A 72,089-nucleotide genomic window follows, 5' to 3' on the forward strand; every position below is an offset into this window, starting at 1 on the left:
CACAATCTGCATGCATCTGTGTTTAGAACATCATACAAGCAAGGTCAAAGTTAATCAATTTTACAATGGATATGCTAAAAGCCATTTATTACTAGGTATTTCATTTAAATACAATACAATACAATACAATTTTATTTATATAGCACATTTAAAAACCCGAAGGCACACCAAAGTGCTTCACAGTAATATGGAGAGTCAACGTAAGTCAATAACAGGGTACAAATCGGGCACAAGCACAGACAGGATAGAGGCACTAACAGACCAGGAGAGTTAGATAAATACAAAATCTGCTATCAAGACAAAAACAGCAGTAAAAATTAATAAAAAATAATAAATTTAATAAAATCTAATAAAAGATTTAAAAGTTTCAAATTTAAAAGATTTAAAAGGGTATTAACTGGTCAGGAAAGCCAAGTCAAGGCATTTAAAAGTGATGTTTTAGCAGTTACTTTATAACTATGAATACTGTAAAAAAAAAAAAGCACAACAGAAAAGATTTAATTTATGAGTTAAGACAACATATGCTGATTATTTTTGTATTGTTTATTTGCACAATACATAAGTTTGAGTAAATGGTCAGTCTTACTTCAACTCTGCGTCATCGTTGGAGCTAGTTTAATTTGGTGTTTAGTCAGCGTTCCAACACACTGCACAAGAATAGAACCTCATTAAGAAGCTCCTTAATCTCACTAAGCTTTCCCTCTAAAATAATCCTATAAAAATTACAGCCTAGAGACACTCAAACAGCCTACTCTTATTTTGATGCAACCATATAATAGTAAGAAATACAGTTGGTTATCCAATAATTGAAACTTGTGGAATGTCTGCATTCAAATACAGCAACAGATTAGTAGAGGATATACAAATAGCAGCTTATAAATTTCACTTAAAGCCAAGATTAGGAAATATGAAGGAGGAAAACCCAAGACCTAAGCTCTGCTGACAATTAACAACCATATGTAGGCAGCAGCATTTTCTGAAAACACCAATGAATAACTAACTACACATAAATTAAAGTTTCTCAGTTCATGCTAGTTAGTATGCACTTTTAAATCATGCACTTGTCAGTTAGACAAACTCTGTACAGGCCACCAGCAAAATTTTAATCAATTAGCATAGCCAAGATGAGCCTGACAGACAGTTGCACTGCTCAACAAGACCAACAGTTTATATTAGCACAGAATAAAAAGCAGCTATTCTACCTTAAATGAGGTCTTCCTTTTCTAGCCTTCTTCTACATAGAACTGCTTGCTATATTATTAAATTACATTACAATCCTGGCACATTTCCCTTTCCAGTTTATCATCAGTTTCAACATAGCATTAAAAAAACAAAACAAAACATGAATTATTTGTCACTTGGTTGTGCTGAGGTCTGAATCACAGGGCAGCTCCTGTAATCACAAAGAGAAAACAGTCATCACAAAATGTCAAATGGGAAGTTTATCCAGTCCTGATTCAGTCATGCTGCAGAAAATACAGCAAATATAAGGAGGTATTATCTGCAGTGTTGTAATTAGGACAATATATATCAGTGGTTCATGTTATTTTTTTCAAAGGATGTAAGCTGTACGGAGTAGTGCGCATGTACATTTTTGAACTGTAGCTCATTAAGAATAATTCACACTGTTTGGATATTAACCTGGATATTAAAAAAAAACAAAAAAAAACTCTTAGTAAAAAATAAATAAATGTAAAGAGTCTGTGCTGAACAACTCCTAAGTGGAAAAATGTAAGTATAAATTTTGAATTAACATACCAAATTTCCTCATTTGGTTTTAGCACATACTGTGGATCTGGAAAGATATTGCAATGCCTCAGAATTCTACCCTTCTATATCCTGTAATGACAAAGTGAAGAAAGTTGCTTGAAATTCTTAAATTTTAAAAAAAATAAATAAAAAGCAAAACTTTGTTGAAGCACTATGTATTTTTGTGCAGTTTCTCCCATTAATTGTAAAACATCCAAGCTCCATCAGGTTGGATGGTAAGTAACGCTACACAGCCATTTTTGGTTTAGGTTTAAGTCTGTCTTCATTTATGTCGGAAGTGATAGCAGACCTGTACGTTTTAATTTTTTAAAGAAATCCCTCAATAAGAACATGATATATTATTTAATCTTAAAAATTATTTTTGGAGACTTCCTGCATGCCACTAGAGGAAGGCCATGTACCAGCAGTGGTACGCGTACCAGTAATCCAAACAAGAAGTTTTGAGAAGCAGCCTCTTGACTCAGAAGTGAGCAAAAGTGATATGATTTGTAGTTATTTTTCATTTTGGTATGTTTGGTTCATTTTTCTTTTCAATTTGAAACTGATACTAATGTATTTCCTTTAAATATCTGTGCTTACCTTTGCTTTCTTAGTAAGGGATGGAGCCATGCTTTTATGTTGGTTATGCAAAATTCTGATTAAACATTTTTCCAGCCTTTTATTGTCATTTATAGTAACCTTCAGTACTGTAGCCTAATTTTCCTGTTCTTAGCTGGTGAGTAGCATCCAGTCTAGTCCTCTACTGCTCTTACTCATCTGCTTCAAGGTTCAGTATGCTGGTCATTCAGAGATTCTCTTCTTTATAACTTGTTTGGAACAAATGGTTATTCGAGTTACTGACTTTCTACCAGTTTAAAGCAAACTAGCTGTTTCCCTCCGACCACTAGTATCAGCAAGGAGAGAACTGCTCACTGGATATTTTCTCTTTTTAGGACCATTCTCTATAAATCCTTGAGATGGTTGTGTGGTAAAATTCCAGCACTTCAGCGGTTTCTGAAGTACTCTGAACAGCTCATATGCCACAAACAAACAGTCAAATAACTGACCTTCCTTCCTCCTTTTACTCAATTTGAACTTCAGAAGCTTGTCTTGATGATGTCTACATACCTAAATGCACTGAGCACATAGACAACCAACTGAACAGATATGACTTTTGAATTGTCTGGAGACTGCACATAGCCAGTATCACAGGTAAAAGATTAAAGGTTTTTATATAATGTCACAGAGCTTCAAAGACATAAAACATTAAACAGAAAACATAAAAATAGATTTTAAACTTATTTCCATGTTTTTTCTGTATTAAAATCATTAAAACGTACACATCCATATTTATACTAAATGCAAGGAAAGTCTGTACATCAGAAATAAATAGCTGTGTGCGTCGTCCATGTATTTATGAGAATAAAAAACATTTTTTTCTGATGTGTTGTCATATACTTTACCATGATGCTGTAGCTTGTAGACTACTTTGTTGGCTTAATTGAAACACCTCAGTATAAAAAACACACACATTTTGACATTTGTTGCTGTTATTGATTAGTATAGGTAATCTTTACTATATAAATGGCTAAAGGTTTCCTTGTGTGCCAGTGGTAGCTTGAGGTTTCTACATGTGTGAATTTAGATGTTATTTCAACTGTTTGTGTGAGATGAAGACAGCTAGTATCAAAAATATATAATCCACTATGGTAACAGAAGCATCAACTAGCAAAAGCCAGTGAAATCTTTTTATCTCACAGCAGGTCTATAACGGAAAACCTGCCCTTGTGGCTAATCCTGCTTACATGGAGGTCTTTAATTTAAAGCCATGAAGCATTAAAGTAGTTATAGAATTATTTTCACCATTTGAACCCGTGTATCGACAGCAGGGTGTCTTGGCAGACATGATAGGTTTAAATGGCCAACTCAGTAATTTTATCTGTTTTAAGACAAATAAAGTAACCGCTTAACACAAGGACAAACAGCATCAGAGTTTGGCTGTGGATCGGAGAGGAGACAAGCAAGAGACCCTGGCATGTATTTTAATGAGAAGGCATAAACACTAACTAAATGGTTAATTTTATAGATTCTACATGTAGCTTACATGACAGTGCTTTCATTATTATTATTATTATTTTTACAGAAATCTTCTTCCCATAATAAATTTCTATTGTAAGAACAAACAAAACTTTTAATAATTTATTTTGTTGTTAAAGTGTGATGTACAGCTAGGTACTTTTTCTAGCCTGAAGGACAGTGCCTCACCGTCATCTCGGTATCTTTTAAATATAAAATAATTCAGCAAAGTACACAAGACCCACTGCAGCCATTAACCTTGCCCAAGAGGAAGGCCACATTATTATGCCCTGATTGATTTGTACCTACACACAATGTAACTATGACAAACAGGACTACTATGTATGTCTGCCATCACTGTACTGTAATCACCCTATCACCAGCTTCCGCAAAGGTCACAGTACTTAACAAATGTGGTACCTTGACAAAAATGAAAACTGCTATGAAATATATTTTGTTACTGAATGAGGATAAGGAATGAATGTGAGGTAGCCTTTCAGTTATTTCCATAAGAATACTGTACAGAGTTTCAAAAGAAAAGAATCTCATGTATTCTGGGTTATCCAATGTGTTGTAAAAGGGTGGTTTTCTGAATAGTAAGTCTTACTTGTAAGTGATATAGACTTCATTCAATACTGAAGTGATCTACCATATACACATGCAAGTGAAGAATTTTTCCAATGCATGTCCACGTGTAACTGTGGCCTTAGCTTCGTTTAAAGCTGCAGTGGGTTAGAGACTACAGTAGTAGAAGCTTCTCTTTCCACAAAAGCATCAGCCCATGCTTGCCTGGTGCTAAAATGAATTCAGTGTTGCATTTTTGCTTCACAGAGGATTCAAAATCCTGTATTCCAGGTAAAAGTCTTGTACCAATCATGGCTTTTTTTCCCTATATGAACACATTTGCTCTCAATTCTACTACTCACCCGAAACTACCTGTGACCTCCTGTTACAGGCTTGATTTTCTAAAACCTGAAAACAGAGCCTAGAATGCAGGAATCTAGTTTTTGTCCAATCATCTGCATTCCAAAATGCTGAAAGGGTATTAAGTATTAACTTGTTGCCTACTCACTCTCTATCTCAAGTGTAGTTTTTGGTTTGAATTCATTTTTATGATGGAATTTCATGCAATCTGTTCATACATACCTCATGTTTTTATATTTTTTGTAAAAGGATAAAGTTGACCAGAGTTGTTTTCGTTGTCTGTGTTGGTAATGTTTTTTTGCAAAACACGTTAGTCTAGAATTCTTAAAACATGTTTATTGTATTTTAGAAAGTTTTAAAAGATCTATACAGCATAACAAGTGGGTGGCTGATTAATTGGTCTTGACAATTTGTTTGAATTACATTTTCATAGTTGCTATATCATCATTTGACTTTTTTCGCCTTCACAGCAGTCAAAATAGCTTTAACAATTTACAAAGTCGTCCTGAACTTGTTAGGAAAGCAGTGCATACTTGTAGCAGACCCATTTGTATAACTAGAAGACAACATTGTTAATTTGGAAATTTACCTGAGGAGTTTATTTACTGTTTAACTCCGTGTTGGTCGCTCTCCACAAGCTCCTGTGGGAAATATCAAGTTATTAGCCACTAAATGATTCACTATGAAGAAGTACTATTAAGATTTTTTCAGAGTTCTGTTGCTGACAACTTGAAATTTGGATGCTCTGTCTGGAAGGTTTAATATACAGTGACCATGAGACTGCAAGTAAAGAAAATACTAGCACACAAACACGCTAAAATGGAATAAAACCCAACAGAAATAGGAAACAAAACACAGCAGATGTTAAATAAAATGCAATACAACTAGAAAAAAACTTAATAAAGTGAAGGGTTTTTGAGGACACAACGTGATGAACCAACTGTGATACTTTGACCCATTTCGCCCAACTGGTCGGTGGCTGCAGATCGCGGCTCCTTCCTGAGTCTGGTTTCGCCCAAGGTTTCTTCCTGTTAAAAGGGAGTTTTTCCTTCTCATTGTCGCCAAAGTGCTTGCTCATAGGTGGTTGTCTGATTGTTGGTATTTCTCTGTATTATTGGAAGGTCTTTACCATACAGTATTAAGCGCCTTGAGTTGACTGTTGTTGCGATTTGGTCGTATATAAATAAATAAATAAATTTAATTTAATTTAATTTAATAGAAGTGACAGAAACCAAAATGTGCGAAAGACTTGGCTGAATCAGACCTAAAAAAAGCCAATGGTTCATCAGTATTGTGAGGGAGAAAAAGATTCAACATAATGTGTTGATCACATAATTCATATAATACTGTAGACACATAGTTTGCTTTTAGCTACTTACTGATAGTCTGCCAAAGGTAGCTGTTCCATCACAAAAACCTGTCCTCTTACTTTGGTGATTCGTTTTATCTTTTCTGCTTTTTGCAGTGTTTTTTTTTCTGTTTCCTTCTTGTTTTATTCACCTCTGATGTTTTGTGTCATTTTGAAGCGTTTTTCTGTTTCCTGGTGTGTTCTTGAGTAGCAGTCTGTTTGACCTCCCGAGACATGTTATTGAGAACTATCAGACTGAAGCAGTATTTTAAAGGGGCCACAATGACAAAATAATGAACTTAACAATCCTTCAGTTTGACCATAATATCAAAGTGAAGTCATGATTCTGTAGGTTATACACTTGCAATGCCTTCTAAATTGATATGTAATGAACTAGCTTACAAGCTCTTTACTGTAATCTTATCCTTTACAAAATATGAGTATGATATTGTCAGTTTAATAATTTCCAGTGTACTTCATAGTATCCGGTCATATTGCCAGCCTTCCCTCAGACACTTTAAATTGCCACAAGCAACTCTGTTGAATTCTCTGCAGTGTTTTATGCAGAAATACAGCAGTAAAACATACAGAATTCACACTTGTTAACCTTGTCTCATTCAGTTTTATTCCATTTGTGATCACTCATCTATAACCTGAAGCAGCCTCTAATATAAAAAGGCCACTGAGATGTTGGGAAATATGATGCACTGTAAAATCCCTTCTAATGGAACATAAACAGTGATGCTGCTGAGATACTTTCCTGGGACAAGCAGCTCTAAAACAATGGCCTCATAAGAAAGTTGATGTTCTGTATATCTGCAGTTTTTATATGTGTGTGTGTGCGTGTGTGTGTGTGTGTGTGTGTGTGTGTGTGTGTGTGTGTGTGTGTGTGTGTGCGTGTGTGTGTGTGTGTGTGTGTGCATCAAATCTTTTAGGCATCCCAAACATTGTGGAGGGATGTTCAGAAATTTGAACACATACAGTGATACAGAGGGAAATTAAGAGGTATGTCTGTGATTTGAATGCCTCTTTCTCCTCACATTTTCATTTCTAACATTTACATACGTTAATCTTCACATATACATTTCCGATGTGTTTGGTGTCACAACCTTTTCTAGTCTATCGCTGTTCCAGCTTCCGTTGTTGCTAATGTGACTGTGAGTGGTAAGAAGGCAAGAACTGTGAAGTGACTCACACATAAGTATCTTTAACAATTTTCAGCCTAGCGGGTAGGTCTGCCAATATGTCAGTGGGGCTGGCACCCCTGATGGGCACACTGGTTTTCCACCAACACTCTAGTGTGTGCATCTTTGAGTCTGTGTGTGCGCGTCCTGTCCATTTTCTACTGAAGGGGGGTCCCAGGGGTCTCCGTCTCTGAGTAAGAAATGACAGAGACGACAGCTGAATCACTGCTCCGTCCTTCTCTCTCTCCATCTCACGTCCCTCATTCCCTCTCTCATCCGTCTATTGACAGGTCTGCAGCCACAGCACCCCACACAAAATGAATCTCAATGATCCAGCACGCATCAGAAACCATTACCTGCACAGCACAAATGTACACTGTGAATATAAATCACCTGCTGTGGGTGTCACTGACCATGTGAAACACAGATACATGCTAAAGTCCGAATGCCAAATATCTCCTCAGTGCACCCTGGTGTGCCACTCCTCTGTCAGTCTCAGAGAAAATAGGAAGATCCATGCACAATGAAGCTCATGAATTATCAGCTGAGCATGAATGTCAACTATCGTGACCACATGTGTATCCATCATTCTCATACGCTGATATGTCAAAAGATCAGGCCTTGCTCAGAGGGCCGTGTCCCTGTGAGTGATATGTGTGCAAAGCTCTTGTCATTTATACATTCAATCAGTTATCCAAATAACATAAAAAATGTGGGATACTCATACATGCTGCAAATTCCCAGAGGTGACTGGCATATCTCTCTGGACTGCTTGCACTGTATATCTATTTGTCACGTTGATAGTAAGCATATAATTTCATCACGTTTCCCCTGCAGTCGCGTTTGATTGGATACATCCAGGTCAATAAATTTCAGTTAAATGTCAGGGCTCAGTGGAGAACAAACACAGCTCACATCATTCATAATTCCATGGATCATGAGTAGATGTTTCTACATTCCAGTGGGCTTTTGTTTTAGATGCTATGCTTTTTGTTTACTAGCTCACACCATTCTCATCACTGTAATGCCCATACGCAGGGGAGCAATATCACATAATGCACAGACTGTGATGGAGTAATAATAAAAAAGCCTGTGTTATGTGCTACCTTTTTACACATTTTGCATGTTTGCACATGCCCATTCAACTAAAATCAGTACAGATATGAATGAATGAATAAATGATTGAATTCTATTTACATATTTTTGTAATTCATCTTTCTTTTTTACCAAGGAAAGTACCAGCTGGCCACATTTAACCTTGAATTCAGCGAGGAATAAACATTACCACATGCCTATTCAGTTCAGAAAGCTGTAAAACTGTGTTTGGTTTAAAATTATTATTATTTTCTCTCAAGAGCAATTACTTCATAATTCTCTAGAAAGAGGCAAAGAAATAAAACAACTGAATAAGGTTTTTCCAGCCGAAGCAAGTATGAAAATATGTTTCCAAATAAATTTCAGATGTAGATGCACTGTTGAACCAGAACAGATTTATAAGTTTATATATGCATAGCATGGTGCATGGTGTGGAAAGGGATGAGGTGGGGGGGAACTGGGACTGCAGAGTTTAGAGTTATAGCATGCAGATATGGATCAGTTTTTGGAATGATACATATTCATAAGGGGGAAGGGATTGGGGTCAGCAAGTTCTTTGGATTGTTTTCGGTGCAGGCATTGACACTTGTGTGCAAACTTCTAAACATGCACACTCACACAAGATACAAAAGGAGCAGCACTCATGCACACAATTCTAAGCATGTGGAACTGGAGTGAGAGGACGCCAAGGTTGTGTTTACAACAGAGTTACATAAATGTCTGTTTGGAGGTTTGCTTAACCTAAAACACATCTCTAAATTTTTCATCATTCTAATCTATAATGGCATCACTCTCATTAATCACAGTGGTGTTAGGCAACAGTCTACAGTGCAAAGCTTATTGCTAATCCCTTCTCACATGAAAATGTACTTTTTCACTTCCCTTCTGTCATTTTTTTTTCTCACACACTCTTGCAACCGTTAGCCCTCTTCCAACCTCCAAGAGCCCATCACCTCCTGTTACGAGCCTGTGTAAATTGAATGCTGTGAATCAGGGCTGGCTGTTACTGCATGTGACTGGAGGGAAGTGGGCAGGAGAAAGGAGAGAAGGGGACTGTATGTCCCTGCAGCTTTATGGGCCGGTGTCTCACCATGATATATCACCGCCGGGCGAGATAATACCATCATGTACAGAACTACCTAGTATGTGTATGTGTGTTTGTTATGTACTTAACTATGTGGTGATCTGCTTGCTGCTCAGCTCCTAATAAGGGGCATCTGCTGCTGTTTTATAGTATGGAACTGCAGAGGAGGAAAGGAAGAGTAAAAACGCCATGGAAAAAAGCAAAGAGGTACTGCCCTCTATGAAGGCTTTTGTGAAAACAGGAAAAAAACATTAACTTTTAGGACTGTGTGAGGATAGGGAACTGGTAGAATGGGAATATAGCAATGGCAATGTGAGGTAGCGTATGTGACAGAAAATGAGTGTTTGGAGGGTGAGTTAAGAGAGAAAATGAGATATATAGAGAGAGAGAGTTGCAGAGATGTGCACACAACCAGTGAAAGAGAGAGAGAGTGATAGAACGAGCAATGGTGAGCTAGAGAGAGCCCAGATGAGGGAGTTGAGATGATGGGCTGGCAGTTTCCAAGCACCAGGCTGTTTTTCAGGGCTGTCAAGCACATTGTGAGGCATTGTTTGAAATGCCCAGGCTGATGGCTGACATATTCCCCATGAATCTAGCATGCCAGGCCGCTGTCCACTACACTACACTCAGACACACACAAGCCGACGTGCTACATGCTTCTGTTTGTGTGTGTGTGTGTGTTTGTGTGTGTGTGTGTGTGTGTGTGTGTGCTGGTCAGTGAAGGGTAATTGGCAGACCATGACCCATCAGTGTGGCTTGGTTGAAGAAGGTTAAGAAAAATGGGAGGCATTGGGGGAGGGCAGTTGTAAATTCTGTCCCACATCAATGTATTTCTGTCAGTAGCACTCCGTTCTGGTGGTTAACTATTACCTCTGGATTGTGCGCACACTCTCATGTGCACACACCAATGGCCAGATATGTATGCACTTACCCATACACATACACAGCACGCAAGTGAAGGAGCACTCTACTCAAGCAGAAATCCATAACTCACATGGATGCAATCAGTGGTCACACACACCGGGTGAGTTAGTGTTTAATCTCCTCACCAGCAAAGATCAGAAGTGCCTCATACAGCGTCACATCCAATCCATAGAAGTGGACATGTGTAGAAGGAAGAAAAAAATCTTTTGTGGTTTCTTTTCTTCCCCTTTGTTTCCTTTTGCTCCCCTTAATCCTTTTCTTCATCCTGACTGTTTCCCACAATCTAGCTCTCTGTTGCATTTCTGTTTCACTTTATTTCTCTTTATTGGCTAATGATGTTTCAGCTCTTTGCTCCACCTCTTTCGTCTCCTTGCCCTTCTCTTCTCTGCTCTTTTCGTTTCCATTTCAATATTTCTCCCTTTACGCTCATCCCTTCCAAACTTCCCCTTCCCTTTGCCATCTGTACATTTGTTCCCCACATCCCTTTCACTTCATTTTCCCGTCCATTCTCCTGAAAGATCCCTCTGCTGTTGCTTTTGTAGCATTTTTCTTTCCTGTCTTCTGCTTTTTCTCTTCTCCCCCTCCTCATTTCACCCACAGCCATAAGGGGACAGCTGTTGGAGACAGACCTGCAGAAATAACTGTGTTACTCTTCTAATCGATAGCGCCAGGCACCAGTGGCTACCGCCCGGTCCTGTCCAGTGTGTGTTTTTGTGTCTGCGAATATATGTCTATGTGCAGCTGTGGCTGTGTGTGCCTCAGTCCTCCGCCAGGAGGCAGAAACAGCAGATAACCAAATACATATGAGCCTCCGCCATCAGCAGAGAAAAAATACGATTTAATGCAGGTATATCCCTTCCTCTCACTGTCCATCCACTCTTCTGTCCTCTTTTCTCACTCTGTCATTCCCAGCAGCTCACTGTAATTTCAGGAAATAGAAGATGGGGTGAGACTGAACAACAGAGTTTGTCAAGTGTGATTTTAGCTCACATAACAATGAGCAGACTGAGGAGAGGCATTTGATAATTAAATACTTCATCCTCTGTTTATTTTGGATACTAATATACCTCCACCAACACGTGCACACACATTGTTGGGTGTAGAATTTGTTTTCCTAACAGCAGGCCACTTATTAAGTTGTGTCCCTGAATTTTGAATTCTGTGCTGTCTTAATGGTAAACTTTCCATCATCTGTTCTTTGATATTTAACTGTGTTTGTCATTATAAGCTCTGATGGAGGAAAATGTGTGTCTGTGTGCATGCTATGTACCTAATATAATGTGTTGAACATGCAGTGTCCGAAGAGCTGTTGCACTCCAAGAGGATTAAAGTGACAAATACTCATTCTTTATTCTTTCTAAAAACCAGTTAACTCAATGGCAAAGAGTTGATCCATCTGTCATCTGTAACCTCCCCACCAAGCCCCGCGTCTCTTTGCTGTCTTTTTCCCTTTGTCCATTTCTCTTCTCTGGCTAATGAGGATGTTGCCTACCGGGAGCCATGTTTCTCCTCGCAGTTTCTTCCAATGCTGTTGACTGAAAATTTACTATTTTTTCAAAGTGCTGCTTAATGGCAGTTGGCAGTTTATTGGCGGTAAGGGAGAAATTGATTGCTTTACAATGTGGACTTGTGACGATTTCAGTTGTGGAATTCACTTGTTGAGGAAGAAAAAAAAAAGGAACAATGAAGTGAAGAAACTTAAGCCAGTGAAGATTCAAAGACAAAAACGGTGGTAATGACTATATTAAGAGGTTATGTGTGTGTTAAAGTAAACCACTGAGAAGAAGGCAGAATGACAAGGAGTGAGAGTAGATTAAAGAGAAAAGTATTATTGAAACAAGTAGAGACAAAGAAGGCACTTTGGGATAATGGCCTACTGCTGTGACTGGCAAAGAATATTCAGTAATCTGTTGGTTTTATGGGATTAACTGTTCAATACCACTTCTTTGGCTTTTACAGCTCTACACAGGTTCTATTTATAAAGCAGCTTTGGAGGAGAAGGCTATGTGATCATGGCTCACATCAGCGTTTCTAATCATTTTAAAAGACAGGAAAAGGCTTTAAGTGACAAGATTCTGGCTCTTAGGGGGTTCATATCCAGTCCACTGGCCATGTTTCTCAAAGAAAATCTAAAAAAATAAAGAAAAAATTAAAAGGAAAGGAAATTATGTGGCTTCTGTTGAAGACCAATCCATGCAATTATCCTCAAAGCAAGGCTTAGGATTAGAATAAGGCCACAGAATTTAACCTATTTTCATTCAGTTCCCTAACTTTACTTGAGCAAAGCAGCTAAAACTGAAGTGGCATGTAGGGCAAACATTACAAAATACAAACAGAATCATGCAGATGCTTATATCACTCGGATGCTTATAGAAACATTTCAGCTTTAGCAGTTCTTTATGCTATTTCAGGTGGTTTTGTGTGATAAACACCTTAATCTCCATCCCCGCTGATTGTTTTAGTTCTCAAATGAAGCTGGGAATGTTACCAGAAATTCGCAAAGATGAGAATCAGTTGCGACGGATAAAGAAAGTGAAAAAGCAAAAAACACCACATAAACTACCATGTCTCTCTTTCTCACACACACACACACACACACACACACACACACACACACACACACACACACACACACACACACACATACATAAACAATTTAAAACATTTTAACTACATCACAACTAATTATAAATCCCATTTAAATAAAATTGACTGAATACAGTGTTGAGGTAGAGGTTCCGTATCAGCTGTATTTTTGCAACACGACAATCTCTGAAATATTTGTTTGTGTGTATTCCTAGGTGTGTGCGTGCGTGTGTGTGAGAGAGAGAGTGGGAGTCTTTTTTGTGTGCGTGATTGCTCTTCCCTGCTGTGAGCTGTTGCTATGGTGACAGCATTAAACACGTGCTGTTTGTCTACCTCCAGAATTACATTTCATACAACCCCGATGTCTTGTTTTCCACTTTCTTTGTGAACCTGTGATAGACAAAACAGAGAGCGCAATGAGCGAGTGAGAGAATTAATATATGGATGTTTGTTCACACACTTTCTGCTGTTTCAGGCAATAATGACAGTTATTTTTTGCACCCTAAGTAAAGCAAGGGATCTATCTGCCATGTTAATATTCATTATGATTATTATATTCATACCTTGTTAAAGTTTCATCAGATTAAAAAAGCAACTGCTGACACTTCAGAGAGAAAAGTAGAGAAGAGACGACAAAAAAAATATATGAAATATTCGAAAAAATATAGTTAAAAACCTATAAACTCAGGGACACACCTTCCTTGGATGTTGATGCCACGCATCTGTGTGAAAAAGGAGCAACACGGCTATCTCTGTGTGGAAAGGCTTGACTGCCATCTTCTGGTGGGTTAAAGAAGTAGTTATTAAGAATGCAGCGCATTGCTTTCAGATATTCAAATACAAATGGGATACGTGTTGACCTATTGAAAGGGACATGCGTACTACCATAGACATGAATACACACATATAAAGGCTCTTAATGGAAAAACAACATGCAAATTGTGTGAATTAAAAAATAGGTTTGACCCTATCGAGCTCCTTTCTTCTAAAAACTTTAATAGTCGTATATCTTCTGGAAACACACACACACCCTATTATTGCATACAGTCAGCATTCAAAAATCAATTTTTAATTTTGTTTGGTAAAAATTAAGTGCAGTGAGCAATTTAAAATCATTGGTGTGTTGTTCTGGGTATGCATCCTTTCAGATAAACACACTCACACCTAATGCACAAGCACAGAGACACATGCACAAAAGCACCACATGTCTCCAATGTAACTAGTACAGAGTTGTTTATTGATCCTGTCCTATTCAGTATTTATTATTAGCACCTTTTACTGACCTGATCACCTCAATTTCTTTCCATTTCCCATTTCTAATATGTTATAGGCTATTATACCCACATTGCTCCAAGGATGACCAGAAACACTGTTCATTACAGCCAGAATGCTATTAGACTTGCAAATAGCTGCCTCGCCTTACTCTTTGTTTCACTGTGTCTCTTGCTCTCTCTCTTCTCTGAAAGTGCAGTCATTAATAGAGCCCTTCTTAACCCTGCAATTTGCCTTTTTAGCCACACAAAAAAAGCACCACAGGGTGGATAAGATCTCTCTTGAAACAACTCTGCCTCTGAATACTAGAATCATGTTGTGTTTAACACAGCCCATCATAACTTGGGGGCAGGGCAACAGTTGTAAAATTTGTTTTACAAGACGACAAAAAAGTGGGTGGAAATTGGTATGTTTCACAAAAATCAAACAGCACTTGCATTATGACCTAGGACTAAGTTGCTGTCATTGTAACTGACTTTCCACTAAGATGAACCTTAAATCGTTGATCAGAGTCCATCATCTAGCCCCATCCTTATGCACTAAGATTACTTGGATGTGTTATGCATGACCATACTTTTTAGCCTTTAACACTAATTGTTTTCAGTATTGATTGAACAGCTATTTGGATTTTTTTTCTGTATTTATAAATCAATAAAACATTTAGTCTAGACTTAGTAATACATTTTCTTTGCATACATTGTTTTTTTTTTTTGTTTAATTTATTGTTGATACTTATTTGTTATTTCCTGGTATAAAAGCATCATAAGCATTGTTCCATAAAAGAGCAGAATCCGGTACATTCAAGTAGCATGTTTTAGACCATGACATGAGTTTTAAGGGATCAGAAGATCAGAAGATGGTAAGGTGCAAAGTCTGCAGTAAGTCCTTTGGCTGGTGGTGGTAAATAAAGAGCTGATCCACAAGACAGATCTCTCAGTATATATCTGCTCAGTGTTAGGTCTCCCTGTAAAACCTCACTTACAGTCACCAGTGACTGAAAGAGTAAGAACAAAGATCCGAGACTGAGTGATTCTTCTCTGCAGGCTGCTGGCACAATCTGTGTAAGAAAGCAAGACACTTAGAATTCCAAGAGGACCTGTGAGTTGAGCTGCTCCTCAACACTGAGCCTGTTGAACCTGGCAAGGATGCTGCTCAAGCGTCTCCATAAAGGAGGTTAAGGCCAACAGGAAGGAGACCCAGGGGAAACAGCCAAAGAACACTGAAAGAATTTCATCCCTCGGGTGGTCTTGAGGTGGTGTGCTGAGCAGCTGGATACAGCTGCCTGAAATTACATTTGCCTTGTTTCATCACCCGTATCTAGAAGAATGGGATATGGAAAGATACATGGGTGAAAAAAAGAAAGAAACAAAATGCTGCTAATAACATTAATTTGAGACTGATCACTGGCTTTGTCTGCGCTTTGTTTTACTGTTACTGACAATATGAAAACCCCATGGGTATCATTTTTACTAGAACACATGTAAGATACACCATGCATACAGACATTATTGATCTGATATGTGACCATGTAATGAATCTAGATTATTCTGGTATGCCGCTCCCTGTTAGTCTGAACTGTCAGACTCAGGTTCTCATATAGACTTGTGGTCATGAGAGAAAGTACAGACCATATTCAAAAGGGATCTGGACTTGGACTCAGTGAGCCTGAAATGAACACACCCACCACAAGAAGCTGTTATTTTCAGTATACCTAAAACAGTATGAAATCAAAATTATTATGATAAGTACTAAACCTGCAATTAATACCACTATACTCAACAAACACAGTGATTTAGAAGTTGGGCACTAGTTTTATAAACAGAGGAACTTTTTAACTAGCCCTTAAGCTAACCTTAGCAGCTGCTTGAGCTTAAAAAAGAGTGCCATGCCTTTAGTCATGGATATCCAGAAATGTGATTCAAAAAGGAATGTAAATATTGATCTGTGCCTTCTGGATGAGTAATTGGTATTTGTGAACAAAGGTGTTTGACAAACTTAAGGATGATAAGTGTTAAAGTCGCTAAACATAAGTACTTCAGCTAAATCTAAATAGTTCAATTTTACTAAAATTATTTGTTTTCCTGCTACGTTTTACAGAATGGTTACATGGTGGTTTCATTGGTGGGTTCCATGCATAAGAAGGAAGTATTTTTCTAAACTCTTTACAGTTGTGTGTGTCTGTCTGCGCATGTAGTGGAATCTCTAGAACTCAACCCCCCCCCCCCCCCCCCCCAAAAAAAAAAAAAAAAATTCTGTGATGGACAGATTGTAAATTCAATCCACAAACATACAAAGAGGAATGTTGTCAAACTCAAATACACACAATATCCCATACGTCCTCGGAATGTCACTCGTGTCATTTCGATGCATTGAGACCAAGTTTTGCAAATACATTTACATGACAGCCTGCATGGAAACAAACATCCAGACACTTTTAGTACATACCAAAGTCATTAAGGTTGCTGGGTCTCGGGGCTACAATTAAGACTATTGTGGCTCTTGTAATTATTCTCAAAATGGTACCATCTGATTGGAGCAGACACATTTAATCCTGAGGCCAGATTCTTCTCATAAAGAGGGGCAAGACCCTCACTCGTTTATTATGGCTGAAAGCACCTACTGTATGTATGTTTCTGTGAATGTGTGTTTGTCTGAGTTGACTGCATGATACATCAGAAGGACACCACAACACTCGGTATGTCTCATAATTACCGGAGGATATACATCCTTCCAGAACAAATTATTTCTGAACTAAGTAGCTTCCATCAAAACAGAGGACATCCAACTCCACGTGGAAGTAAAGTGCTACACAAGTCTTCTTTTTGCCCTGCATTTCCACTTTATTCCTCTTGGTGGTAAGGCGTTTCATAATGGCTACAACCAGATAATTAATGTGAATATCAACAAAATTAGCTTGTTGCCCAAAATGAAATATGACTAACGATGAAATTCAACAGAAACATTCAAACCCATGGATTTTTTTTCCCTAAAGGTTCCATCCCCCGCAGCCCATGACTACAGCAAAGTAGCAGTGTAATTTCCTAATAAGCACATGCTATTAAATAAAATTACAGAGATTTTCAAAGATCTCTCTCTCAACCCCCACCACCAGCACACCCGCTTTCCCAATAAAAGTGCTGCCTGGTCATTTTGACTGCATTACCTGTCTGCTCTCGTATAATAATGTAATTATCTGGTGACCAGTGTGATAATCTTGCTGAATTACATCCTGACCTCTGTCTGTATGGCTTGCTTTCACAGCTCGCCACTCTGTGGGGTAATGGGGAAAGACTGAACCCAAATGATCTATGTCTGATGAACCTCTGAGTGCAAGCATGCACATAATGGACATAAACATGCTCAAGGACATCTAGGACACAAAGTAAAAGCGCATTTATATGCAGTAATATGAAAAGAATTGATGTAGTTGCTAAGATAAAAAGTAATTTGTTAGTGATTATTTTTTCATTACGTAGCAATCAGCTACACGGCTTACTTCCTTTTTGCTCCTCTCCTCAGCTTTGATTCTGTCTTTTAAATTTTAATTATTTCCTTTCAGCTGCAATGTTGTCATCTAAATCCTGATGCTGTTGTTCCTCTGAGATAGAGAGTAATATGTTATTTAAGAAAATAAGACAAAAGAGAAAGCGATATGTCATAAGGGAGTAGTAAAACAGACTAGAAAATGCCTAGATGGGGCATATAGAATATCTCCACTTGACCACAATGAATGCTGCTGATATACTTTCTGTATATCAGCAGCATGGTCAGTTACTGGGTCAGCATCTCTCTTTTATATTTAGTATGTCTTTCGCTGCTTTGATCTTTCTGTTCTTTACTTTTAGACTTGCTGTAATGTATTATGAAGAATGGTGTCAGATAAATTCCAGTCATCGACACATGTACGTGAGAAAAATGAGTGTCTGATATTGAGTGATAATTCTCTGAGCGTGGAGGACATATTTAATAATTGACATGCTTGTTGGACTGGTTTTTAAAAGGCTATTTATGCAATGCGGCATGATGTTATGAGCTTTAAATAAGAGATAGAAAGGACAAAAACAATGTAGAGAGAGGATTAGATGCAGCAAAGCACATTAAAGGTTAAGGTTTGGAATATTTCATAATATTTTTATTGCCAGCAGATTCCATGAAAACACCTAACAAAAACAAATTCAGTCTATTTCTGCTGGTGTTTTTGGTGCCTGGTATATTTTATTCTTTGTACCATAGAGCTTATGGTAGCCCAAATACTATTAAAAACGCAGGGTTGAAAAGTGTGACATATTTCAATTTTATCACTTGAGCATCCATATAGGCATGTAGATCATGGGCCATGTGAGTACCATGTGAGAAAAAATATAATAAACCCCATTATAAGAGCCTATTATAGTACCCTAGCAAATATAATGACGAACTATATAAAGATTAAACTCAGATAAGATAAAGCACAACCACAGCAATATATGGTAATGATCTCTCTCTCCCTCTCTCTCTCCCTCTCTCTCTCTCTCTCTCTCTCTCTCTCTCTCTCTCTCGCTATATATATATATATATATATATATATATATATATATATATATATATATATATATATATATATATATATATATATCTATGTGAGGGGATCGAACAAACAGAAGGCAACATTGCAGACATAGAGGACAGTTACAGGTACCTAGGTAACCTGCAAGTGAATGGGAACTATGAAGAGGCTGCTAGGAAAGCTGCAACCACCAAGTACCTGCAGAGGGTCAGGCAAGTCCTGAGGAGTCAGCTGAACAGTAAGAACAAGATCCGGGCTATCAACACCTACGCCCTGCCCGTGATCAGGCACCCTGCTGGTATAATAAGTTGGCCAAAGGAGGAGATAGAAGTCACTGACATCAAGACAAGAAAGCTCCTTACCATGCATGGAGGGTTTCACCCCAAGTCCAGCACCCTGAAGCTGTACGCTAAGCGGAAGGAAGGGGGCCGGGGACTGGTGAGTGTCAGCACCACAGTCCAGGATGAGACAACGCACCAGGCAAGACCCCAGGTGCAGGCTGTGTAAAGATGCCCCTGAGACAATCCAGCACATAACAGCAGGGTGCAAGATGCTAGCAGGCAGGGCATACATGGAACGCCATAACCAAGTGGCCGGCATAGTGTACAGAAACATCTGTGCCGAGTATAACCTGGAAGTCCCAGGGTCAAAATGGGAGACGCCCTCAAGGGTGGTGGAGAATGACCGAGCTGAGATCTTGTGGGACTTCCAGATACAGACGGACAAAATGGTGGTGGCTAACCAACCGGACATAGTGGTGGTAGACAAACAGAAGAATATATATATACATATATTGTGTACAAAATATGCATTCTAAGACTCCATTTAAATGGTGACACACAGACAAACCTGTCTGTACCAATGGGGTATTGCACAAATAATACTTAATTATGACTTATGTCTTTGACTAAAAGCATAATTGAAATGAATTTTCAATTAAAATTTCAATTCTTTTTTGTGATATATATAACACCAAATCGCAACAGTCATCTCAAGAGGCTTTATATTGTTAGGTAAATAACCTATAATAATATAGCAAAAATGCCAATAATCAGATCACCCCCTGTGAGTAAGGACTTAGTGACAGCAGGAGCTTGCAAAGAAAAGCGTCTGGACTTCTTTAATTTGCTTGAAGACATTTCATCTCCAGAACTGAAGAAGCTTCTCGGATGAGAGGTGAAGAGGGGTGAAGCTCCTTTGACTACGATGACCTGGATGGCTGAGAACCTTCACAGACTGACAGCAGGAAAGAAAAACTTTCTTTTAACAGGAAGAAACTTCCAGCGAACTCAAGGAGGGGCAGCCATCTGCCGTGACAGGTTAAGGGTGAGGGGAGGAAGACAGTTCAAAAAACACACTGTGGAAGATAGCCAAAGATTAATAATAACTAATGATTAAATGCAGAGTGGCGTGTGAGCACATAGTGAGTGAAAAGGGACAGTGACGACGAAACACTCATTGCATCATGGGAAGCCGCCAGTAGTCTAGCCCCACTAATGCAGCATAACTAAGGGGGAATTCAGAGTCACCTGATTCAGTCCGAACTATATGCTTTATCAAAAATAAAAGTTTTAAGTCTAATCTTAAAAGTAGAGAGGGTGTCTGTCTCCCAAATCCAAACTGGGAGCTGGTTTAGGAATAGCCTGCCTCCCATTTTACTTTCAAATATATCCTTGGAACCCCAAGTAACCCTGCGGTCTGAGAGTGCAGTGCACTAATAGGGTTATATGGTACTATGAGGTCTTAAAAATGTCTCCCCTTAAATATACTTTCTGGTAGCCAATGTGTTAAAAAAAAACTATGTATTTTGCTTAGGCTTCAAAAGGATATTGTTAATTGATGGCTTTAAGTAGTTCTCTGGTTAAATAAGATGTGTAAAAAAAAAATTAAAATAAAAGTTGCATTACCAACCCAACTAAATTATTTGAATTATAAGCCAAATATTGTGAAATTCTGTGTGTACCCAGAAACCAAAGTTGTAAACATGTGTTTAAGACCCAGATTAGCAGTGCTATTGTCAATAAAAATAAAGACATTTGAAAAATACAACTTTCAAATGTTTATTAAAATGAAGTTTGATGAGACTGAGATCACACACAACATTATTTTTTTTTAAAAAAAGACATCATTTTACTTGTTGCCCAGCTATGAGGCAGATGGAGCTTGAAACAAACAAAAAATAAATAAATGAATAAAAGAAAAATGGGAAAGATTGATAAATATAAAATGTCAAAGAGGAAAAACAACATTAAAAAAATATCTGGTGGTAAGGCAAAAAAGAAAGCTTATAGCAGTACTAAAGGGAGTCACAATCTCAATGTCTGCCAAAAATCCAAAACAAAACAAAACAAAAACCTTCTCCCATTCTTTACATCCGCAAATTAGTTGTTGTTCTTTTTTTTTTTTTTTTTTGGATAACAAAACATGATTCAATTTAGGATCATTTAATTTAGATAATAATGACATTTAAGAAGCATGAACAAGCAAAAATATTATTTTAAAAAACGTATTATTCATTTTATTTATTTAATTTCCCTGATAACCAAGGTGAGTTTAACTGTTAAAACTGTTAAACTAACTCACTGCAGTGTTGTGGCCTGATTAAAATTGGTTCTGTATGGCAAGTATGGTAAAATATATTGTTGAAATATTGGGTATGTTTGTTAAAAAAGTAGCAAATAATAATAGCCTCATCCCTTAGACAGGCAAACACGGAAAGCCAAAGGATATACTGCTGCTTAGTTTTAGATTCAACACACATAAAGTTTACAATAGAAAAATGTGGAAAAGTATATAAAGTAGCAAAGGCCAATGTCTAAGAAAAAACTGAAAGCAACACATGAAAGAGACGTGCATCAGAACAGATAAGAATGAGAAGTAAGTTAGAAGAAAAATGGACAGAGAAAGGAGGAGAAAATAAGACAGTGGAAGAGGAAGAAAGAGATAAAGAACGCTGAGTGGCGAGTAGCTCCCAGCACCCCCGTTGTCTCGACACACCAAAAGGGAGGGAGAGAAAGAGAGATGGAAGAGAAGAGAGGGGAGATGACAAGACAACTAGACACCAGCATCAAAGCGGGTCAGAGGAAACCAGGCTTGGAAACAATATCAAAGCCCTCAACAAGGGGCACCAGAGGAGAAGACAAGAGCTGGAGTGGCAACAAAGACTCCGTGTGTGTGTGTGTGTATGCTTTTACCAAGTGTGCATACACAAGTACGCACAATTGTGTCTCTTTGAGTCTTTGCATGTCATATAAGTGCACATTAAGTTTGAATACGTGCCTGTAAAAAGAATATGAATTGCTGATAGAGCAACACATCACTGCTCTCCTCTCTACAGTCTACAGATGGATGAGCCCTTGGTAGCCCACCTTGTCCGTGCTACAGAATGAGGGGCTACCAACACAGATGGTCAAAAATGAAGATGCTGGGAAACAAAGCAGTTTGTACAAACGGCACTCTGCCAAAATGTCAGTAAATCCAAAACTAAGAGTTCCCACCAACAATATGTTTAGTGAGATATGGGGATGGTAAACGTTTTTGGCACAGTGACCGGGGATTGTTTTACTTTGTTTTTGTTTGGCTGCATAGAATTGAAACACAGCTGAGAACCCATGCTGGGTTTGGATGCATAAAGTGATGGATGATATGCACCTTTTAAAGCTAAGAGGAAAACAAAGATGTTTGGCTTTTGTGGAAGGAGATGAGAGAAGAGCATAGGATTTAAATTTGTCCTACATTAAAGTTATATTATGTGAGATTGCTGAAAGCTTTGGAGGTAAACATCAGAGGTCATGAGTCTTTGATTTAAACATTTCCTTTATTTATCCAGGTAAAAACCTCATTTCCAATAGAGACCTGGCAACCTATAATTTCTGTACTGAATTTGTTGCTATTAAACTTGCAGTCATAATGAAAAGCATCTTGTATTTCAGAAACTGAAGAAAAGTAGATTTTGTGTCTCTGCTTTCCCTGTTTAATAAATGAAACAGTGCAATTTTATGTCATTTTTGTGGTTTCATCACATTAAAGAGTAGAGTGTGATCATTCCACAAGACTTGGGTTCAACTGGCAAATAACCAAATAGTACTGTAGTTGAAGGGGAAGACTTGTTTGATAAGCCATCCTCCCTGTTTTAATCTCTCAGACAGTTTCCTACCCACACCTGATGGAATTGCTTCACCCCAGCTGCAGATATTTGAACTGACTTAAGGATCAAGCCCTTTGAGACCCAGTGGTTGCACTGAGCAAAACTCTCTCTCTCTCTTCCTTGTGTTACTTTTGTAATCAAATCCTGGTAGTACAGTGCTCTATAACTGAAAGACAGTTGCCATTGTGTATGTAATTTCTTAATACACATTTCTGTGGTTTATTTTTTAGTGTTTAATTGTAGTTGGCCAGTATAACTTATATATATAGAAACTGATCAGGAAGGCTAGCTCTGTGGTCGGCATGAAGCTGGACACTCTGGTGACAGTGGCAGAGAAAAGGACATTATGAACAATGCTGGGCATCCTCTGCACACGGCCATAAACAATCAGAAGAGTCTGTTCAGTGACAGGTTGCTTCTCCCCAAGACAAGAACTAACAGACTTAAAAACTCCTTTGTCCCACACGCCATCAGACTGTTTAACTCCTCTCTGGAGGGGAGAGGGAGGGGAAACAGGAGGACAAAGGAGGGGGGAACAACTAAGCTGTAGTGCCTCTTCACCTCACTGTACAATACCTTGTGCAATACTTTTTGTAAATAGTCAACAGTGCAATAGACTCAATACTTGAAATGTGCAATTCACTTGTATTTTTATTTTTTATTCCTATTTATTCTATTTATCCCCTTTGTATATTTTATTTATATTTGTCTCTGTATTTATATGTGTGTGTGTGTGTGTGTGTGTGTGTGTATATATATATATATATATATATATATATATATATATAGATATATATATATATAACAATTCTGTAACTGTAACTTCGGTCGTTGCTGTGCTTTTTGGAAGTCGAATTTCCCAGAGGAACCCACCCGAGGGATTAATAAAGTTCTATCTTATCTTATGTTATCTTATCTTAACTTGCAATTACTTAATTATATGTGTATTAAAACATGAATTAAGTTTTAAAAAGTAAAATGAATTTTCCAACTGGCCACTTAAATTGGGCTTAATGAGTGTGGTGGGATGTCCACTTTGGCATTTCCAACATAGAAAAACACAAAAGCATTTTAGCAATTTAATGAATTAATGGTTGAAAAATATAATAATGGATTAGTATGTTTATCTCTCTCTAATGGGATGGGTTGGGGGTTGACCAGTACACTGGTGTCCTATTCACTGATTTTTACTAAATGAAGGAGGTGGTCATTCCCACTTACTAGAAACTGGAGCAGATGAATCACATACACAATGGATCAAGTGTGCAATGCATAAGAAACAAAAAAGAAATTACTTTACTTGACAATGAATATCTGTCCCTTACTGTTTGTCACATAGCATTTTCTGGTCAGTTTATTTAAGACTGCCAAGCCTCACATACTGCTGTTAGTTTTTGGCAATTCCCACTTTCCATGTGCTCTCATGCCACTTGTGCATTTTCTCATGCAGTGAAAAGCAAATTCATGTCTAAAAACGTTGCCGCATCAAAAGGGACACTGATAGCGCATGACGAGATAAGACAGCACAGGCAGCAAGTACAGTAGCAATACAGTGTAACAGAGAGTTATTCAGAGCAGTGAGGAAAAGGCGAGAAATATCCACCGATCTGTTATATTAGTTTTTTTTTCCTTTCTTTTCTTTTCCATGCATGCTGCTTGGAGTAATTTCAGTCAGCGTCTCTTCTCACTGTAGCACAGTGTCTCTCTGTTGCTCTCTCTCCTCCTGTGCTATGGGAACACGTAAAGTATGGTACAATAAAACCCCATAATTGTCTCTCTGAAACAATCAGATCTCAATAGGTTTTTGGGTTAAAATGTCTATTTACCATCACTGATGTAAGTACTTAAGTACTCATGTCATCTGGTGGTGGTATGTGAAGTCCTCACACAAATATGTAATCAGCCAATCACATGGCAAGAGCTCAAGGCAATTAGGCATGTAGACATGATGAAGATAACCTGTTGAAATTCAATCCAAGCATCAAGGTGATTTAAGTGACTTAGAACGTAGCATGGTTGATGATGCCAGATGGTGTCAGATGGGCTGGTCTGAATATTTCAGAAATACTTCAGAATGGCCAAACGCCTTTAAGCTGATAGGGAGGCAGCAGACACTCAAGTAGCATCTCTGAATGCTCAGCAGATTGAACCTCGAAGCAGATGAGCAGCAGAAGTCCACATCACGTGGCACTTCTCTCAGCTAACAACAGGAATATGAGGCTACAGTTTACACAGGTTTACCAAAATTGGACAGCAGAAAACTGGAAAACCATCACCTGGTTTGATTTCTTCTGTGACATTTGGATGGTAGGATCACAAGTTGGCATGAATAAAATCGTATCTACAATTCACGCTCAGCAATATTTTCTTGGGACACTTTGGGCCCCTAGTTTAAATTGAGCATTATTTAAACACTGTAGCTATTCATTTATGACAGCATACCCATCCCGTGATTGTTGTTTCCAGCAGGATAACATGGCATTTCACAACACTCAGATCAACAGAAACATATCAACGATTTCACTGTTCTCAAATGACAGACTAGTCCTCAACTTAACTTAATATAGTTTTTTTTTTCTTTTTTGGTCTTTCCCTCTGCCATATACATTTTCCCCTAAATCCACTAGACCTCGACACACAACTCTTCTCCAAATTTAAAACATAAGTAGGAACACATAGCGTGGGTTTAGTTGGTTTTTATGACAGTTAGCTTCAAAAGGATAATTGAGCTTTCTATGTTGTTTATACCTCCATGGAAAATCGGTTCAGTTGTTAACTTCTTTTTTAACATTCTGACTCATTTTAATTGTCAGAAGCACATTTGTATTTGATACAAGTGTGGTCTTTTGGTAGTTTAGATAATGACTGGTTAGTTCCATTAGTAAAATTGTCAAAGCTGGATTAGAGGAGTGGATATTCTGATGTGTGTGGTGAGGACGGACAATGGAAGTGGTAGAAAGAGGTGTACTGGAAATGACAAAAGAGCGGCAGGGAGTTCTTTGAGGGATATGAGACTGTGAGGTGCATGTTGGGAAGGAAAGCAAAGTAGACTATAGGTAAGTGAAGGAGAGGGAACAAATTGAATGGTAGGAAGAAAAAGTGGATGAGATACTGGAAGAGACAGATAGGATAGTGGTAAAGACGGAGCCACTTAAGGATGAGAGTGAAAGAGAGAGAGGGGGACAGACAGTGAAAAAAGGAGAGTAAATTGACTGCCGCATGTCACATGGAAACAGTCCCTAATTGGCCAATCAGCCGACCCCAGATTGAGCCTGCCGTTTTCTCTGACACTGCAAGAGCACCTGTACCTTTGACAGGCACGCATGTGCACACACACACACACATCTTCAAACATAACACCTGCCACCATTACCACCTCTTCATCTTCTCCCTCTATTTCTGACATGTACTTTTAGGAAATATCTGTGACAGAAAGGACTTGACAAAGAGGGAAACCGAAAAGGAGATGGAGGGACTGTGGGGAGAGAAATGAGAATAACTTTTGTTATTTTCCAAAACTCAGTGAGAGTAAGTCATCAGCTTCACCCTTCAGCTGCACCCATCAGCAATGTAACCTTTGTATTAAATATTCTGGAAATGAATATGGTGGTGTGTTGGTCGCATCACAGCAAGAAGGTTCTGGGTTTGGCTGGCTGAGGCCTTTGAATGTTCTTCCTGTATCTGTGTGGATTTCTTCTGAGTACTCTGTCTTGCACAGTTTAAAAACATGCATGTTAGGTTAATTGGTGATTCTAAATTGGCTGTAGGTGCTAGTCAACGGGTTGCCTGTCTCTAACACGTCAAGTACACTTTCATGAAACAATATAAAACGTCAATTGCTTCATTCTAATTTACTCACAAAATTAAACATGTGAATATAAAAATAAATCTACATTATACATATTTACAGGAACATTGCAGACAGAACACTGACGATGAGCATGGCAACCAAGTGCATGTTTACAGAAAATCACGATCCTTTCATTGGGAATTATGTTTGTTTGTTTTTTAGCAATTTGGTGAATATAGGTCCACTTTTCACATTACTTGTTGGCCTACGCTGGATCACTGTTTAATTTTGTTTTTTGTGAACGGTAATGATACAGATGTCAGTTTTCACCTGCCAGCAAGTGTCTATTCTGTGCCATTTTATACTACAATTGCATGTTTTATATTTAAAAAGTGAAGCTGATAAATGGTGATAAAGTGTTTGTTTTTTACAAATATCATACATCGCAAAATTACTGGCTTACAGCATGTTACTTGATTCCTAATTCCTGAAAAAATATATACTTTGTGGTAGTGTATTTTAACCTCTGATGAGCATCTAGAAATAATTGCTTATTAACAGAAAATTGATCCACTGCACATCCATTCTTATCTGCATACATTAGCATTTGGTTACATCATTTAAACTGTTGGTGTTTATCTCTTTGCAGGCTAATGCCTTTCATCCATTGCACTTATACACCTACTATTAGTGGTGGAGCTATTCTAGTGATTTAAATTGTGTGCCCAAATGCATGTGACTAATAGGTAATAATACATGTATGCATTGGACATAATGTGACAGGATGCATTGGATTCTAGTTTGTTTGCTTGAGCTGGAAAAATAAGTTGTCATGTATGCAACAGATGTGTTTAATGCACATGTCTGTTGCCACACATCATTTTGACAAAGCTTGGTTTCTCAGGTGTGCTCCTTGTGCCACAAGTACTCTCAGTATCTTTACACCCTCTTTAACAAATAAAAGTTATCTTTCATATTGAGTTTTATTGGTTTGATATTGCTGTATTCTTTAAATGTTTAAACTGTAGTTATATGAATGGAACAAAAACATCGTAATATGGTGATTAAAACATGTTAAAGTATCAAATGACCATAAATAGTTCACTGCAGAGTAGTTACATGTGGTACATTGGCTTTTAATCTATTTGTGGTTATAACAATAACTATGCCACATACAAAGGCGACATTTTAAATATTTTATACCTACTACAGGAATACTTTCTTTCAGTTTTTTGTTTGAGTCTCCAAACAGCTTTTTTTGTATTTCACTGGTAACACCTTAAACGTTTATGTGAGCTATGTTTTCTCACTATTTCATACACAATATCACTATTCATGTTCAAAATATGCATTGAATTTTCTGCAGGTTTAAATAATTCAACAGTCAAAAGCTACCATGTTTGACATGAGCTGTATCTGGTAAAAACAGCAGACTCAGTAGCTGTTATCTTTGTACAACTCAAATCATGTCCAAAATAGCTTCACTTGTTTACTTGTGGAATAAGTGACATCATGCTGTAGCTGTAGTTGAACATGAAGGATCCTCGAATAGGCAAGAGAAAAGCATTGTACTAAGGTTGTTTAAATCTTTGGAACACAGACATGTGCACACAGAGACCACGATTTGATTTCTTCATAAGAATGAAACAGTAAAAGCAGACTGAGGGTAGCAGTATTCTCTGGATAAATGGCCTCTGGTATCACTTTACTCTTTCAGACACACTCACACACACGCACACATACACACACACAAACACTAAGAGGCAAACTATTGTCATTTCACCCTGAGACTGAGCAAGCTACTTTGTTATCCAGATGGTTTAATTACGACATGCTAATAACAATCACACTAGTTTATGTGTACATTTGTGAGGAAACTAAAACAACTGTAAAAATGGATGTTATGTAAAGATGAATTGCTTCTGTGGTGTGCTATTCATATTGTGTAGGTAATTATGAAACTACCTGCAACATTTTCTTTCTAAACTGCTGGCAGGGGCAGTGGTTTCCTCTTGCTCTCACCTTGAGAATACATATGATTTTTTTTTTATTAATTTTCACCTCTTTACAATAAACAGCACTACTCCTTGATAGTAGCATAGCTCTTGGGATGCTGTTGGCCAACGTATCAATTCACCACTTTGATGCTTGCTGAAATATTTAATTTGCTACAGAATTTTGTCCCATGTAATTAAATTTATAATTTACACATAATACATTCTATGACTTTGGTGAGTCCCTTATAGTACCACCATGAGGTAAACTTTTTGGTCATTAGTAAACAAGTCTTATCCATCCATCCATCCACATGTCTCCAAAGTTAGAGCAGTAAGGCTGAAGTGGTTTGGACATGTGTAGAGAGGGAATAGTGAATTTGTTGGACAGAAGATATTAAAAATGGAGCTGCCAGGCAGGAGGAAGACCATGGGGAAGATTCATGGATGTAATGAAGGGCATGTAGAGGGTTTGTGTGACAGAAGAGCATGTTCCCACATAGCAAAATTGGTATGTCCCAGATCTGGCCCGCACAATGTGCTTACACATAGCCCATATACCTCAAAGAATGACAGCCTTTTGGTGGCTCAGATCTGGTTTGCCAGAGGTGGCCCACACACAGGCCAGCACAAGGCCAGTTGCAGACACACGGGTGGTCCTGTGCTGGCCCATGTGTGAATTACCTCTGGCAAACCAGATCTGGGCCACCAAAGGGCCGTCACTCTTTGCGGTATGTGGGCCATGTTGTGGGCCAGTTGTGTACAGCCACGGGCCAGTTGCAGACACACTGCTGGCCCTGTGCTGGCCCAGAACAGTTTCAGCTCTGGCCCCAGATCTCAGCCTAATGTGTACCTTAATCAAGCCATGAAATAACAACGTGTGCCGGAACATGATAGCCCAAAAGAAACATGACAAAACTCTGTTCAGACAGTGAATGGACTGATTCTTATATAGCACTTTCCTACTCTCCCAGATTACTCAAAGTGCTCTATACAACAAAGTGTAAGTATACACTCACAATTGTTAAACCTGCATTTGAAACGTTGGCTACTATAGCAGTATAGTATTGCAACATGGCATTTGGCTCTTCTAAGTAAAATAGGAAAATAGGAACATAAATAGTGCCATCATTGCCAGACCTGGCCCACAGCTGGTTGACATGCACCCTCCCATGACACCAGTCAGTCAGAAGTGCCAGCTTGATGCCGGATCCGGGCCAGACCTGTTTTCTATGAGCCTTGGCCAGATAAACCAAACCACAATCGGGCCAGATGTGGCATGCCATCATATAAACAGTGCCATTTATGCCAGGCCTGGCCCATATCTGAATGACATACCACTTACCGTGCCAGAAGTCAACCAGCAGTGTCGGCTTAACACCAGATCCGAGCCAGACCTGTCTGCTATGTGGGTAAGAGAGGGTGAGATGGAGGCAGATGATCTATTGTGGTGAAGAAGAAGAAGAAGAAGAAGAAGAAGAAGAAGAAGAAGAAGAAGAAGAAGAAGAAGAAGAAGAAGAAGAAGAAGAAGAAGAAGAAAATGTCATGAAAAAAAATAGCACCACATATCTATTCATTTCTCTCTTCTAACTATTTCAAATAAGTAAGTCGTAGACCTGTCTGCAGCGTTCTCCCTCTTGTTCTCTTACATTAACACACAACCAGCCTGTTGGTGACCAGCTGGTCAGCTCTGTGTTTGCCTAAACAAAAAAATGAACTCTTTCTTTTGGCTGAAAAGAAAATGGTAAATTTCTAAATGAGATCAAATGTCTAGGAGTAGTGCATCAATAGCTTTTTTCATAGAGACCTCTCTGCAAATTTTATAAGCTGCCTGTAAAAGTTCATAATGAGAATGTTGGCTCAAAACTCTAGTAAAGGATCATTTGCTTCCACAATTCAAATGAACACTGAAAAATATCTTCAGTGTCAAAGGGTTCCTTATTTTAACATGTGTAATTAATGGGAGGAGGAAGACAGCAGCCTATGCAGCTTGTGAGAAATGTATATAATTAACATATAAATACATCTAAATGTTGAACTTACTGTTACTTTGTTAATATATTGTTTATTATAAGCCTTGGTGCTATGACCATACCTCCATTTCCCTCCACAGGTTGCAGTTATGGCCGCAAATAGAATCTAATTCTGTAAGAAATACTGAGACTTTAGTGTTGCTTTTGATGTATGCACATTTTATGGAGATAGGTTATTACATGCATTTTTTACTGTTTTCTGGAACAAAACCTGTAAGTTTTGATGTCACTTGGGGTTTCAATATCCAATATGAGCTCTGTCGAACCCCAGTATAGTTCGCTTACCGTCCTGTTTGGGGTGGATGATCCAGTCATCTGCCTCCTGCTCAGATCACGGCCACACCCGGAGAGTACTGGACGCACTATGAGAGTCATGTTTTTTGACTTCTCCAGTGTCTTCAATACAATTCAACCAGCACCGCTGATGGAGAAGCTGGAATGAGCTGGCATCAACCATCACCAAAATGCATGGACAATAAAGTACCTCACCAGCAGACTACAGTTCATGAGGCTTCAGCACTGTTTCCCTGAGGTAGCGCTATGCAGCATGGGGTCCCTCAGGGGACAGACTCTTTCCTTTTTACCTTCTACAGTTTTGACTTCAGATACAACACCACAAATTGTCACCTCCGGAGGTCCTCAGATGATACATCCATCGTTGGATCTGAGGGGACCGATCTTGAGTATAGAAAGGTCATCACCGACTTCATCATCTCATATGAAAACCACCTGCGCATCAACACCAGTAAGACGAAAGAGATGGTGATTGACTTCCAGAGGAAAGCACCACCTATAACCTCGATGTTTTGGACATTGAGGTGGTACAAATTAGGTGCCCACCTTAACAATAAACTAGACTGGTCACATAAGCAGCTTCCGGTTCCTTGGTGTACATCTGGCTGAGGATCTTACGTGGTCAGTACACACAAACAAAACAGTGAAGAAGGCGCAGCAGCGCCTCTTCTTTCTCAGGAGACTGAAAAGATTCGGCATGAGCCCCCGCATCCTCAGGACCTTCTATCACTGTGCCATTGAGAGCATCCTCACTGGATGCATCACCACCTGGTATGGCAACAGCACCGCCTACAACTGCAAAGCTCTCCAGCGAGTAGTGCGGTGCTCTGAACGGATAATTGGAGGTGAGCTTCCCTCCCTCCAAGACATCTACAGGAAGCGGTGCCTGAGGAAAGCGGGAAGGATCATCAAGGACTCCAGTCACCCCAGCCATAAACTGTTCAGACTGCTTCCATCAGGAAGGAGGTTCTGCAGCATCCGGTCCCGTACCAGCAGACTGAGAGACAGCTTTTTCCATCAGGCCATCAGACTGCTGAACACGTCATAGACACCTCAGCTTCACTACTGGAACTTTAACATTATGCACTCCATACTGTACAGTAATGCCACTGTTTTGCACATGTCTCACTCTGTATATTTTATTTTATATATTTTATTTATTGTTTACTCTATTTAATTTGTAAAATATGTGTACACACACACACACACGTAGAAAAATATTTAGTATACACATCCAGAAATGCATATACTATTATATATTGTACATATATTTATTAGTTTCAGATGTAGCCATTCTTGTATCTTGCTTGTTTACATTATTGTATTTTGCACAACTCTGTTGCTTGTGAAGCTCGCACACAAGAATTTCACTCACATGTGCTGTACCAATGTACCTGCACATGTGATGTGACAATAAAAGTGATTTGATTTGATTTGATTTGATTTAACACTCGTGCTCTGTTTAAGAAGGCTAAAAGTCAACTTCATCAGCTAGAAAGGCTGAGGTCTTTTGGGATGTGCAGAACACTACTAAGGACTTTTTATGACACTATGATGGCTTCTGCTATCTTAAATTCAAATTCTATTTGTCACACACATAATCATACACAGTACGACATGCAGTGAAATGCTTATTGCTGTGCAATGCCTGACCATTAAACTACACTACAGAAATTGACAAGATTTCTAAAATTTACAAATTAAAATTTAGAAATTTACAGTAAAAATGTTTTGCTTTCAAATAAAAAAAAAGGTCTAACAGATGTAAACAATAAATTAAGAATTTAACCTAAGAAGTAAAGACTGAACTAAGGGTTAAAGGTAAATTGTAAAGAAAAAATAGAATGTGCAAACAAACAATTTAAAAAAGAAATTATAAGAAGTATGCAGATAAACAGAGTGCATGCGGTGCCGTGATGTATGAGAGTCCAGTCATGTCCTACACCTGGTTCAGGACCTGAATTGCCTGGGCGAAGAAGCTCCTCCTTATTTTCTCTGTTTTGGTCTTAAGGGAGCGTAAGCACTTCCCAGACCTCAACAGTGAGAAGAGTCCATTGTTAGGGTGGAAGAGGTCGATCATGATCTTCCTGGCTTTGGTCTGTTACGACCCCCTCTGCTAGGCGACAGGAGGGGAGTAACATACATAAGCCCCCACACAAAAACTGAGTAAAATAGAAGGTTTTATTACAACTTTAAACAGAAAACTGATAGGGCTGTTCAACAGACCACTGGGAAACCAATTAACACATGTAAAGCAATAACACAAGTAAATGTAAAAGCTAAGGGATAACTAAGGCAAGCTAGCGTCACAAAATTCTAATCAGGCTAAGTTCGAGCATGCATCGAGGATAACACGCAAAGTTCAGCATTATGAACAAGTTCAACAAAGTTCACAGAGGGAGGCACGAAGAGCAAACTGCATGTTTAGTCCTAAGCAGCAGCCACTGAGTGAAGGACCTCCAGCATTTTATTCCCACAGGTGCACACGATCATCCAGTCTTTTCTTCTTGGAGTGTCATGGGATCTCCAATCAGCCAATCGTCCGCATGATCTGGCACACTTCAATCTGCATAAAAGAGGGCTGGCACGGGTCTCCTAGTAACCAATCATCCACGAGGCCTGGCACACTTGGATTTGCATAAAAATAAAAAGGCATTCTCACTCCCAAGGCTCAGTGCCATAACAGGTCATGCACCGCTTAGTGTAGACAGACAGGTCAGGTCAGGAAAATTAGAGTGAATGATGCATTCGGCCGAGCGCGCCACTTTTTTCAGATCTTGTCTGTCCTACTTGGTGCTGTTCCCAAACCAGGTGCCGATGTTTCCCGTCAGGATGCTCTCAATGGTGCAGGAGTAGAAGTTCTTAAGCACCCTCAGTGGCAGACTGAAGTCTCTAAGTCTTCTGAGGTGAGGAAGAAGAGATGCTGGAGGGCTTTCTTGAGGAGGTTGTTCTCCTGGCACCAGTTCTCCAGGTTCCTAATCTCCTCCAGGTATGCCTTCTCGGTGTAGTGTCATCATGCTGTTGTCTGCTGGGAAGGTGGCAGCACGGAGTGGGACAGCAAGCATCTTAATAGACTGGTAAATAGGACCAGCTGTGTCCTACAACAGCTTGCAGTGCTACATCGTGGCTGTAGGTCTACTGCTGAAGTAGGTCCTTCATCTCAACAGCAGTCAGACACAAGTGATAAACATTTTAAAAATACATGTATATATTATGACTTCAGCACTTTATGTATATAAAAAAGGGACTTTATTATTTTAGTATTTTACTGTATATAGCGACCATTTGTACATAGTATAGTATTTTGGCTTTTGTTTGTACAACTTTTTTCTTATTTACTTTATTTTTTCTATTTTCCTATTTCTACGATTCTATATTTTCAGTGTTTCGTTTAATATGTTTGACATTCATTCCTTATATTCATGCTTCACTGTATATAGTCAGACCTTTATTGTAACATTCTTATCATTTCAAAACAATGTACAATATCACAGTAATATAATAATTTCACAAAACACATATTTGCATATTTTTCATAGTTTATATTTTTTCAGGATATTCAGTAGCAATTATAATTCTAAGGACAGAGAGAGACCGAGAACTTCAGTGTTATTTCCCTCATGACCTGTCTCCCCCATATGACCCACTTCCACTATGGGTTACGTCAGATTCCATCCATTCAGTAATTCATCTCTCTTTTTTTGTGTGTGTGTGTGTGTGTGTGTGTGTGTGTGTGTGTGTGTGTGTGTGTGTGTGTGTAAGCACAAAGGAGCATACGTGTTAAAAACATATGTGTTTATACCTTGTATTTTAGTATTATTCGTCAGCCTTTGCAGCAGTCATCTGTTGTGTGTGTGGGTATGTGTGTGTACATATGTGTGTATATGCAACCGAGTGCAGCAGTGAGATTCTGTCTTTAGTGTCTATCACTCTACACTAATCCAATTGTGCACAGAGGGAGAGAGAGAGCAAAGGAGAGAGAGAGAGCAAAGGAGAGAGAGAGAGAGAGAGAGAGAGAGAGAGAGAGAGAGAGAAGGGAGAGAGCGTCAGTAGAGGAGCACATACAGCTGGCTGCTCTCCAGTTCTAAATGGCAGCCTGGGTGGGGATATCTATTAGAGACTGAGAGTGCAGTAAACACCCCCACCCCCAAAAAACACAGACACACACACACATGCAAAGAAACCCACTAACACGCCCACTCGCTTAAAACAGGCATATAAACCGGCACTCATTTACACAGACATTTATTTCCACAATGATAAGAGCCAGTGTATCGTTGTCTCTCTCTAAAAAAATAACATTCACTAAGTTGAGCCTTCATAAGATAAAGAGGGACAGAAACTGTAGATACATAAACCAATATGCAATTAGAGTGACAAAATGACTCAGCCTTAGCACTTTTTCTCTCTCTACAGCTCTCCGGCAGGCCTTTTTGAATGTGTGGCAGAATCTTGAGGTCTTGAGTGGTGCTGTGAAAATGTATCTCTTTTTGTGAGAAGATAGGTCCCACAGTGCCATCTGCTGGACACATTCTTTATAATGGCTTCTTAACAGACTAGGATTTATTCAGCGCACACAATCTTCATTTTATGCAGATGATTATTACAAAAATATGGTCCTATCCAACAGTTTTCCAAAATGTTTTATTTCAATGAAAATATTACATTTAGCTATTTATATATACAGAAAAAAAAACTTGTGTCAGTTATATATTTGTTTATGAGGTACACCTATAACACCTCATAAAGTGCAGAGGTAAAGTCGAAGTTACTGTAAGTTACTTACAACTTACAACAACTGCAGACAGCTAAGAAGTAATGAAGCATCCCAAACAGTGGTTGCTTTTATGATAGGAGTCAAAGGCCATAAATTTTGAGAATCAACTAATCGAAACAAATACAAGACAAAAAATTCAAATAATTGCATTGTTGTTTTTATGCTTAGCATCTTTTGAGGTTAGTTGCTTCATCGAGGAGCGTTCCCTTCCAGTTTCTATCAAGTTATTTCTAGCAGATGTGAAAAGATGATATTAGGATTTTTTTTTAAAGTCAAAATAATAAGAAACAAAAATAAGTATAAAGAAAAGAAATACCTGTAAAAAACCCAAATAATACCTATTTTGCCAGTCAGTGTACTAATAATACAGCAAGTCTCACTTAAGTAACCATAACCTAATTTTTTACTGATGAGAAAAAAAGTCCTTTTCCCTTAAATATTCTTAGTTGAAAAGTTGGCATTGAATCCAAGCATCACAAAGAAAACAGAGGTTCTTGCTCTGATCTGAGTCTCTCAAGACTCACATTTTATTACTTAAGGAATTTCTTATTAAGACATTTGGGTAAGGTGGCCATGTTATATATCACACTTACTAACTTGCAGTCATGTGTTGTAGCCTATACTATGGGAAGTGCAACACATAAAGCATTCCATCATGGCAGTTTTATCACTGTGACTTGTTTACAGTGTTTATATTACAGGCCTGCCAATATCCTGTTTCCCTGACACTAGTGCAGCATATGTGCACAGAGGGTCACTGCGGAGTTTCTGACTTTAGATAAAAACTGATTTCGTGTCAGAAGGCCCAATAACCTCACATTACACAAGCTCTCACCTTCTTAATTTCCTGTTGTAACGGCAATCACTAAATACATTTTAGAGGCAAAATGAGATGTGGTTGTGGTTTCTCAAGATTTTCATGGTAAGCAGGATTGTATTTGTGTCAAAGTGATGTGAAAAAAACAATTAGCAAAAATTGTGATTAGGGAGGAATCAGTCAGTGACAGGATGAGATGAATCAGTGAAGAGCATTAAAAATTCTAATGTCTGTGGGGACTTGGGAGTGGGGGCTGTGATATGAGCTGAGAAGTACTGCTGGGATTTAGTTGTGTGTGTGACTGCTTATGTGTGAAGGGGAATATTTATGGGTGTGTGTGTGTCTTCAACAGACAGATGAACAGACAGAAATAGCCGGAAGATGAGAGCGAGATATGGAGGTATATGCATACGAGGGTGGAGGAAGATGGAAGACACTGGGTTTCAGAATGAGAGTGAGCGAAAGGCGAGTAGTACTGACAAAACAATTTAATGGGTGGATTTACTACAACAATAACAAGTGGGAGCTTATATTTCAAGTCAATTTCAAAGTCAGTGTCAGTGCCACTGTTGTTTTTGTGTAAAATTAATTATGTGAGTGGTAATAAATGAGTATGACTGGATCTTTCACCCTGTGTTTTTTTTTCTTTTTTCTTTCATTACACACACCATTACCCTTTGCCAAAGAAATTTCTTGTTGCTGATGATCATTCATCATGTATTGCCAATCTTGGGCTAATTTTGAAACGACATATACAACATAGTGAAATCCTGTTTCTACATCATGAAATAGTCCATTTTAAATGTACCTTTTTATTGTGGTAGTCAGGTACCTATTGCTGCAGAAGGTTGATACCTTATCCATAGTTTTGTGCTAAATATAAGGATACATCCAGTGCCAGTAACCTTGTACAGCATGACTATCTTGCTATCATTACAAGATATAACAGGTTAATTAGAGTTCTTTAGTAGGCTTGTGTTGCCTCAAAGCTACTTATGTTAAATTAACCCAGTTGGCGGCTGACTGAAGTCTTGTAGGATACTTGTCATATAAACATGTGAATGGCATCAAGCCAAAATCTTCAGTGACATTAGTTTAAAACAATTGAGCTGATGGCTGGTAGGATATATGGTGGATAGGCCTGTCATCCAAATACTGTTACAGATACATGAATCTGGATTAGCTTTCAGTAAGCTAACCTAAATTTATTACAAGCATGCTTTAGTTTCCTTTGCGCACACACACACATACAGTGCTTGTTGTAATTGACGCTTGGAGTCTTTTAATGATGAAGACAAATGACTTCATTATTAGGTGTTTTCATGTGTACATGCTTTAGCCATTCTCCTGTTTTCATGTGTGTCTGTGTTCGCGATCTTGTTTTGCAGGTGTGTAGATGTTACTTGTGTCTGCCTTATGGCTGTGTGTGTGTATGTGTATGCAAATTCTAACCTTTACCTTGTTAAAACTCTGTTTCATGAGGTTAATTGCTTCATTTAGCCTAGGTTGTTTGATTTTTTGCGCTTTTAAATTAAACTTATTTTCTCCTGGGTGTGTGTGTGTTTTTAATTTGTGTGTTCTTGCTCATGAGTGTATCAACCAAAGATAAGCTCTCCCAATCATGAGCAGAGGAAGTGAGGGGAGGGCAAAAGCTCACTTCATACTTTCTCCTAATTGTGTTATGCGTCCATATGGCAGAGTTGTACAATCCCATGATTTTAATTTCTCGTCATGTGCAGCTATTATCAGATGCTGTTCATTTGCTAAGCATATTTACCAGAAGCATTATGCTTTCACAGATGAGAGACAGTGAGAAAGAGAACCCCTAATCTGAAAGTAAATTAATGCCTAAATGCATTTAAATCTAAAGAGTTCATCTGGGAATAAATGCACCACTAATGGCATGTTTATGAGTAGAGTCATGCATGTGAATCATGATATAATGGGGCCTGGGGAAGGTCTGCCTAGACAGCATACATGAGATTTTGGCTCTGTGCGCACAGGGTGCTGCAATTCCAATGCTGAGCATTAGGGGGAGGTAAGAGACAGATGGGGCAAATGCAAGTACTCAGTAAGGAATTCAAGAGAAATGAAATGAAAGAATAAATGTAAATGAAAGTAATTATTGAAAACCTCAGGCACCGAGAATAATTTTCAAACACTTTTATGAATCCCTCCACTTTATTTATCGTCCACTGGTCACAATGTTACCATACAAAACTCACTTCCAACATGGAACTGCATTGGGATGTGACTATTTTCAATATGCACACACACATTCAATAACAAAATTAAATACAGTCGTTTAGAAAATAAACAGGGTAGAGGAAAAGAGACACATTGAGTGATATCAAGACATGCAGTGACAAATATAAAAAATAGACATTTTGTTTTCTTTTTCTGTACAAACATACATGGACACATATAAATATATAGAAGTAAAAAAGAGTATTTTTAAAATACAAAGATCAAATTGTACAGTTACATTCCATAATAACAAAACAGGAGACATAGCACAATATTCAAGTGGATTTGCCGTTTTCCACAGACACTGTACAATATTGTACACTGTAAGAGGAGAAATTAGATCACACAACTGTTGCTTTCTCCCTGTGGAGTCTCTTCACGCTGCTGTAAACATTACAAATGAAGAAAGGGTACAGTTTTTGTCGGTGGATTTCCTTTTGAAATCACTCATTCAAGCAACTTTGAGCAATCTGTTCTTTCAGTGCTCACTTTGATGCTTTTAAGTCACCCAGATCACAACTTCAGTGCTGTTTTTTTACCTTTCTCTCAGCACTGAAAGGTAAGGAGAAAATCTGTTAAAAATAAACAAGATGAGCATTACAGTGAATGTGAACTTTTTTTTTCTTCTTTTTTAATGTTGGCACAAGGAACACGCATTTACCATAATGTGGTGAAATATTTCTTCATATCACACAGTGAAACAATGCTATGCCTTCTCTTTTTCTCTAGTTTTGCCTGACATCCTGCAGCAGTTTGTTGATCTCTTGGACCAGCTCGCTTGCATCCATGCCAGCCTCGTGGCGGTTCTCGCTACGCTTGCCACTCTGGTGACCCTGATGGAAAACACCATCAAAGTCATCTTCCTCATAATTCTCTGGAATTTCCTCCATTGCTGGCAGCCACTTTAAGTGTGGAGGCTGGCCACTGGTGGAGGTGGGAGTCGAAGTTGAGGGTGAGGATGAGGAAGAAGTAGAAGAAGAAGGGGAGGAGGAAACATGGTTAGTCCCATTTCCAGACCCACTTCCTGGGTTTAGATAGTGAGTATTGGCTGCCCATGCAGCCACCCCTGGGGGGTAACTGGGACCTTTACCACCTGGCAGCAACCCTCTCCGGTTGTCCTGGGGAACAGCGTTGTTACTGTGGTTACCAACAATGTTGCCACTTCGTCCATTTCCTCTCTCAGTGGTTGATGACGATGAAGTTGGGCTTGTTTCAGTGCATTCGACATAAGAGTCCATATTAGGGGGTAGGAGTCGCTGAAACACAGAGTTCATCTCTGTGAGGAGGGAGCCAGCCCCTCCTCCAGCTGCACACACATCACCTCCTGCTCCAGAGACAACACCTCCAGCTCCTTCCTCTTCATTCCCAGATTCTTTGCCAAAAGTAGAGAAGCTCTTGCGGCGCTCCGAGTCAACGGAGGACTGGTCATCATCGAGCTGAGGCTGCTGGGAGGACTCCTCCCCAGGGATGTACATGTTGTTGCGGTAGTCAGCAGAGGAAGCGGGGGAGGAGAGAGGAGGCATCCAGCACTGGTCAGAGTGTCCCAGGACACGACATTCATCCGTGCACAGTCTCATAGCTAAAGCAGAAAACAAAACAAAAAAAAGGACACTGAGTCAAGAGACGGTTCAACTACAAAAATCTTTAGGACATTCGTCATGCATCAGGCAAAGTAACAACAAAAAGTCTGCAAAACAACTCAAACAAATCATATGTTTAAAAATCCTCAGACAAAACCATTTTTTGTTTGTTTTTTTATGTTTGTCACTTGGTACGGAAAATGTCAACACCCCTGAATAATACAAGCCACAAAGCCTAAGACTGAAGTAAAGAGGGGTGAAAGTGTTATATTTGAAGTGATACACAGTTCAACAGGAGGACAAGGTACTGATTTCTTTAAGGAGCAGGCATGCTGTTGAGTCTGACGAGCCATGCCTTATTCTGTTAGAATGATCCATGTACAATACCTAATTAATATTTCATGGTGCACCACTTCAGTCTTTCATTAAAATCAAAATCACGGCTCTGCTTTGTAGGATTTTTATTTATTTATTTTTCTCTCAGTCTCTTCATATTCCTGTTTAGAGTTCCAGGTAGTGCCAGGTATGAAGACTATGACAGGATTTAAATAAACAAATAGACAAGTGTCAGATCCCACCCAAATGGCATCATAGGCAGCTATTAATGTAATATTTGGCTGCACTTCCAAGTATGTCCACATCTTCCAACTACAAGACTGAGGCAGGGATTTGCTTGTTTGTTCTTTTATCCTATCCAGCATGAAAAAGCACATTTGCCCATCTAAATAGAAAAATCTAAACAAATTAAATCTACTGAAGAGAAACAGTGGTAATCCTCCCTCTCAGCCCATTATCGTCTTCCCCTCCTTTTTCTTTTATATTAGCATAAAAGATAGCAGAAGAGAAAGGGGGGGAGAAGGGTTCCAACACCTCCAAGTCATTTTCAAAGGGAGAACAAAAATAAGATACAGCAGGACTGTCCACATCCACCAATCTCTGTAAAGATTGTAATACATTAACAAAATGAGGGAGCGAAAGAGAGAGAGGGCGAGAGATACTCAGGATCTCACGAAGCAGAAAGCAAAAGAAGGATGGAGTCAGTAAGAGAGAGAATAACATAATTCTAAAAGCAATTACTATGAATTCTCCTCAGTTCAGACATGAAAGTGCACCACTGTCACTCACCAGGGGGAAAAAAAGAGAAAGAAAAGAAAAAGGAGGGGAAAAAAACAGCACTCTGAGACGCATACCGATGAGTGACAGGCGACTCATCTCCGCTCCAGGGAGGATTTTACAGACACGACTCTATCTTAGGGGCAGATAACACACACACACAACCACACACACAGTAACAGCCAGACACACTGTAACCTCTCTCAGTGTGATAACGAGCGTGGAAATGAGGGCTGTGTGGAAGAATGGGGCTGAGTACAATAGGGATTGTGTTGGAAACAGGGTGAATGGAGTGGCTGTAAAGGCAGGTGTACAGACAAATAATGGGCTTAGGCCTGGTGCTGTCCATGGTGCTGAAATTTGTCAGAGAGGCAGTACACTGGGTGCCTAGGTGCGGTCCGCAGGAAGACAGCTTGTTTCAGTTGTAGCTCATTTTCAATTTGAACTGAGAAAGAAATCTCTTATTTCTAAGATCATGAGTGGAAAATGGCCATTTCAACTGACTCAAAGTGAAGCAAGACGCGGAATTAGTCAGAAACCTACAACTGACAACTTCTGCAAAGTACAATAAAACTGAGGTGCAATTATGCTCTGGATGGTGAAGCAATATTTGAGTATGAGTTGCTGCAATAGAAGGTGTTGGGTATGTAAGTCAGCTGACTGGCGCCTAGTCATGCTGTTATGAAGGTGACGCAAAACAGGAAAAGGTGTCATTTTACACAGGGACATAGGCTGAAGAGGTGGGTTGCATCACCAAAATCTCACCTGGGTGGAGTCGATGGTGCATTTCAAGGTGCATCAGGTCAGAAAAGCCCTCCCCCAGCAGCAGTCTGTCCACGGGGGATTCCCGTCCCATGTCACAATCACTGTCCCCCGCCTCGCTGTCCCCACGGCCACTGTCCTTCAGGCTGAACTTGTCCATGTCTTGTAACGCATACCTGTGAGAAGCCATTAAAAAAAAAGACTATGAACACATATAAGTATAGTCTGAAAGTAAGTAGTAGAATTTTACACTTTGGACAAACACAGGTGGCACATTCTGTTTTGCAGGTTAAACAAATCAGTCTGTCCTTAGAGAAGATTAGTGACAAGCAAATTATATCAAACTTAGGGCTGTTTCTGGAATCTGTCAAAACTTGTGACAAGCCTTAACCCATTAATTCTACACGCAGGTAAATTGCATCCATAAATAAATCATAGCAGCCACTAGGGTATCAATAAATATATCATCCAAAGAACATAATCAGATATTATGATGAAAGCAGTGATGGATGCAGACTTTATAACCTGAGCTCCTTTTAGCACAAAGGAATTTTTGTGATATTCAGACATCTAAGGGTTTCACACTTAGAACAGAAGACATTGGTATGACAATTAGAATATGAATAAAAACATTTGGACACCATCAAGTCATGATCTACATGTAACTGATCAACTGACAGGGAAACCTGCACAACGGGTTGTTGACAAATGTCAGACACAATGAAAAACAAGAGGTTTAAAAAGTAAACAAAAGATAATCTTTTTGGGGGGGAAGGGGTGGCTGGGGGGTGGGGGGTAAATTACCTGTAGCTGCGCGAGTATTTGTTGCCACGGAAACTGGGTCTGGGCTGGTACTGGCCCTGATGGAGCATGGACAGAAGCTGTGAGACTTGCTACATCCCAAAAAAAATGACAAAACAAACAAAATAAAACAAACAAAAAGAAACAGAAAGGGGGGGATGAATTACAGATGGAGAATTGAGGAAGGGGAAAAGAGAGACAGACAACACAGAAGACAAAATAATGGATGAGTAAACACAAAATGGATGATGGAGGGGCTGCTAAAAATGGATGAGACAAAATGGATGATGTTAAAACAAAAAGGGGGGGTTGAGGGTGAGTCTAGATGAATATGTAGACATATGACTGGGGGGGTGAGTCATGGTCATGATGGAGGTAATGGTGACAGGGTGTAAACAAGGTAAAGACAAAGACACGTCTATAATCATCAACAGTTTTTAATGAGAATCAGTTTGAACTACAGGGCAGTGTTGATTAAGTCACTGTCATGGAAATGATGAGTTAATTTGCTCAAACAGGGACAGCTGTGTGAGGATGAGAAGGCTGGTGTGTGTGTGTGTGTGTGTGTGTGTGTGTGTGTGTGTGTGTGTGTGTGTGTGTGTGTGTGTGTGTGTGTGTGTGTGTGTGTGTGTGTGCTTGAGAGAGGGAGAAACACTGAGAAAGAAAATTTGGAAAGGGGCTGTGGGATCACATTTGAAATATCTGAAAGTAATTTGTTTCTCTGTGTGTGTGTGTGTGTGTGTGTGTGTGTGTGTGTGTGTGTGTGTGTGTGTGTGTGTGTGTGTGTGCGCGCGCGCGCGCACTTACCTCAACTGGTGGAGTTGTGTGTGCCAGTTCCAGGGCAAAGCTCTCTGGAATATGATTGGACGAAATGGTCACTAGGCTGTTCAGGGATTGGCGACTGTGGTGGTTCTGCCTGCTCCCTATCTGGGCTCGTTCCATGGGAGGTGTGGCTGAAGGGGAGCGGTGGTGGGCTCTGATTGGGAGAGTGCCGTTCACTGTGGGGACCAAGGTTATATCACCTTTGTGTATTTGGCGTGAGGGCTTCTTTGGGTGGTGCTGGTGGGTGGATTCTGCTACCCGGCAGTTATAGGAGTGCCTGGTGTCCTTTTTCTCCCGGTTACAGCGAGAAGCAAACACCACCATGATAAACATGAGTGCGACGCAGATGGCTCCCAAGGAGATGATGATAATCAGAGATACATCAAGTGAAGCCTCTCCTTGGTCTGTTACTGACCCGTGGTTCTCAATGGTCTCATGGAGAGTGATTTTCAGAACGGCCTTAGCACTGAGACTCTCACTTCCTTGATCTCTGACCACAACAGTCAGCTCTGCATGGTCATGGGGGAAGTTATCCAGACTAGCATTGGCATGAATCTCACATGTTCGCGGCTCAATCAAGAAGAATCCTTCTTCGTTGCCACTGACTATAGAGCAAATGAGCTCAGCATTGACTCCTGTATCTCTATCAGTTGCCCTAACCACAGTTATTAAGTGTCCAGCCTCTGTAAACTTTGAAGCAGGCACATCTGCAGTGAAGTTCCACAGCTGAGGGACCACAATGACTGGAGGGTTGTCATTTTCATCCAGAATGTTCAGAATAACTGTGGCATTGCTGAGCAGTGCTGGTTTTCCTGCATCCTTTGCTTGCACAATAAAGGCTATACGGCTAACATCCTCTCGATCAAATGTGCGCAGTGCATAGATAGCGCCATTAGAGGGGTCAATGGTGACATAGGTGGAGATAGAACTGCCGTGAACAGAGTTCTCCAAGATGGAGTAGCTCACCTGCCCATTAGAATCCAGGTCAGGGTCAGTGGCCAAGATGGACGTCAGATATGCTCCAGGGGCATTGTTCTCTGATTTAAAGATCTCATATTGCCCCTTCTCAAAACGTGGTGGGTTGTCATTTTCATCAGTTACATGCACAGTGAAATGTTTGACAGTAGAAAGACTTGGAGTCCCTCGATCCTCTGCCACCACAGTCAGGCTGAACTCTGACCTCTTCTCTCTGTCTAGAGTCACATTGGTCAAAATCATGTAGTTGTTCTCATATGTTTTCTGCAATTTGAAGTAGCCTTGACCATGAAGCTTGCACTCCACCTCCCCATTCAGTCCAGAGTCCAAGTCCTCTACCCTGACCAAAGCAACAAATGTGTCCAAAGGCGAAGCTTCAGATACGTAAGCTGCATCTCCATTCCCCTGGGAAGACATGAGAGTGATGCTGATGTCAGGTTTGTTGTCGTTGATGTCTACCACTTTGACCAGGATCTTGCAGTGAGCGGGCATGGAGTTTGGACCCATGTCCTGTGCTTGCACATCGATATCATAAGAATTAGCAGTCTCGTGATCTACGCGCCTGATGAGAGTCAGGTGACCGCTGTCGGGGTTAATTTTGAATGTCTCCATTATTTTCGGAGAAACATGACTGCTAAATGAGTAGACTATTTTGGCGTTTGTGCCCTCATCCGCGTCCGTTGCGTTTAAGTCAATGAGCAGAGTGCCAACAGGTGAATTTTCTGGCAGATTGATGACATATGACGACTTTTCAAAAACCGGACTGTTATCGTTTGAGTCAGTAACACTGATTTTAAGGAGGGTCGAACCCGTTCTCGGGGGAACGCCCCTGTCAGAGGCCGTGTATTGAAGTTCGTAACCAGAGCGCTCCTCCCGATCGAGCTCCCTTAGCACCACCAGCTCAGCATATTTAACCCCATCAGTCCTAGACTGAATGTCAAGCTTAAAGAAGTTGTTTGGTTCTAAGGCATACGAGTACAGTGAATTCTCCCCGACATCGGGGTCTGTGGCGCTGTCCAGGGGAATGCGCGCTCCCACGGCCGCGCTCTCGGAAATCTCAATTGGGATCACGGCGCGAGCGAACTGAGGTGCGTTGTCGTTAATGTCCAACACCTCCACCTCGATGAGAAACAGCTGGAGGTGCTCAGTGGGGAGTGTTAGCACGTCGAACTGAATGGAACAATTCAGATTCTTTTCGCAGAGTTTCTCGCGATCAATTTTGGTCTTGATGCTGATTTCTCCGTCCTGCTCGCGCACATTGAAGAAAGACGAGCTTCCTCGTTGCATAGCTCTAAAGCGGAGCGGCACCGAGCTTGGAAGTTTAGCCAGGACATCCGCGACGTCTTCTTTCAAGCGGGCAATGACAGTGCCAACCTTCTGCTCCTCATAAATCTGATATTTCAGTGTCTTGCCAGTGATGTGCTGCGTCGCCAGTGCCAACACCGCCAGAACTTTCCACATTCTTCGTAGAAAGAGCCCCTTCATTTTGGTCTCCTTTGTATTTTGCTGAACTCCGAAATAAGTCCAAAGGAATTACTGCAAAATGCAGTGGAGATCTGTTCCAGTTTCAACTTATTAAATGATGAGCTCGCTGATTCAGTAGCATTGCTTTCTCCACTGGGCAAGGGGAAAAACACCCGATTGTTAAATGTAAGCTTGCTTAAGTTGCTCTAATTTCCATAAAACCATCCGAATGTGTTTCTGTCTGTACTCCGTTGTCATACAGATCTGTTGCGCGCATCCAGTGTGCGGGGGAACCAGCGGAGTTCCACTGAAATCTGTGCGCCTTTCTCTCTCTCCTCCCTGCCTCTGGTCTGTGCGCCTTGCGCTCTCTTTCGCTCCCTCTCTCTATTTGAGGTGCCTCTGCACACAGAGTTGCCCAAAATAACCGCCTCAAACGAACTAGTTGTAGATCAGCCACGACCCTTTTTTCACATCCCAGGAAAGACAAACGATCCTTAAATCAAAAGCTGGCTGGTAGCCACTCAAACTCCGAAAAGAGAGGAAAGGGGAGGCGCAAGAGGGAGGAAAGGGATAAAGTGTGTGTGTGTGTGTGTGTGGGGGGGGGGGGGGGGGGGGGTAAAAACCCCGCCCTGTGGGGGTTCACTTTCACCACTTTTCAGAGTAACGACTACGCATCTACAATGGACAGAGTAGAAAATAAACTAAAAAATACCATACTGAAATTGCTTCCCCCGTTGCTATAAAACCCCGGGAAGGTTTACGAGTTTCTCGCTTCGGGTCTGTTCTCTCCAGACAGCGCGGAGACACAAAGAGTCTAAATTATCATTAAACAAGAAAGATATACAGTCACATTCATCTTTAGCTTTGTAAGTCCCTATACTTGAATCACTGATAGACACACCTAGTCGAGCTATAACCAGCTGTCACCACACACACTCCTGCTAAATGATTGACGCACCGGGTGTCTCGGCGTTAGTGCATATGCGTGCCACCAGCTTGTACTGTACCAAGTCTTTTTCTGCTCTTTCAAGTGGCAGCTGACTACCCCCTTCTCCATGCTCATACACTTTGTAGGAGATGTGTTCAGCGCAATATATTTTTTCACATGTGCCTCATCTGTAACTGTCTATGGGTGAGGGTATAAGCCGGGTAAGCTGTGTGGCGAATCGCGTTGAAAGGAAGCCGGACTCTAATGAATGCCTTAAAAGAGTTGGTCACGCCGAGGAACAGCTCTGTCCCCGTGCACAAATCTGTTTAACATCAAACTCCCCGCAGGATGGGTTTCTGATAAGCATCCACAATTCTATAGTTTGGGCATGTATTTTTCTGTTCACTAGAAAAAGGGGAAAAAATCTAATTGGCGCAAATGTGCAAACAGGCCAGAGAATCAAACATAAACAGAGAAATGAATAAAAGCACGAACAGAAAGGGAGAGAGAGATCTAAGGTTTACAATGTGCACAACTGGGATGTGCATTCTGGAGACCATCTGGCGCGGTTTGTTTGGCACCGGGACCCAGCGATTACAGCCGACCAAACAAGACTCCAGCGGAGCCACGAACCCCACACAACTGTGAGGAAATGAGTTGTCATGGGGGATTGTAGAGTACCAAGCAGCTTTTCCAGAGCTGTACTCGCGTGTTCGCTCGCGTGCTTGTGCGTGTTTCTTGTGTGTGCGTCAAAAAAGACAGAGAAAAAGCGCTCATCAGAGCTTCAGTCACCAAAACTCCTCATACATATTGAAATGAAATATTATAGAACACACCGAAGATGAGACACTAATGACCATCTGGAGCAGAAAGAACACAACCTTCACCTAAAAGAAACTAAGCTCAGAACGGCCTCGTTCACCTCCACTTATCACATTCTTTGGAAATTTCTCAGTCAACACTTTCAAAACCACTGAAAGCGTTGACCCGAAGTTAACCTTAAGAAATAAATAGATACAGTATCTCAAAAACAAATCAATAAAGTACTAACAGTTGCTAAACCCACTGCTGCAATAGAAATTAGATATACACACCATCACTGAGCATAATGATGTTATCCATATGAACTAGGTTATTCAGGCTAGTCTTTAAAGCAACGCATCTGCACCGCTTCTACAACTTTTTACGAATTACCCCGAAAACTATGGTTTATTAAAAAATTCTAAAAGTGCATAGACACCAACCAGAAGCTCCTCTTTTGAACCCACAGCCTTAAATTGGCGGAAAACCTTTATTCCCGCTCCCTGTCTATTCATCGCCTGAGCCATGTCTGCAAAATGTTTGCATTCACCCGTCTTTTGCACATCTTTAACCATAATGCACTGAGTATTTAAACAGGTTTGATACGGACACCCAACATTTCCATAGCTCCAAATGCTCACAATGCAGTAATGCAATTACTCCCGGCGTCCCGGAGAAGCTAATCACATTTGGAGAACAAAGTCAGCTCTGGAGTTTATGGGAGAAGGAAGCAAAAGAAAGAGAAAGTGGCGGAGGGGGTGCGGGTGCGTGGGGTCTTAAACACTGCGCAGAATAAAAACAATTAATATATAGAGGGGGTATAATCTAAGTAAAAAGCAGATGGAGGCTTAATACATTTAGCTACGCTGCATAACCCGAAGAGCCGAGCAAACATGATCTTTAGTGCTTAAGGACACCCATTGAGCTGCAAATATTCATTCTTTACAGCAGGTGCAAAGATGCCATGTCTCTTGGATTTTGGTTTTGTTTAACTTCTTCTGCTCCCGTCCCCAAAGATAATTTTATTGATCCATGGGTTGTTCTAAAGCCCAGTTCGGTCTCCACAAATGCATGCGATCAGCACAAACAAACAAATAGCTGCAGTGCCCGTGTGCAGCTCTCTTCATTATGCTTGCCTAACAATTGCCTCCGTGTGTTCGGGCCTTGTAGTCATAAAGTAATAGTGTGAATTAAACGTCTGCCGCCAACATTAATGACAATCCACTGCCATATCCCCCTCCCTCGAAGTCAACAGGCGCAGCAGGTGGAGCGGCCTTAGAAATCTGCCTCTAGACCCCGGTCGCTTCAGATTGGAGTCAAGAGGAATGCATGTGGTTGTGTGTGCGCGCGGTGCGAGCAGTGATTGTGGTGGTTTGGTTGTAAAGGCACGCGAGCATCTGTCGCCTCGTCTGCCCGTTCTTTGTCACATTATTCAGTTAGCAGCGATTTGGTGGATTCCATTCCGGAGGGGAGGAGTAGGACCACAGGAAGGTTGGGAATTTGTTTTCACTGCGGAGGGAGGGAGAAGTTGATACCTCCCCCTGCACACATACACACACTCACATAAACACACACATACATACACAACCACCCCCATAAGGGCAATGATTGTTATTCATCCGAGTCCCCCCCCACTCCTTTGCTTTCATTAGGGTTCCACAGAGTTTTATTACTTTATGACCACCACTGGTGCGTGTATGTGTGTCTATGTGTGTGCGTAAGTACTGAGTAGACAAGAAAGAGTGCTCTGCCTTGTTCCTGCTCACAGTGCATGTGGTGATCACAGTCTGAGCCTAGCATATTGGAAGCGATGTCAACAGTTGGGCGACAAATTTATAGCCCAGGCAGAACTATGAGGCAAAGAAAGAATGAGGCTGGTCACCTTTAAAGTGGACGCATTACTGCACTGCTCTGCCAGTCCCTCGGCCCTGCATCCAATGAAAAGAACAGGTTGTTATTACTTTTTTACAGACTTTACTGACTTATGCGGTAGGAAAGGTGTATAAATTATTCATACCTTTCCTCTGCAAGACCAGTACAAAGTGTCATTTTAACTCTGGGATGGTTATACTATATGGATGACCAATGCATTTGCTATTCTATTCTGTTCCATTCTACTCTTGGTGCCCGTAGTGACTGTAAGTTTGTGAACCCTTAGTGCTTTGGGTGTTGGCAGTTATTCCCCCTGTAGACCTGCTTTTTTATGTATTGTCAAGTCAAATAACCAAATTATTTTCCATTCTCTTGCAGTTGTGGGATGGTGACTATTTCATTTGTTTGCTTGACATGAAGGAGCAGTTTGGGTGTCTAATCATCCAGTCATCCTTTCCTTGGCCTCATTCTCTCTCCCTGATTCATACCTAGCTGACTTTCTACTACACGCACACGCACACGCACACACACACACACACACACACACACACACACACACACACACACACACACACACACACACACACACACACACACACAGACATGCATCCATGGGCAGACACTCTCACACACTTTATCTGACTGAATGGCACTGACAGCGAGGTGCTTTGGCCAACCAAGTCATGGCACAAAGAAACACAAAGGCTTCACAAGCAATCAGCACCACAGCACTCAGGATTTGAAATACATTCTCTATCTGTATTCATATTGTATAAGTAAGATTCACCCTTACGTGAAATGTGAAACATTACTGAATTTCTTTGTCAAAACAGAAGGAATTTAAACTGCCACTTAAGCAGTTCCTTATTATTGCTTTTATTTGGACAAAATTTCAGTTGTACATTAAATGATAATTCTGGTTTATTACAACTTAAACAATAGGACAGTGCTTTCTAGTGGTTATTATAACATTCTCACATAGACAGAGTAATGCTGAGATCTACAAATAAGGTTTGTATTGACGCCACAAAGTCAGATGAAGGAAAACAATACTGATATTACACTAAAAATCCCAAAAGCTGTGTGTTTCTGCACACCTGAGGAAACAACAGTAGCTCAAAGCTAAATTACACCAAACTGCAAATGTTGTCTGAGAGCTTTGTTGTCTTTGATCACTTGACAGATTGTGTTCCTTGCTGAATTCTGCTTATTGTCTCAATGTTTTGAACATGCTTCCTCATCTCAAATAGCATATTAATTTGGTTGGTAAATTTTTCTTCTATAGAGTTATCACAGATGTGCATGTTAAATTTCAAAGTTAAAGCAACAGTTTGACATTTCTGGAGTGTTAACTTCTGGTAAGCCACAAACTGTTCTTACATTTCTTTAATCCTAAATTTTGTAGGAAATAAGCAAACAAGATAAAACCTATTTATACTGAGGAACAATAGACCAGTTGTTTCCTTCTGCTTCCAGCCTTCTTTTTTTAGCATGAAATGGAAAACTTACTATTCATTTAATATTGATTGAAAGTCATTAAGCTTCAAAACCTATTAAAGAAACTATCTAATATCAGCTAACCCACATTTCAATCGGATACTTAGACACATTTTCTTGACTCTTAAATGGTTTCTCCTTAGTGATAAGAATTAATACATGCTAAATTTATAAAATTATAATGCAATTCATTGAGGCAATATCAATTGAAAATTTATATTAATTAGGAGAGCACTTTAGAGCCCTAAGTTCCATATCCCTTCTCTAATTCTTTGCTGAAGTCACCTTGAATTAATGGAGAAAACAGAGTTAGGAGCTTTTAGTCTAAAGACACATTCACTGATTGTTGTGTGCGTGTGTTCATGCACGTCTCAGCCTGCAAGTGTGTACCTTCTTGTGTCGATAGCTGTGAGCATGTGTTTGGGTGTATGGGTGATTGACATGTTGTTGATTTGTTGGGGACTGCCTTTTCCCCGATACGATGGCTGTGTACAGCTGATGACTGACAGCTAATTTGTGGTCCAGAGATTAGTGTTTTAGAAAAGGAACTCTCTCGGAGATGTGCTTCATCCAAACGGAATTGGTCCCATTTGGTGCGATTTTGTTGACAGAGCATGTGCGTCAGGCTAGTAATGAGGACAGGCCAAGCTTTTTTTGACTTGAAGGCAACCGTCATCCTTGATGTATTCATTTTGAAAAGACAGTGACAAGCTGCTTTTAGAACATGTCAGTAAACATGTGTGAACAGTATCAGAACATTTGCATTAGTCATACTTGAGATGGAATGCAAATCTTTCATTGATGCACAGACAAAGTTGCTGTGTGGTTTTGATTAAGAAGTTGTAATGAGGTCGAGGTCATCTGTGTGTTCCCGCAAACCAAAAAAACCCCAAACCAAATCAAAGAATGTTTGGGGATTTCTCATCATGTTTGAATTAGGAAATGTTAGCTTCTAAGCTACAGTGCGTTAAAGCAGTAGAACAAATAGCGACATTAGCTGCAGAGCACAGAGACTAACTCAAACCAGAGATCTCTGGAGCACACACAAAGACACGCATGATTACACACAACATAACTAGCTCCAGAGACTTGCTGGCATACACCAGACTGACGGGTGTGGGTTCATGCAGGAGGAAACCAGGCTCAGTAAAAGTGCAGCAGCACAGTGTGGTTTATGTGACACAAAGCTTCTCTTGTTTCTCCTGCGCATAAATCCTAACAACCTGGATTGAATAGAAGAACATGAGTTGTAATAACACAGACCTATACTTAGGTTGCTCTGTTTCAACCCCGACATCCATAAACCTGTCTATGTGTGTGCGCAAGTCCTCATGAGCGTGTGCTTGTGTACCTCTGCATGCATGAGCCGATTTTCTAGCAGGGTTAGGCCCTCTCTGGAGTGCTACATGTTTAAGTGTCCCCTGGTGACCCACTTCCTGGGGTTGGACCAGATTTATGGTTCTTGAGGTTCTGAGAGCTGACAGCTGTGGAATGGGAGAATGAATGGGGGGCCATGATAAAGTGGAGTGGAAAGAGTTTGAGGAGCAGGGGAAAGAAGTAGGAAAGCGATGATGAAGCTATGGGAGCGTGGAAAGGTAGATGCACAAGTTGAAATGTGCTGGGGCTTGATAAAAGCCTGGATGAAATGACTAAGACACAGGGAGAAGCAAAGAAGGGTCAAGGAGTATATAAGTGTGGAAAGTTTCTGCTCAAAGAGATGATGGAGTTAAAAGGTAGAAGGGGAGAGAGGAGGTTAGAGGGGACCGTGGAAGTAGGCGTGTGTGTGTGTGTGGTGAGACAAAGAAAGAATTCAAAGCATCAGGAGAAATAAAATAAAGACACGTGGGAGGGAGAGGTGTAGGAGTGCACTAAAGACAAAAAAAAGAAACGAAGACTTCTCCAGTGTACCCTCTGGTCCCTCAGATGTTCATGATTAAAACCTCTTTCCTCTCTCATTTGCACACTCCACTTCTCACCTTCGCTTAATGAAAACACAACTCTGGATTGATTTGTGACAACCTTGACAGAGCCAGGATGCTTTGCTCAATTTGTGTGTGTGTGTGTGTGTGTGTGTGTGTGTGTGTGTGTGTGTGTGTGTGTGTGTGTGTGTGTGTGTGTGTGCATGCGTGCGTGTTTAGGTAGGACTTTGGTGTGTGCAAGTATCTATTAGTTATACACCAGGCTAGCTGCACCTGAGCTCTTGTTGATTTGGTTTGGAGAAAAAAAAGACCTTGGAAAAGGTTATACAAAGTTGGATGATAAAGTGGATTTAGACAGTCATTTCTTCTGGATGCAGCATTGTTACAAACATGAACAAATTGACCACATATTTCACAAGCTGTTGGACTCTATTGGAGAATGTTTAACATGGTGTTTCAAGTTTTTGCAAGGGATTTGGGTCACAATCCAAACAGTGAATAGCACATGTTCAATCAGCTCAGCAGGCAGTGATTCGCAGAGGGAGAGGGAAGGGAAGAAACACTCATAACGGATGGCTGGAAAAGCAGACAAAAATGGAAAGTGGACAAAATATGACAAAACTGATCGATGATGGACACAATATTGCAGCCGATTTTACACAATTAAACTCTCTATTTTCTTAACGGTTAAAGACAACTGCTTAGTTTTAATGCCTTACTTGATGTGTATATGCATTACACTTTGACTACTGTCATTCACTTTTGCAGTGATATGGAAGACTCTGCTGAGGGATTATCCCTCATTTACAAACGTCTCTTTTAGCTCATCCCTGCTTATTAACCTGGACATCAAGTATTTTCAGTCTATTTGATGTCATAATAGTTTTTATAAAAAGAAGGAAAATAGAGGATCTGAAATAAGTGTCAAAAATGTGTCATTTTGTATGCAAAATGATTAGGGGTGTACTTAGTGAACTGTCAAGTGAGCATTAATTTATTCACAAACTTTTAAAAAAATGCTTAAGAAAAATGTAATTCGAGTCATTAAAATTCATTTGTATTGTGCTTAAAAAAATCTGCACAGTACATGAATAGTAATGAAGTGTTCATCACCATCGCTAATCATTAAACAAGTCTTGTCAAGTCTGCATCACTCCTAGGCTGTTATTATTGGCTCCTCTCAGCTAACAAGCAATTAATTCACATCAGAGATTTTCCTGTGCCAAATAAACAGCAAATGGTAAGGAGGCTCTCTGATGGTTTTAGTTACGACAAACTCCGACTCAAGAAGAGGGAGAAAAAAAACGTGTTGCTGAAGTGCAAACCATCACTCCCAGGGGTCTCATCAAAGGTACGAAAGGAGGGAGAGATCTCCAAGAGTGCAGGCTCAAAACAAACACATGCTGATACAAAGTAAGATTACACACAATCAGTCTTACTGAATGAATCCCCCCCCAAAAAGGAAACATATACAAGCACATTTTGTTGATTAGCATGGTCTCTAAATTTTCTTTTTTTCCCCATACGAGCCAAACAAGCATCCATCATAATTAGCCAAATTAATTCCCACATGCGCCACATCATCATCAGCACCAGCTTTTGTTCACACTTGATTACTTTTATATATAGCAATACATATCCAGCATTTAACATCTTTCTCCCACACATTCCTCTTCATTGAGCACACTAAGTAGCCTCGCAGGGATGATGGCTTTTCATCTGTAATAAAAAACAAGACAAGACACAGTGTGCTAGTTCTGTAATCAATAACCATTATCACAACTTCTCACCTGCTTCTAGCCTTGTGCAAGGCCTCTTCTGTTTTTGATGATGCATTCAAAAAGATACGTCATTATGAGTCATATGAGTGAAAATCTGAAATAGAAATACAACACTGGTAAAAACCATTAAAATGTTGTGAAATACTATATGGCTAGGATGTGCACAGACATTTGGACAGGCAGTAGTTCAATATAAAATACATCTTCTCCACCATATAACATATATATTGTTCTAATGCTTGCTGATAATGTTGTTATACACATATCCATAGCAAATTAAAAGAAAAACTGCGGTGCTTGTTCCCTGCATGTAGTGTGTTATGTAGTGGGGGTCATTGCATCCTTTCTGAGAGAAGATCAGTGCCTTACACTTTACCAAGACACTTTATATTGTTTTTTCTTCTTTTCTCTCTCTCAATTAAATAGAAATGTAAATTAAATTGGATGGTTTGCTCATTAATTCAAAGCTACTTTACTAAAGATCTTGAGAAACACATGAAGGTAAAGGATCTATATTAGTAATTTACCACTAAACTAAATGCTGCTTTGAAAGCAGTACTGAGAATATCTGCCTTCCTCTACTGACACAGGAAGTTCTTTCTGTTTCTTCCCCTTTTCTACATTCTTTATGTGCGGTTTCAATATGGACATAAAAACCTAAACAGAAACATAAAATATTTAGAAAAACAGCAAAGGAAGCTTCTGTATTTGGCCAAAGTAAAAAAAAAAGTTCCAGTGAAAGCAGGCTCAATGAATAAAAAATAGTCTCAAATGAAAACATCAGAGCTGTGTGGGGCAAAGAGGACACTATTACAGAGGAAGAGATGAAAACCAGACATTTTTTTCTATCCTGTTGTCCACATTGTCTTTCTTTCACTATTTGACATTTGAATCTTCTTTTAATTATGCTTTCTTTTTGTGACCGCTTGAGCTGTTTAATGTCTTTCTTTGTGTATTAGTTACGCAAATACACAACCAAATAAAAATTTCTGAAATGACTATAATAATCTATCGTTGTTAGTTTGGTCCTGAGGGACTCTTTCACTAATGAAGATGAGGGAGAAGTGACTCGGGCCACTTTCACCTTCATACAGGTTATGGCCCAGGCTGTTCTGAGACCTCTATTGCAAATATCACAGGCAGAATATACAGAGATGTCAAATCAAATCAAATCAAATCACTTTTATTGTCACATCACATGTGCAGGCACACTGGCACAGCACATGCTGTGCCAGTGTGCCTGATGTTTTAAGATTGTAAAAAGGTTGGGACTGACTTTTGAGAGAGTTGCTCCTTACTAAGTGAAGTGGAAAGCATCACATACTGACGAGTAATGCAGGAGATGCTATTTGTTTTCCTATTTTCCCAATACTCAGCGCTGACAATACAGTTACAGACAGAATAGGCACAATTCCTGAGGTATTTCAGAGTGTACTGTGCCTTAGTTACCATTTGTCTTGTTGATGTTGTATCTGTGAGCTCTGCTGTCTTCCCTACAATTTTCCTGTCTCTATCCTCCATCTCTATCTCATCCCCTTGTTCTGTCACTCCTCCCTCTACTTCTTTTTCCTTTTGTCTCATTTTCGACCTATCATTTTGGTCTTTCCCATCAATGGTTTTCTCTTAGTCTCCCTCACTCTCCAGCTGCCAATTCTCTAGTCTGCTGCGCTTGCTGGAAAGGTGAGCGCATGTTTCACCAGTCTACTGTGTGTCTGGCACTTTCCAATTAGCTTGTATACCTGCTTCTGGCTGTGTAGCAGATAAGATAGAGCCGATACCACCAAGCTACTGTTATCTCTGTTTTCTCCCTGTCACACACAAACAGTCATGTACCTGCGCACATACGCGTACGTGCAGCTACATGAGCAGACGCGTAGAAAATACCAGGGTACCAGCTCCAGTACTACAGATGCATTGGACAGATAGCTATAGTAAGTTAACAAGGGGTGGACAAGTGTTATAATGAATGCATCGGGGACTGTCACATGTCAACATGGAGTAGCTGAAGTTAGCATGGTATGAGTGTTTTCTGGCTACCGTTTCACGTTTGTGTGTGTTTGCATTCACAAATAGCTTACCCCATTTATTCCGTGGTGTATGAGAATTATGATGATTGTGTGTGCGTATGTGTGTGTGTGTGTTTGGATGCTTGCTGGTGGCATGGTGGTGGTCTGTGTCATGACCCCATGACCTGTCCAGACTGTTGAATAATAAAAGGCTATTCAGACACTCCGAGGGTGACAACATGAAAGGCTCAGCCACAGAGAAACAGCGAGGAAGGGAGGGGAAGGAAGGGGGGTTAGGGCAGACATGGCTGTCTTTGTGGGAGGTAAGGGACTCTCATTATTTCTCTCAGCCTTCTCTCTCACTCTCCCACTATATGTGTCCAAGCTTCCTTTACTTTTCTTGTGTTCCCGTCCTTTAAGTTCATCCCCCTCTCTCTCTGTCACTCCAGCCACATCTCTCTTTTTGAGTCAATGTGCTTGCTGTCAACTCAAGCTTAATTTTCTCCCTGGTCCATGTTTATTTCTACCACTCATCTCTCCCTCTTTTTTTTCTTTTTCTTTTTATATCATATAGCCATCCTCCTCTACCTCCTTTTTGTTATTTATTCATAACAACCTCTCATGTCTTATTTCTTTATTCCTTGACACTTCTCCTTCATGACCCTTCTTTTTCGCTCCCTACAATTATGTCCATCCTCCCTCTGTCTCATTAGTGATGCTGTCTACTAAGGAAGTGATTAGCCTGCTTCGGCTCTAATTAAAACACAGAAAGGGAACTAAATGAGACCTGTGATTTGTGGGCTTGTGTGTGCTCATGCACATATATGTGTGCACACTTGTCCTTACACTGTGTGTGCGCGCGCGCACAAGTCACAGTCACTGTGATAGAATACTTAACACCCACCAACTCTGTTTCAGTATATAAAGTGATAACCATTATTCAGAGCTTCTGATAGATGTTGCACAACTTTGAAAATAAATATGCATTTCTTTGAAGGAGCTGATTGTTTAAATTGAGTAAGAGGGGAAAGGACTCAGCGAAGGAAAGCTGAAACAGAATATGTGAACACTTTTGTTGTAAAAGTCTGTTATGTAATATATCTGTTTCCTTCTCCTTTTAGCTTTCATTCTTTTCACCTGAGTATATTCACGTTAAGTAACATGTGTGGGAGTTGAATGACTTAATTAATTAATCGCAGACTGTAAAAGATTCACATAAATGTTTTGAGTCAAGTGCTATTATGTGTGGGAAGAAATGTGTTTAAGAAATGGAAAGAAAAGTCCCTGCAGTCTGTTTCTACAGGGATGGAGCTGATCTGAAGTCTGCCATTCCTCTTGAATAATCCGATTTCCTTCTTCTTTTCACCCCCCAAGTGTCACTGATGCTGGAAAAAAAAATCCTCACACTATGTCTGTATACTTTTTCAAATCCTTTGCTTGCGTCACCACCAGTTAATCAAACAAGCTGCTATGAAAGTATATTTTATATAACCCCTATAAAATTACACTTCCACTGCTTCTACCAAAGCCCATTTTGTTACCACAGTTTTATCTGAATTTCTGACTTTCCTTATCATTCATTTATTCCATAATTGTATGTTGTGTGTGTGTACTTCTGAGCATGAAAAACTTACTTTCCAACTGCTGTAAGGGTGAGGATGTGGTAATTGGTGAAGGGCTTTATTTGCACCAACTTCTGACTTGCCATCGTACTTCCCCCATTATCATGATCAGAGAAGGGTTGTCACAAGAATTTCAAACTCAGTACTGATACTCCATACTCAACACCATGTTCAATAATGTGGAGTGGAAAAGAGGGAAGAAAACATTAAAACAGATTTTTAATAAAGATTTGAAAAGTACAAACATTAACATCAATTATGTTTTTTTTAAGTTGTCTGAGTGGCTTATACCTTTGCAAAACAAGTGGGTGTTGCATCAGGAAAGACATCCAGCAAAAAAAAGTGCCAAACCAAAACATGTGGAGCTACCTTCTGTGGAAACCTCTTGTTAATAAGGAACAGCTGAAAGTAGCTTTGCTTAAAAATATATTATTTTAGAACTGTAATGTATAGATATGATAACTATTTTAATATTCTCTTAGGTTGTCCAAATAAAAATAAACACAAAAAACCCCAAAGTTGTCTGAGAGACTGTTGTGCTTTTGGTGACTTGCCATCATATTTAATTGCTGATCAAACAGAGTTGGTAAGGTTGGCTGCCACTGTTTTTGACTAGTTGCTGGTGGATTTTTTTCCTCAGCTTCAGCCTGGGACTTGAGGAAAACGTAACGCAGTATACAAATAATTGTGTTATTTTGTTAAATTCACAAGTTTGCTGTTTAGCTTCAACATGACCTTTGCCATTTTATTATTAGCTACGACCACTAGTCATTTTCTTATTGATAACTTAAAAGAAGGGTAGTGTGGCTATCAGATACTGTTAACAGTCAAGGGGTTAAAGTTAACATGCTTATGATAACCATGTAATACTCCAGTGTTGTTGAACCGGGAGTTTTACTGACCTCTCGAAGTTCCTCATAAAGTCTTGCTCAGTGTTGTGAACATCAGCTACTCTTCACCTGTTCAGCTGCTAGTAAGGGGAGGGGCTGTGTGCTTGTCTGTCTGCAGGTGTTGTGTGAAGTTATGTGTCAGCTGGAGGAGTTGAAGACAGCGCTGTTGGTATGTTGACTATCATCACAAAAACTTTCACTTTTAATGAGCATCTGTACTATCACGTTTTTCAAACATGTGAGATTTTTAAATGCCTAAAAATGGAAAGGACAATTAATAAGATAGTGAAAGATGACGTTAGACAGGCTACTTCATTTAACTGTCCAAATCTCATTAGATGTACTTTATACACAAGTAACAGAATATTATATAAGTTATATTATTAACAAACTATTTCAAGAGGCATTTTCAAAAGGTGATGCTGCTGACCTTGTAAAATAAACAGCACATAAAAATGACCACACCATAGTGTCATTGTTGTATTTATGTACCTTTCAGAATATTTTCAGGGACCTCTTGAACTTTGTGTCTCCTCAGCTTTCGTCAATGTCTATCAGTTTACTATTACCCTGAGTTTCAGCTGATACATCTGTTGAGGCTTATTTCCAGTGGATCTGTGTCTTTGTGGTAACAAAATATCAAAGGCAATGTTGGACTGTGTCAGCGTTTAGACCTTTTCTCACCTTCGAGCAGAAACGCCAAGAGCCAGAGAGAGACGAAGAGCTCACGATCTGACGTCTGATCATATCAGGCCTGACTGAAATAGGGCATGAAGCTCACCCTGCTGTGGACACACAAATGTGTGAGGACACACACGTATACACACTTTCTTTTCCTGTAGGTGGTTTTGGAAGAAGGTCTGCTTCTGAGCAACAAACACAAGCACTGAGTGTTTTAGGAAAAAAAAAAGAAAAAAACCCCAATAGCAGTTGCTGCAAGAATTTTTAAACCACGGTTTTCTTTTCTGATGATTCAGGCAGCAATTTAACACTATGTAGCCAATTAAAATAAATGAATATAAACAATGTATAAAGATAAGGTATGCATGTTTATTTATTGCATTTTTTATCCAGTTTAAAAGAAAAGTCATCTTATATTTCATGTCTCAGATAATACAAAACACTCTTACGATATCATGACTTAATTATTTTTTTTCATTTATCCAGTTTCACTTTAAGTTGCTTTAAGAATTTAAGATACTTTCTAAAAAAAAGACTAAAACTGGTAGGTGTCCCTAACAATCTGAAAACTTATTTGGCACCATTTCTGCATTTAAGAGTGTTTCTCCAGATAACACACACATCTGTGGGAAAACTAACTTTCCCCAAAAACTAATTTTCCTTAAAAAGTTCTAAGACAAGTTGTTTCCACAGTACAGTCTAATTTAATCCAAACTGCCGTAGAGAGTTGAGCTTTATCAGCAGTTTTCTGAGTTGCCATTATTCCCATTACTAGTTTAACGGCCGTTAATGTGGTGATGGAAAGATTTAAAAACATGCTTGAGTTGGCAAATACTTATTACAACCATCAATCTTGACATTGAGTCAACAGATTTCTTTATTTGAATTTAATTTTTTTCAGAAAATGTGGACTCTGTAAGGAAGCTTATCAGAAAGCATTCCTGATAAGGAAAGTGAGAGGCTTTAAAGTGAGTTAAAATCTTTTGGAAAAGGTTTGCATTACTGTGACTGATTGTCCTCTTGTCTTTCGGCATATCTCAAATACAGAGACAAGAAAGAAAGTTGTTTCTCAATCTTATTTTTGGATTTAGTTCTGATTGTTTATTGTTTGGTTTACTTTGAAATTACTCACCTTGTCATACTGTCAATTCTATCATCCCTTTGTTCTATTTCTTTCCAATTTTCTGCCAGACCTCTGTTCAATTAGCTCATTATTTCCAATGTAAATATATAAATAAACTAGTTACTAACATCTGTAATGCTATCTGAAATGTAAATCTTGAATCTTTGAATTTTACTCTTTCTTTGAATTAGAATAGAATAGAATTCAACTTTATTGTCATTGCACATGTCACAGGTACAAGGCAACGAAATGCAGTTTGCATCCATCCAGAAGTGCTTTAGCCATGATATAGATATATTACAATATATATTAGCAATAATATAGATATGTGAGTATATTACAGAAATGGGTCTATTATGGTTTGTTATAATGTACACGGTATGAAGTATGTTATGAATATGCTATAAGTATGTACAGGCTGTAGTGAGTACAAGCTATGTACAGGCTATGAACAGGATATAAATATGAAAAACTATACAGAATATGAAATAAAAAAAAATCTATACAGAAATATGAGATATACAGCTATACAGAAATGTGAACTATGCAGGTTATAAACAGTTGTAGAATTAAAAATGATTGTATTGTAGAGAATCATTATTTACACAGAATTATACAGTAGTGCAGTTAAGATAAGTATGGGTGTTTGGATCACCTTTTTATGTCATGGTGAAACGATTACACTGACCACACCGCCACCACTTCCAACCCCCATACCCAACCCTTCCACTCCAGCCCTTTTCCCCTGCCTTTAGAATGAATGTACAGAAGACATCGAACTAGTAAAATGACAATGAATAATATTATTTTGTCAAATGCCCCCCATGAACTCACTGTTATGCGTTGTGAACATCAGTTGTAGTGTGTTTTCGTTGTTTTAAAAAACCTTTATTTTATGTCTTACTTTTAAGCACGAATCAAATGTACACAATAAAAGCAAAAATCTATCTAGTTTTGGAGTGTTCATTTAATATTTTTTATTGCCCAATGTGAGTTTTATATGGGAATGCTAAGTCTATGGATTATTCTCTTAAGTAAATGGAACCAGTACCCTGGGCTGACCTCAATCCCCTCATGATCTCACGGTAACCACTTTAAGGTCCTCAGACATTAGGAACAAGTCTGACAGATTGCAACATTGGTCTTATTTGTGGTCCATTATAGTTATTGGTCATAACAACATTTTACTTACCAAAGTAATAGCTTAGATCTGGGACCATGGCAACACAAAAACAGTTTGATGGAGTATTTGAAACAAAACAATCGGACAATCATGAAGTGTTTTAGCTAGATTATCTTTTATTGGGAAATGAAATTGAAAATCAGCGTAAAACTATAGCTGCCAGACTACTCATATTTATTTCTCTAAAGGGTTATTTCAAGCATTTTTGTGCATCTATATTATTCACATATCTCAGTAAATAATTTAATTGACACAATGCTATTATTATTCCTAGAAGTGAAGCTGTACACCTTAGAAAACGTCTGACATTAAAAGAATCTGCAAAATGTCAGTACTTTAAGAAAAGTTGGTGATTTCAAGCCATTGTTAAAGAAAACTGTAGGATTAAGGACTTAAAAATGACATGTTGAGGATGACGATGATGACATTGTGATGACACAAAATGATGGCAGTGCTATAGTTGACATTGCTAAAACAAATCCACTCCGGTGATGAAGACAGATCTGCATTGCTCAACACTCCATCAAGTGTGCCCTCATTGTGCTCCAGTCAGGGCCTGCTGTCATTACTCTTCATTGAGCCAATGAGTTTGACGGTGGAAGAAAAGGTGGAAAATCCCCTCCCTCTTCTATCCACAGCCCAAAAAACAGAAATCAATTTCATCTATTGGACCCTGTCTCATGACTGGCTGCTTAGCCTTCTATTGATGCAGCTCACACACATACACACACAAACAAAACCTCTCTGACACCTCTTTAGCTCTCTTTTGTTGGCCGTTCATTGCCCATGCCATATGGCAAGTGAGAAGGCTCCAGAGTGTGTGCAAGCATCAAATGTGTGTGTGAATGTGTAGACTGTGGGGTCAGAGGGGGGTTACAGGAGGCTGACCCACTGACAAAGACTCTCCACTCCATCAGTGATCTCTATGAATACATGGGGACAAGCCAGGCTGAATGGGAGAGCAGAAGCCGTGGAGAAGTCTTCTCCGAAGGGAGGGGGTGGTGTTTGGATCATGGGGGCATTAGCAAGATGGATGTAAGGGGGATTATTAGAGAGTGAGAAAATGAAAGAGACAGGGGGTAGATGGCAAAAAAAATAAAGGGGGTGGGGGTGGGTGCTGTGATTAAAATGAGAGCTGAGTAGAAAGCACATAAGAAATAGGCAAAAATGTGTGCTTACAAAGGACTATTTGAAGAGTGCATGTGTTTATGTGCGTTTGTGGCTTTGAGTTACCCACTGTGTTCTGTGTGTTTACTGGGGATAAGAGGTGATCTCTGTGCCACGGGGATCTACAATAGGCCAGCAGGTCCCTCTCTGTGTGATGACAAGGCTCTCAGTGTCCTAGGCAAGTACTGATGTATGCCTGTGTGTACGAGTGTGTGTATCCCAGCAGGCTGTTCTCTATAGGAACACCAGTCTATGGGAGCTCGGAGATTCTCATTAACCACATCTGACAGCCAAAGCAGGGAGCACACAGTGAGGTAGCAGGTCAGGAAGTGTTACGAACTATCTTCTTATTGCTTCTGAAGTTTTCGTGTGAATGTGTATTTTTGTCTGTCTGTGTCTGCTGAAGTTGGTTTAAAAAAAGGTTTTTACATCCTTGCTGGCTTTCCATAAAATTGTACAAGTATACTTTTAATGATAACAACATTCCACACAGTTCTGATCCAACAATTTCCCCCACTCTAATTCTATGCAGATAAGTGCTGATAGGCAAGTGTCTACAAAAGCACTGCTTATAAAGTTCCTCTTATTTAAATGAGAGCAACGAACTAAAACTCCTTTCACCGATAAGTGCCTCCGACTTCAATAATAGCATATATACATGTAAGTGCCTCTGACTTTAATGACAGCAACTGCCTAAAGAATTGCGAGACAGCAAGGAGTACAAAGGGGAAAAATATAGGCCAAGCCAAAGCGATGGAGGCATTAGGGATTGCTGCCAGTTTTGCTCCCACTAACCCCATACAGCCGTCACCACGGTTGCTTCATAATGGTCACACTATTACACAGAATTGCATAAGGTAGATAAGACTAGAGGCACACACCACACCAAGCGAACTATCTTCTGATTATGTGTGTATATCTAAATTGGCAGTAGTGTGGTGAGTGTGTATGAAAGTGGTACAAGATGAGCCGAGAGTGGAGAGCAGAGAGAATGGGAAAGAGGTGTGATTGTGCTTTGTCATCCCTGTGTGTAGGTGTGTGTGTGTGTGTGTGTGTGTGTGTGTGTGTGTGTGTGTGTGTGTGTGTGTGCTGTGGCTAGCAGCCCTTGCCATTTAGAATGGATGGTTTAGATTCTGGCGTCATAACAGAGCACTATGGGAAACAAAGACCCCTTTCACATTCACAGCCTCTGCTCCTTTTTGCTTCCTCTTTCTCACTCAGCTCAGTTTCCTCTCTCCGTCTCACTTTAAGCCCCCGTTATTTTTCTACAACGCTGGATTCTGCCTAGAAAATTACAGTAGCTCTCACTACTTTCTCTCGTTTCTGTCTGCTCAGCAGCTGTGACTATCATTTCCCCTTCTCTGCCCTGCATTACCTTTCCATATCTCTGACTGACTATCATCTATTTTCTGTCCTATTGCCTTCTAATTCTTATCTTCACTGCATTTCTATGGCTCCAAATAAGTCTGAGTCCCAGCTCTATGCTGCCGCCACCACCACCCAACCTGTTCCCTCCTTCACATCTGTTTCCATGGACCTAGTCCATGAGGTTGAATGCCAACACCCTCCTCCCCATTATTAGTAGAACACAACTCTCCAGCTACCCACCTCCCTGACTTCTGTTGCCTTTTGTCCTGCCTCTTTTAGAGTGGTCGAAACCCGACATGACAAAATAGACAGCAGGACAGTTGGTTGGTTTATTGTCTAGCTCGGTGTGTTTGTGTTGTTGGTGTGGATATTTGGTATTTTTGTATGAGCATATGTGCGTGTCTAAAGTGGCCGTTTGTATTTACAGCAAGGGAGCAATGATGCCTTCTGCTGTGTAGCAGAGCAGAAAAACCTCTTCCAGTTTTCATTTTTACATGCAACAAACATGTTACTATTTTTCCCTCTCATGATGACACATTGTTGCTTGTATTACTGAGCAAAGACAGCATATGTCTGGTTTGATCCTGTGGGTAAAGAAGCTTATTAGGGGTAAAACAGTCAAAATTAGGTCAAGACTTGATTGATCTTTGTAAATATAAGAGCTACAATTTGATTTCCTGCACCTTTTTACATAGTGTTTTTCTGTAAAACGCACATACGCAAGCGCACAGACAGACACACAGACACATACACACACACACACGCGCGCGCACACACTAATCAACTCTTTAACCTAACCCCAATTAGTGCAAAAGCTATTTTTTATTACTTCTTCTGCAATTGTACTGGAATCAAATGAGGTACACCAATTATACAAGAGAAACCCAATTAACTAATGTTAAGTTTACAATTTGTCGCAAAACGTAGCCTACAGTATGACACAAGCTGCACACAAAAAAGCACGCTGCAGCCCAAAAGTAGTCTAATTGTGCATTTTATTTTCATGGATAAACTGGTGTGTATAAGCCTAACAAACAAAGGCAAAATATATGTACTACTTTAAGTAGGATCAATTATGTCATCTGCTGCTGTTTCATTTAACTGTGTAACATGATCATTGTTCAAGTAGATCTAAATTCTCTATATCATATAGTTGCATTACCTTTGATGATTTACATAGCAAAAAAATGCTTTTACTTATAAAAGATCATTGGTTGGGCATATGTGGGCTGTGCAATGCTCATAATACAACAGTAGATATATATAGTAGTAGTATATAATCAGTTACACGCTATCAGTGATATAGGTGAGATTAAAAGGTTGGCTGCTGACAAAGCTCTAGGGTTGCTTTGTACTTTACTGTAAAAGCAGATGAATTGTAGAACAATGACTACTTTATAATGCAATGTAATGTAGAAGTACCTCAACAGAGCAGGGGTCTCAAACTCGCGGCATATGGCCACTCGCAGCCCACGTCACCCATATTTGTAGCCCATATATTGACGTGAAGAAATACAACACAATCTGCCCGTTGAAGTTACTGTTTTTGTTAGGGAGGATTTGTTTGTTGTTGAGTGCAATGTTAAAATAAGTTCAAAAAATAATTTCATACAAAGGCAATATGAGCAGAAAGTACAAACATGTTGAGGGATTGGCTGTGTTAGTTCAGTGAGAGACTTACTTGTAAAGAAAATTATTTTCACTAGCAGACAAACACTAAGGTGTACACTTATGTCTGCATTTTTTTTAAAAATACGAACAAATTAACTACTGTGGTAGTGGTTTCTCAGAATCGAACCCTGATTCCCCGTTAGCCGTGGTCACCATAGTAGGCATATAAAGTACCACTGAAAGCTGATAGGGCAGACATTTGAATGAGACGGCATCACCAAGAAGGAGCAGTAGGATGGCACAGCGATCAGCACTGTTGCCTCACCCATGTCTGCAAGGGTTCTCCCTGGGAACACCGGCTTCCTCCCACAGGAATAAATGTGGTAATTGGGGTTAGGTTAATTGTTGATTCTAAAATGCACATAGGTGTGACTGTGCGTGTGAATGATTGTCTGTCTCTGTGTTAGCGCTGTGTCAGTTTGGTGATCTGTCCAGGGTGCGCCCTGCCTCTTACCACGTGCCTATGGTAGCTGGCTGGGATAGCCTGAAAAGGGTGGGCAGACATCATATGGACCATATGGATTAAAAAAAAAATGGGATGTCACTCAAATTCATATCCAAGTGAAGGCAGACGAGTGAATACTTTTGGCAATATAATATATATATATATACTTATAGAAAGTAAGCTAATAGGAGTATCTTTCACTTTGGAGAATATTAGGTTGGCCCTAACTAGTTGTAGTAACAAACTCAATTCAGCGTAACCCTTTCCATCATTTAATGCCAATTTTACTACAACAGACTTCAGATTTTCTAGTAAAGGTCTATTCTTGGAAGATCACACATCCATGTGTCTTTTTCTCTCAGTTAAATAAATGTATAAATAGAAATAAGACTACACCTGACATTAGATAGTACATCACCATAGCATTGTATTTACACATTTTCAAGCTTATGATGGAGATAATTACTACTGCGTAGTTACCTTTTTTTTTGTTTTAATTTACTTGGTGGCCAAGTGAGCATCCAGTCTCTAAACAAATACAGAAATGCTACAGAAGCAGTATAATTAAGGAGAGAGTCGCACATGGAATTGGCAGGTAAACATGAAACGCCAATGGGGAAGCAACCAGGCAAGGTAATTAGACATTTTAAGGCAACTAAGACAGCCTGACAGAGTCTTTGAGGCAAATGTAGCACTAACAGTAAACAGTGTGCTTGATGAGCCATTGAGGTGCAGCTGGGCTTGAATCGGGGCAGTGATTAGCAGGTGTGCAGACCAAACATGCTGAAAGTATCTACTGGGCAATTCCATCATAACTAGACCAAGAAAATATGCATATGATACAAGGGAGAGTGAGATAAAAGCATTATTTACATGGCAATAGTCTGACCTGTGTTCTAGGATAACTGAACACTGCCATGAGTAAAAACAAATAAATACAAAAAAGAAAAACAAACAAACAGACAAATATTACACACCAAGCCTGATGTATTTTTCTGTTTCAAAGTATTTTCAAGTATATCCAATCTTTGCTTGTTTTCCCCCCTGCTTATTTTGGGACTAGAATTTATCAGCTACAGTGAAAACAATTAATCAGGCCATTTTTGAGAGTGTCATCCAGCTACTCAGCATGCAGACCCATTACAATCGAGATAATCCTTGGGATTTGGTCAGTAAATGAGTGAGACAGAGCCTGTATTTATTCTAGGCAAATGCACCACACTAAGCACAGACATGGGTAGTAAATTCTTAAATCCCATGAGGTCCCCGCTTAGTTCTAGTCAGTGCCAACAGGGCATACAGAGAAGAAGCTGAGGGGAAAGAGAAAAGCAGCTGTTACCACAACAACTTGTTTTACGGAAAACAAGATACATTTAAAATAAAGTAAAGTCGTCTGTGGGTAAAATGAATGAAAAACAATATATAAATAATGCCTGAATGGTTTAAGCCACATGTTGCTTCAAACACTAAGATTTGTAAAAAAGGAAACTTTTTTCTTGATTGACAGGTACAACCAAATTTTCACAATGTACCGTGTATTAAACACTGCCTACTACTTTTGACAAAATTGCTCTGTTGTGTTGTTTATGGAAAATGTGTCCATAACACAGCCATGCTGTAATTTCTTTACAAAGAGACAATTTGACATGATCATATTTTCATGGTGAAAGTGTCCTTCAGATTGCAGGAAATTATACCCAACACAGTAATCCTAGTATTCACCTGCCTTTCTCATGTACATATCTCATGTGCTTGTACAAGCATGTTGTTTTTACATCTGTGTCCTTTTGCTGCTTGTCAATGTGTCATGTTTTACTCTTCTCTCCTAATTTTCTGACAAGCCCTGTTGTTTTCAGTGGCTTAACAAAGAAATATGATGTGATGATCCCTCTGTGGGAAATGTGCAGTAACAAAGACAGAGGGCCACTTTGAACCCTGAGGTAGAAAAACAGACCCATCTCACTGAGTGTGATGAATACACTCATGTAGTGTATATTCACACATACACAGTCTTACACATACTGTAAAAAATAAATTGGCCAAAACATTATTTGATTTTTTTTCCCCCAGTCACTGCAAATCATTTCTGCTCTTTATTTCTCTCTCGCTCTATCTCAGTCTGCCCTTCAACTTTATTTTACTTGTTCTTCCTCTTTCGATTTCCCTTTCCTCTGCTCTGCTTTATATCGTGCATTAAAATTCCACCCCACTCGTCACTCCTCCCACCCACATCTACCCCCTCTATTTTCTGAAAGCAGGAATGATACACTGGGTTTAAGCTAAATTCCTTGTCTGTCTCACTAATTGCCTGCTAAATGCATGATGGAGAAAATCATTTTCAGCCAGCGTCGGAGTGAAAGAGCCTTTCAGCATTGTTCTGGTTGTCAAGGCAACGCAATTAAAAAACCACCAAGAACAAATGTGCACTCAGGATAGCGAGGTTTAACGCAGACATCTCTGCCGCTCCTTCATTCTTGCCTTGTTTTAGTTTCTGCTCCTTTTGAATTTCTGATTTGATTCTTGTTTCACTGCCATTCTCAATTTTAACAGCTTTGTTTCAGAAATGAAATTTCTACAAATTTAAAAGAAGTGACACCTTCCTGTATTAAAAAAAAGGTTTGAATGGACAAAATAAAAAGCTGACAAAATGGTATTTACTAGGAAAGTGCGTGTGTAACTCAGATGCACTGACAAAACAATAACACTCACCCTCGAAAGGTATTGACCTGAAAATGACTGAAAGTTTCAGCTTTTAATTGTTTGATTTTCTGTCAGTACTCCATGCACATCCTAGGTATGTACAGTGAGGCACATTGTGTGAAAAAGTTTGTCCCAAATCTTCCTTTTTACACTTTTCTTTTTTCTCACTCCTTTTTTTAAAAATTAATTCCTGGTAGGTCGAAAACCATGGTAGTAATTTATGAGTTCAGCCTGGGGTCGTAATAAACCTCTGAGACTGAAAAGGGGAAGAGAAGAGAGGAAAGAAGAAAGAGGAGAAAAAGAGATACGAGAACAGCAGAAATGAGGAGAAGAGGGGAAAAAATGAGGCAAAATGCTCATTTAACTCATTCTCATTATAACAGCAGTCCTTTCCCCTCTCTCTTTCACTGAACCCTCATCAAGATGATGTATGTGCGGGCGTGGAACCCATTTCACCTACCACCTGTGTATTACTTACTTGTCTGGCAGATGTCAGCCAAAGCAATGATGATATCATTATTCACAAAAAAAATCACATATTTGTGGAGCAGAGACATGCCATGGAATAGGGAAGAAGATAAAGAAAAAAATGTTCAGAGTGATTCTGTCACCAGTTCCAGATGTTCTTGCTCTACTTTCCTTTTCTCTACAGAGAAAACACACTCTGATCCAGACAATTGGAGAAATATGCAAGTGCCAAAACATAGCTTTGGCTTGTTTTGTGACAGTATGTCTTGTGTTAGACTGTCAGAATTGGGTCAGATTACCATTGAAAATCTACTCAAAGACTTCTCATTGAAGGTTTGAAACAATGTGACACAATAGGGTGTGCAATTTAGTCAATGCAGCAAAATAAAAGTCCAACAAAACAAATTGGGATGGATTAATGTAGAGTTTGCCATTCCTCTCTCGCCCCTGCATGCAGTCTTTATCCTTCAAACTCGGGTCCTCTACCACAGCTCTGGGAGCTTGAGGGTCCTGTGCAGTATCTTTGCGCTCTTCTGGACAGAGATCTTGCATGTTGTTCCTGGGATCTGCTGTTGCCACTTGCCTAGCTTGTGGGTCACTGCACCGAGTGCTCCGACTACCACTCCAACTCCACATCTTCTCAAGTTCTTCTCTGAGCCCTTGGTACTTATCCAGGTTCTCGTGTTTCTTCTTCGTGATGTCATTCAGTGTCATTTGGACTTACCTGACCGTCTGCAGGTACTTAGTATTTGCAGCTTTCCTAACGGTCTCTTTGTGGTTCCCATTTGCCCGTGGGATTCCCAGGTACTTGTAGTTGTCCTCACTGTCTGCAATGTCGCCTTCTGGTAGTTCAATCCCCTCAGTCCTGACTAGCTTCCCTCTCTTTGTTACCATCTGACTACACTTCTCCAGTCCGAGTGACATTCCAATGTCTTTGTGTAGATCCTGGTGGTGTGGATCAGTGAATCCATATCTCGTTTAATGTCGGCATGCAGCTTGATGTCATCCATGTAGAGGAGGTGGCTAACAATTGCTCTATTCCGTAGTCGGTATCAGTAGCCAGACTTGTTAATGATCTGGCTGAAGGGTTCAGGCCTATCCCTAACAGCAGTGGGAACAGAACATCTCCTAGGTAAATCTTGCACTTGATTGTGACTTGTGCAGTTTGCTTGAAATTGGCCTCTGGTGTTGTTCGCCACATCCCCATTGAATTCCTGATGAAGGCTTTTAGGTCCTATTGAGCTGGTTGGTGTAGATCAACTGATTGGGTCCAGTGATGGTCACAGTAGGAACGTCCGTAATGCTTCATACACATCTTTTGGTAAACCTTAAGAGTGTGTCCTGGTTAATCACTACCTGACGCATACCTTATTAATCTAGACGACATCCGAGCTGGTATAACATAAGTTATATATCTCTCACACATATTTCGAGGTTGGCTTGGGCACCCTTACTGGATACGCACACCTTGGCCGGAAGTAAGAGTGAGTAGCGTTTGTTTTTTTTTGTTTGTTTGTTTTTTTTATATATGTGTGTGTCTTTTCTAAATCAAAGCTGTAGAGG

At 39.7% G+C, this 72,089-nt stretch overlaps 1 protein-coding gene across 2 annotated transcripts; it reads right to left on the reverse strand.

Moving 5' to 3' along the window:
* Window positions 1-38,802: 38,802 nt before the first annotated feature.
* Window positions 38,803-46,916, reverse strand: pcdh18a (protocadherin 18a). Of its 2 annotated transcripts, none has more exons than XM_004538850.4 (4): window positions 43,951-46,916; window positions 43,147-43,235; window positions 42,346-42,518; window positions 38,803-40,466 (listed from the first exon to the last, which is right to left on the reverse strand). In XM_004538850.4, exons 1-4 carry the CDS (start codon window positions 46,423-46,425, stop codon window positions 39,613-39,615), a joined length of 3,591 nt encoding a protein of 1,196 aa, XP_004538907.3. In that variant the 5' UTR covers window positions 46,426-46,916; the 3' UTR covers window positions 38,803-39,612. The 2 variants fall into 2 exon arrangements, with proteins under 2 accessions (XP_004538907.3, XP_004538908.3); XM_004538851.4 differs by having other exon boundaries at window positions 43,147-43,202; window positions 43,951-46,915.
* Between the last annotated feature and the right edge of the window lie 25,173 nt (window positions 46,917-72,089).

The sequence above is a fragment of the Maylandia zebra genome, linkage group LG6 (assembly GCF_041146795.1).
Source record: "Maylandia zebra isolate NMK-2024a linkage group LG6, Mzebra_GT3a, whole genome shotgun sequence".
Taxonomy (NCBI): domain Eukaryota; kingdom Metazoa; phylum Chordata; class Actinopteri; order Cichliformes; family Cichlidae; genus Maylandia; species Maylandia zebra.

Bases quoted from the DNA above. Each gene is read 5' to 3' on its own strand.
- pcdh18a (XM_004538850.4), bottom strand. From the start codon at position 46,425: ATGAAGGGGCTCTTTCTACGAAGAATGTGGAAAGTTCTGGCGGTGTTG. The intron at 42,519-43,146 runs GTAATTTACCCC...GGCTTCTCACAG, and splicing joins AAATACTCGCGCAGCTACAG to GTATGCGTTACAAGACATGG. The intron at 40,467-42,345 runs GTGAGATTTTGG...TTTCTGCTTTAG, and splicing joins GCACCATCGACTCCACCCAG to CTATGAGACTGTGCACGGAT.